The 72089-nt window shown below is 46.8% G+C and overlaps 1 protein-coding gene across 3 annotated transcripts; it reads left to right on the top strand.

Moving 5' to 3' along the window:
- The first annotated feature begins 32721 nt into the window (after window positions 1-32721).
- On the top strand, window positions 32722-61629 carry LOC144132525 (sulfotransferase ssu-1-like). Of its 3 annotated transcripts, none has more exons than XM_077664999.1 (5): window positions 32722-32969; window positions 54733-54917; window positions 55036-55188; window positions 56816-57203; window positions 61317-61629. In XM_077664999.1, exons 2-5 carry the CDS (start codon window positions 54745-54747, stop codon window positions 61545-61547), a joined length of 945 nt encoding a protein of 314 aa, XP_077521125.1. In that variant the 5' UTR covers window positions 32722-32969; window positions 54733-54744; the 3' UTR covers window positions 61548-61629. The 3 variants fall into 3 exon arrangements, with proteins under 3 accessions (XP_077521125.1, XP_077521126.1, XP_077521127.1); XM_077665000.1 differs by lacking the exon at window positions 32722-32969 and adding an exon at window positions 38068-38205; XM_077665001.1 differs by lacking the exon at window positions 32722-32969 and adding an exon at window positions 46410-46428.
- The last annotated feature ends 10460 nt before the right edge of the window (window positions 61630-72089 follow it).

Here is a 72089-nt window from a genome sequence, read left to right as displayed (position 1 = left end):
CTTGTCTTCTGGTCTGCAGTGTGGTTAGCCACTCTCCTAACTATCGCAAGACGCTGTTGGCACTGGCTGTGAGATACGAGGCTTAACTTCTTTTTTCGCCAAAATCCACTCGACATCCCCAAGCTAAACAGTGTCTCCGGGCACGGTGACCTGGCTGGGGACCTGAGCGGAAGGCTAAATAGAACCGGAAATCAGGCTCGACAGCACACATTCCCAGAGAAACTCGGTATATCATGCGGCCAGCTGCTTACTATCCTGAAAATTCCAGCGTTATTTTGCACGATCATCTCCGAGTACAGCAAGAACATGAAGCCCGTCTTGAAACACCTTGTCCTTCCAGTACTCGGACTTGAGTATTTTGCACACGCGCGTGACGTGACACCAAGATGCCTCCAATGCACATATGAAGGGAAGGGATAAAGGGAGGGATAAAGGAGGGAGTGAAAGAAGAAAGGAATAAATAGGTGCCGTAGGGGAGGGCTCCAGAATAATTTCGACCACCTGGGGATCTTTAACGTGCACTGACATCGCACAGCACACGGGCGCCTTAGCGTTTTTCCTCCATAAAAACGCAGCCGCCGCGGTCGGGTTCGAACCCGGGAACTCGACCGCGGCGGCTGCGTTTTTATGGAGGAAAAACGCTAAGCGCCCGTGTGCTGTGCGATGTCAGTGCACGGTAAAGATCCCCAGGTGGTCGAAATTATTCCGGAGCCCTCCACTACGGCACCTATTTGTTCCTTTCTTCTTTCACTCCCTCCTTTATCCCTTCCCTTACGGCGCGGTTCAGGTGTCCAACGATATATGAGACAGATACTGCGCCATTTCCTTTCCCCAAAAACCAATTATTATTATTATTATTATTATTATTATTATTATTATTATTATTATTATTATTATTATTATTATTATTATTATTATTATTATTATTATTATGAAACACTGAAATTTCAAAGGAACCAGTTTTCTTTGGAAGCTGTTCGAGACCACCCTAGAATGGCATGATGAGACGGCGACCAGGTTAACAAACATAACTGAAGGTTTGCTGCGGGAGCAGTCTGGGAAGGCCTGAAAGCTGGTTTGACACGAAATATATTACGTTGGAACTGGCGCTGCTCCTGTCCTTTGTAGGTCTTTTCTTTCCTCGTTGGTGGCGGCGTCTTCATGTTACTTTCCCATACTAGCGAAAATAAGGGTTTTACTTGAGTCTGCACAAGTTCAGCATAGACGTCGTCTACCTCCCACACAAAGAATATAAGAAAAAAGAAGGCTGTCCGATCCAACCACATTGGCATTATATTTACCACTTGATACGTCATTCCATTTTACAGTGGGTTACCGCCTAACTCCCAGCAACCTTAAAATATGGAACTGAAAATTGAAAACCGTTTTTGTTGGAAAGTAAATAACGCAGTATATGTCTCGCATATCGGACGAGACCTGAACCATGCCGCAAGGGAACGAATGAAGGAGGGCCTGAGAGACGAAAGAAAAAAGGGTGCCGTAGTGGAGGTCTCCGGGATAATTTCGACCAGCTGCGAATCTTTAACGTGCACTGACATCACGCAGCAAACGGGCGCCTACGTGTACCCGCCGCGGCGGCTCAGTGGTTAGAGCGCTCGGCTACTGATCCGGAGTTGCCGGGTTCGAACCCAACCGCGGCGGCTGCCTTTTTATGGAGGCAAAACGCTAAGGCGACCGTGCTCTGTGCGATGTCAGTGCACGACAAAAATCCCCATTGGGTCGAAATTAAGTGCACCTCTTTCTTCTTTCACTTCCATCTTTATCCCTTCCTTAATCCCTTCCCTTTATCCCTTCAGGTATCCAACAATATAAGAGACAGATACTGCGTCGTTTCCCCCAAAAATTATTATTATTATTATTATTATTATTATTATTATTATTATTAATATTAATATTAATATTAATATTAATATTATTATTATTATTATTATTATTATTATTATTATTATTATTATTATTATTATTATTATTATTATTATTATTATTATTATTATTATTATTATTATTATTATTATTATTATTATTATTATTATATTTCGCCTCCATCGAAACGCTGCTGGCGCGGTCGGGTTCGAACACGGTAACTCCGGATCAGTAGCCGGAGTTCCCGGCTTCGAACCCGACCGCGGCGACAGCGTCCCTGCTGAAGTGACGACGCTGGTTTGAGCAAGAAATATCTCTGATGCAGACGAAATTCCAACGATTTCATCACCGTTTCATTCACGCTCACATTCACAAAATTTTGAGCAACCATTCGGCATACAGCCTCCTGGGTGGGTCTCTGCATATAGCTTACGTGTTTCAGTTAAATTTGAGGTTAGCTTGCGACATGGGTTCGAACCAAAGCTAAATGCGACTTCTATTGCACGCCGAGACTATTTTTCGTTCAGGCGTGGTTGAGGTGCCCACCGAGATGTGAAGTTAGAGGTCAGATTGCGACAGGGGTTCCGTACGAAGACATATGCTCCTTCAGTTGCATGATTTGAGGCGCGTTTGAGGTGTCCACCGAGATGTCGGTACCTGAGAGCCACTGCGTTCTTTCGTTTCCTAATAATAATAATTGGCTTCTTGGGAAAGGAAATGGCGCAGTATCTGTGTCATATATCGGCGGACACCTGAACCGCGCCGTAAGCGAAGGCTTAAAGGAGGGCGTGAAAGAGAAGAAGAAAGGTGTCGTAGTGGAGGGCTCCGGAATAATTTCGACCACCTGGGGATCTTTAACGTGCACTGATATCGCACAGCACTCGGGCGCCTTAGCGTTTTGCCTCCATCGAAACACGGCCGCTGCGGTCGGGTTTGAGCCCGAGAACTCCGGATCAGTAGCGGAGCGCCTAACCACTGAGCCACCGTGGCGGGTCTCTCTCCTTTCCTCGAAACACAAACTTTCGCATTGCGTCGCGTGAGCAGACTTACGTGCCCTTAGCATTTTTTTGCGACGAATGAATCCCTTTCGCTTAAGTATTGTTGATCCATACAAAGGAACGGAGGCACCTCGGTGCGCCTCTATAGCGTACTCGTGAGGAGCAAGCGTGATAGAAGCACGCTGTGACTTCTTTGAGACGAGAACTGCAATCTACTGAAAGTGTTCTTCATTGCTGTCGCTGTATCGTTTGTCCTTTGGTTAGAAATGCGTGCGTCCAAAGATGCTCAAAGTGGGTAGCAGACATGGCCGGTCAAATATCCACGCATACAACGCCCGTGCCGCCAAATGGTTGTGCGTTCAAGCGCACAGAGACCCGAGCATGTGGCCTAATCATGGCGGGCCTAAGCATGTGTGCTTAGTGCAGTGTAAAATGCATCCTTGACGTGACCAAAATGGTGCCCGTCTTGGGTTGAGCGCCAAACACCTGATACTATTATCGCTCAGGCGTCTCGTCTATCCCACGCCATTGGTCACTACCATTAAGGCATCAAAAAGAGTACGCCAGAATAATGCTGAAAACTTGCTGAAAACTATCAGGTGATCCGCCAATCATTCATTCAAGCCTTTCTATCCAGCGCAGGTGGAGGTGTCGGTTCTGAGACCATCCCTGCTTTAAATCTTTCCTAACCATGCAAGCGAACAAACTTTCTTTTAAAACAGCGGCACTGTATTCAATCTTCAGCCTTATATTGTCAATGTAATATATTACTTGAATTTTCTGAAGTTTGCAGAAAAGTTTTTTCCTTGCTAGCCCAAAAAGTTTTTCTGGTGGTGGTAATAGAAACAAACCAAAATGTCAATGCTTGACCAAGTTCAAACTGCATGCGGTGGTGGTGTGAGCTTCGACGAGGCCTGCTGCATGGCCAGGGAGCATTGGGAACGCCTCTCTCGAATTAATCATACATAGCCCCTCCCCTGTGACGAGACGACCCAGTCACTCCAAAAATCGCATCCTCCATGCTCGCTTCTCCAGTGGCGTACACTGTGCACGTTGTATATTGCAAGCGAGCGATGCTTCCTGAAAATCAGCAAACCGAAATAAAAATAACTATTGGTGGTTTAGCTCTGGTTAACCCTGGTCGAAAGTGAAAAGCTGCATCTCCCTGCCTTTGTGATCGAGCGACTGGAGGTTTCCATAGATAGCCATACTGACACACACACAGTAGTAGGCATTTTTTTAAGCGCTTGAGCTTTTAATCACCGCGTTTCTCGATTTCTTGGGGTCTGCTACCCCCCCCCCCCTTCGGTATGATATTTTCTGAGTCCGAGGAATTCAAGATGGCGGCCCCCTTAGTAAACCAATACACAATTCAATTGGTGATTGATTGATGACGTCATTAGTATGTTGACTTGCTGATATTTGGTGACGTCACATATAGATCGAAAATGCCGGACAACAATAATAATTAACTAATGATGTCATTACGGCTTTTCTTTCCGCCTCCTTCCAATTCTTTGTGGAAAATAAAGCTAGTATGTACGTATGTATTAATTCAAGATCGTGGACTTCACTTTAATCTCATTCATATCAATTCTAGCCAACCAAACAGCTAAAGCTCTTTATCAACGTCTTCCAGACCATGGCGACATTACTTTTCTATTTTTAAGCATCTTCCTTTCTTCCAAATGACATTAAAGGCGCTCACACAAGACAGAAAAAAAATTGAAAATTGGTGTTGGGGGAAAGGAAATAAAAACCGCGGCGGCTGCGTTTTTATGGAGGAAAAACGCTAAGGCGCCCGTGTACTGTGCGATGTCAGTGCACGTTAAAGAACCCCAGGTGGTCGAAATTATTCCGGAGCCCTCCACTACGGCCCCTCCTTCTTCCATTCTTCTTTCACTCCCTCCCTTATCCCTCCCCTTACGGCGCGGTTCAGGTGTCCAACGATATTGAGACAGATACTGTGCCATTTCCTTTCCCCAAAAACCAATTAATATTATTAATATTATTATTATTATTATTATTATTATTATTATTATTATTATTATTATTATTATTATTATTATTATTATTATTAAAGGAAATGGCGCAGTATCTAGCACACATATCGGCGGACACCTCAACCGCGCTGTAAGAGAAGGGATAAAGGAGGGAGTAAAAGAACACAGGAAGAAAGAGGTGCCATTGCGCAGTGCTCCGGGATAAGTTCGATTGCGCGGGATCTTTAACGTACGTGCACTGACATCGCACAGCACACGGGCGCCTTTGCGTTTCCCTTCCATCAAAAAGCGACCGCCGCTGCAGGGTGCTCCGAGTACTCCCGAAAGTAGCCTAGCGCGCTAACCACTGAGCAAGAGCGGCGGGTAATTAAATAAAAACTGCCACCGTCTGGAAGACGTGGATGTAACGAGCGTTAGATGTTTGATTTACTAGGTGAAGAAAGCGAAGATTGCGCCGCTCGTCTCGAGAAACGGAATGTAATACCATTTGAAACGGGGTGGATTGCCGCCATGCTCGGCTACGCGTGCACGCACGGCGCCTAGAGGAACGATCGCCGCTAGCGCCATCTATTATTGAAATTACGATGCACGTCTACAAATTCTCGAGTCGCACCCCGTCAAGATACGTCCCAAACGGAATTTGCTTCGTTTAGGGGGTCAAGGTGGGCCTATAATTCGGCTTGCGGTGCGATATGGTAATGATTGATGGAGTAATTGCATGTATGCAATGCTTACCGATTATGTAATTGTGGTTTTATTTCTATACCACAACCAGTAGGGTTTTATTTGCCTACCAAATTCGGTATACAGCTGTCCCCGGATGGGTGCCCATTGTTGCCGGAGTATATATAGTGGAACGAATGTGTACATCTATAGCGGTCCCGTAACAGGGCAGTTTTTGGCGACAGTGGGGAAACAGATGAGAGGGCACAGCCAATTTTATTGGCCGCCTAATTGGATTCGAGAAACTGAAACTATGCCGCCATTTCGTTCCCTGACGTCACAGTCACATAGTTACACCGCTATCCACCATATTGGACCGCGACGTCATTATTGGCACGCGGCAGGTGGTCGTTTCTACAACGCTAATGTAGATGGCGCTACTAGTCTCAATGCGAGATGCGCTTTTTTCTAGTTGCAGCCGCAGATGGCGCTTTGATGTCAGGGTGCTATGAGACCTCACGAAATATCGAAACGTGATGAGTAGTTGCAGCCACAGATGACGTTGTTATTAAGAATGGTAGCAGACCCCACGAAATCTCTAAACGTGATGAGTAAGAGCTAACGCTCTTAAAATGAGAGTTGATTCTTGGGGAAAGGAAATGGCGCAGTCTCTGCCTCACATATCGGCTGACACATGAACCGCGCCGCAAGGGATACTATAAAGGATGGAGTGAAAAAGAGGTGCCGTAGTGGAGGGCTCCGGAACGATTTCCACCTCCTGGGGATCTTTAACATGCACTGACATCGCGCAGCACACGGGCGCCTTGGCGTTTCGCCTCCATCGAAACGCAGCGCCGCGCTCGGGTTCGAACCCGGAAACTCCGGATCAGTAGTCGAGCGCCCTAACCACTGAGCCACCGCGGCGGGTAACAGAAAATTGTTTTTGTTTCTTTGGGGGGGGGGGAGGAAATGGCGCAATATCTGTCTCGTATATCGTTGGACACCGGAACTGCGCCGTAAAGAATGGAATAAAGGAGGGAGTGAAAGAAGAAAGGAATGAACAGTTGTCGTAGTGGAGGGCTCCGGAATAATTTAGACCACGTGGGGATCTTTAACGTGCACTTGCGTCGCAAAGCACACGGGCGCCTTGGCGTTTCCCTCCATTACAGAAACAGAGGTGAGCTCGACAGTATCAGTAGCCGAGCGCCGTAACCACTGAGCCATCGCGACTAGCGGGTAATTCATCTTTAAATTGGTTTTCGGGGAAAGGAAATGGCGCACGCGCGTATCTGTCTAACATCTCGAGTCAAAATGCTCTAGCTAGGTGTACAAGCTTCTATCAACTCTTTAAAGGGGTCGTGAAGTGTTTTCCGAAAATTTTGGACGACGTGTATATTTGGAATTCTGACCCTTCATTCTATAGCGTACAGTGATTCGTTTCATCGTCCGGGTTGATCGAATAGCGAAATAAAGTTAATTTCGATTTCCCGGCACGCGTCCTCCTCAACTCTACAGGAAACGTCATCATAAGTAGCCAATCCGAGACTTCTTTCGCCGACACAACATGGCGGCTTAGCGAGGCCTGCTGGCCCATAGTTGACCGAGGTCAGAGCACTATATGTACTCAAATGTGGCGTCAAAATGACGTCACGCTGCATCACGCGCAGAAGGTTATTTAAAAATGGCCAATCTTCCCGAGCTGCAGCGTCGCTTGCTGGAACTGGAAAGGAGTCGGCTGTTGGGGTTTGAGCCGTACGGCGACACAGACAGAACCACCCGCTATCGAGTTCATGTAAACGAAAGACCCCACGGAGGACGGAGAAGCGTAACCAAAACCGAAACTGATCCCAGGTCAATGACTGATCTAGGATCACGTGCTGTTCTTTGCCGAGTAAAGTTCCGTATGCAAATAATTGTCACACTTTTTTTCGCTTTCTAACTTTCATACTAATCTATTATTTTGGGGTAAACGAAACTGAAAGATATATCTAAGTTTCTAAGCGTCTTGATGTGACGTAGTTGGGTAGTACTTCTGTCAGCCGCCGGGGCCGCATGGTCGTTTCACGAGCGCAAAAAGGCAACGATTTCCAACGGGCTTTATTAAATGCAGACTCAATATTGCGCTGAAATATTTCGGAATCGGCATGTACAATATTTATTGAATCAATGAAAATTACAACCGGGCGGCTTCATTTTCTTTTCACAACCCCTTTAATCAGAAATGAATAAAAGGCACATAACAGAAAAAATTGCTGGTGGTTTAGCTCTGGTTAACGCCCTGGTCGAAAGCGAAAAGCTGTACTTCCCTGTCTACGTTTGGGGTCCAGCGACTGGCGGTTTCCGACTGGTGGTTTCGGTAGAAAGCCATACAAACACACTCACAGTAGTAGAAATTTTTTTCTTTGTTAAACATCTTGCTTTCTTCGAAACGAAATCAAAGGCACTCACACAAGACTGTATATATTATTAACACCTTCGGTGATATTTACAACTGTATCATTTCTCGTTTTATGCGGATATATGAAACCATTTCCGGCTCCAAACGACATGAAGAACCCTGCAGACCATTTCAGAGAGCGAAATTAATAAAGAAACTGGTTTTACGGGAACGTAAATCGCGCAATGTGATTCAGGCATCATTTCCTTTCCTTAATAATAATAATAATTGGTTTTTTGGGGAAAGGAAATGGCGCAGTATCTGTCTCATATATCTTTGGACACCTGAACCGCGCCGTTAGGGAAGGGATAAAGGAGGGTGTGAAAGAAGAAAGGAAGAACAGGGGCCGTAGTGGAGGGCTCCGGAATAATTTCGACCACCTGGGGATCTTTAACGTGCACTGACATCGCACAGCACACGGGACGGGCGCCTTAGCGTTTTTCCTCCATTAAAACGCAGCCGCCGCGGTCGGGTTCGAACCCGGGAACTCCGGATCAGTAGTCGAGCGCCCTAACCACTGAGCCACCGCAACGGGGCTTTCCTTTCCTTAAAACCATTAAAAGCATTAGCGGAGGGCGATGAAAGTTGGTTTTTTTTCCTTTCCTTAAAACCTACTTTCATCGCCCTCCGCTAATGCAGCGGTTCGGGTGTCCACCGAGATATGTGAGACACGCGTCATTTCCTTTCCTTAAAATAAACTTTATTTCAATTCCCTTCCCTTATGGCGATTTCACTTCCCTTCTCTTATTCGGGTGTTCACAGAGATATGTGAGACAGACAATTTCCTGCCGCTTTCCACGGCACGCGTCGCATCGATCGCACCTAGCGTTCTGCTGGACACATCGCAGTGCACCGGCGCTTTATGAAAATGAATTTTTTTCTGGGGAAATGAAATGGCGCAGTATCTGTTTCACATATCGGCGGATACCTGAACCGCGCCGTAAGGGAAGGGATTAAGGATGGACTAAGATAAGAAAGGGAGAAAGGGGTGCCTTAGTGGAGGGCTTCAAAATAATTTCGACCTCCTGGGTATCTTTAAAGTACACTGACTTCACACAGCACCCCGGCGCCTTTGCGTTGGTTTTTTTTACGGGGGGGGAGGAAATGGCGCAATATCTGTCGCACGTATCGGCGGACACCTGAACCGCTCCGTAAGGGAAGGGATAAAGAAGGGGATGAAAGAAGAAAGGAAGAAAGGTGCCGTAGTGCAGGCTCCGGAATAATTTCGACCACCTGGGGATATTTAACGTTCACTGACATCGCACATCACACGGACGCCTTGAGCGTTTTGCCTCCATAAAAACGCAGCCGCCGCCTTTGCGCTTCCCCGCGATCGAAACGCGGCCGCTGCGGTCGGGCGTTTTATAAATAAATTGGATTTCGGGGAAAGGGAATGGCATAGTATCTCACATATCGACCGACACCTGAACCGCGCCGTAAGGGAAGGGACAAATGAGGGAATGAAAGAAGAAAGAAAAAAAAAGAAAGGGAAAAAAAAGATGCAAAGAAGGGAGGACAAAAACAAAAGAGAGAAAAACGGGAAGAAAGGAAGAAAGAAAGGAAGGAAGGAAAGAAAATAAGAAAGGGAGAAAAATATGGAAATAAGGAAGGAAAGAAAGAAAAAAGGAAGAAAGAAGGAAGAAAGGAAAAAAGTACAAACGAAAGAAAGAAAGTAAGAAAGAAGGAAAGAAAGAAAGACGGAAAGTGAGAAAGAAAGAAAGAGGTGCCGTAGTAGAGGGGCCCAGAATAATTTTGACCACCTGGTGATCATTAACGTGCACTGACATCGCACAACACACGGGCGCCTTAGCGTTTCACCTCCATCGAGACGCGGCCGCCGCGGTCGGGTTCGAACTCTGGGTCCGAGCGCCCTGACCACTGAGCCAACGCGGCGGGAGGAGTTTTATGCATAACCCACTATCATCACTTCCACATGCGATGCCGGCAGGCGCTTTCCCGCTTGACCTAAGTTCAATGGTCAAGGTTAAAGGTCAAATTCGAGATTGTTGGTGTAACAGCCGCTAGTGTCGCTGCTGTAGCTGCTGTCATGTTTCGAACCTGACTACCACCAGTTATGCTCATGGTTTGACCTCTAGCTACACTCAAGTTGAAACTTGCGGCTCCGCTGAGCGCTAGATACTTTCAAGGTCAGGCTTGTGGTCCCGCTGACGCTGGCGTAGTGAAGCTTTTCGCGTCAAAATAGCTGAGCTTTAACTGCTGCTCAACCTGGTTAGAAACGTGTGGTGTAGCAGGCAACTAACTAGACGCGGCTTGGCGTCAGTGACGTTGAGTGGGTTCCGCACACTGGATAGCAGCGTGCCCACCCTGCCACCCTGGCATGTAGCAGGTAATGGTTAATCGCGAGTGTCTGATCACCCGATGAACTCTGCGGCCTATTGCTCCAGTACCGCGTGTCTGCCATATCTTCTAAGTTTAATGCATGCTTCCCGTATCTCTCGCTCACCAGCGCCACGGACCTCAAGGTTCGATTGATGCTGGTGATGTAAACCATTTATTTGTACTATTTACAATAGAGGTATTGCTTGCACAGTGCCTGAAAACCTGAAAACAATCACTAAGAGGGATCCCTAGTCCGGGACCCCTGTGGCTTGCGAGGCGGCCCGGGTTCTTGTCAGTCCAGGACTCGTTTGTCCTGGAGAGTTGAACAGTTGAGCAGGGCAGCCTCCCAGTCCTCTCAGGAGAGTGGGGGGTGGGGTGGGAAAGCAGGATCGGCAGGACATGCCCACACTTTGTGGTACAGGTCCGCAAACACTTCCCCACAATGTGGACACTCGTCCGGAAAGGTCGAATTGAAATGTTTAAGCATTGCGAGGCATGGTACCATGTTGGTGTAGAGGCGTAGAACCCAGCGCTCCTCCGCACTCTTATCGGTCGTGAGAGGTTTGATACAGGAGAGAGATCTGCTGAACAGAGCCAGCCAGATTGAAATCAGGAGCCGGATCAGGCAGCATGAGAGACGATTCCAGGTAGTTAAGCGCGGGGGCAGTAGCGGCCGCTACTATACTCCCCTCTATCTCCGCATATGCTGGGGCTTAGATGATGCGCCGGGTTGGCAAACCCTTGTACTCACATCTGTGTGAAATTTTGATGGCACGATCTGGAATTGGTTCTTGTTCAAAACTGCACCAAGCCTCCCTTGAGTCGCTGATAATGACACGGGACGCTTGATCTGCGGCTGTAAGTGCGATAGCAACTTCCTCCGCGAATTTAATGTTGGGGCACAGAAGTGAGGCCCTAAACTGGGATGCTTTGGCGGACAATGGCCGCCTTATACCAACTCCCGTGCCAGACGCGTCCGTGTAAAATACCCCTTGACGAGCACCATAATGTTCGGAACTTACCTCCATCATGGGCACCCTTTGTCACGTTTTTAAGACCTTTTATAGCCTTTAATGACTCATACCCGCGTCCCTCCGTTAGATTTTAGGTCACGTGACCTTGTCCGTTTGTTACATCCTAGGTCACGCGACCTTGTCACGGGATCACCACCTGCCAACTGGACTGCGAGCAAACCGGCCAATGTGCCGTGCGGTATGATCCGCCGCCAAGCAACAACTGCGCATTCATAGCGTGACGTCACCGCTCACATTCAAATCGGTGCAATGAGTCGCAAAAGGCTTTCGGCAACAAATTATTTAGGTATGGGGTGAACCTGCATGGCGAAGCGCCAGGCTTCGGGCAGGAGAGAGAGACAACTTTTTTTGCCACAGGTGTCGGAAATTAGGACAGGTTGGTCAGGTGTGGACCCGAGGTGGGGGCGACGTCCTGGGCCCACGAAATCTGTGCAAGTTGAGTGACGTTGTCTGGTTGCGTGAGGAGTTGATCCCAGCTTTTCTCAGAGGGAGCTGTCAGGAAGCCCTGTGGGGGTGGGTTATTTTCGCATCTTCGAAGATGTGCGCCTGAGTGGCGGGTTCTCCGTGGTTGCAATTTGGGCATGTGGGGTCATATTCCCCGTTGATGACTAGTGACAGCCTGGAGTTGCTGAGTATTGAATGCGTCTGCAATATTCGAAGCAGGCTCACTTCTGCTCTGTCGAGGTCAGGGTGCGGAGGCGAGAAACGGCATTCCCGTTTCTCGTTTCCCGACATCACCAACTTACATAAAGAGACGGCACGCCATTTCCCGCCTCCGCACCCTGACCTCGACAGAGCACAAGTGAGACTGCTTCGCATATTGCAGACGCATTCAATACTCAGCAACTCAAGGCTGTCACTAGTCACCAACGGGGAATATGACCCCACATGTGAGCTTGACTGAGCCGCAGCATTTTTTTTCGTGAATCCGCATCCTGCGATTTTTTTTCCATGTCTGTAAGTGGCATTGTTGTCCACCTGCAAAAACCTGCTCTCGCACAACATTTTGTGGTTAGCAATGCAAAGCCGCATGCAAATTTTTATTCAACGCAACCATGCCTTCGAGCGAATCGTCCAAGACCGGCGCACCATCGAATTTGAGCAATGGACTGCTGCTGGTTGTGCGTCGACTTGGCTGTGGCGCCTTAGTGCACTGCAGCAAAGAGCGAGTAGTGTGTCATAGTCGAGGGTTAGACGGCATACCGTCTGGTCAGGAATCATGGCTTCATGAGATTCACTGGTCACTGACCAAGGTGAAACAAAAAACGACGTTTTGGGAGTGCTACGGCTGAACAAGGGAGCCGTAGCGCTCCCGAAATGTCATTAGTTGTGTTTGACCTTGGTCAGTGACCAGTGAATCTCATCGAGTAGTGTGTCATCGGACTAGGGCGCGTATAATGAATCACCAAATATTATCTCTCCTAAACCCCAAAACATTCCGGTTAAACTACTTGAATACATGTCATTGAGGGGCACTGTGCAAAGCACTACAGCTCACTTTTTTAATTTGGACACCCCATAATTCAATATGCTACTGAATATAGCGCACAAGGCTATATTTTTCAAGCTCATATTTTTTCTCTGCCGTGGTATACGTTACTTTCACACAGTAGTATTGCCATTAGCTTATTTAAGTTCTTTAGAATAGGACAAGGAGCTGGATGGACTTCAATGAGAAAATGAAACTTAATAAAAATCGAAGTACCGTGTTTTGTACTTTTTCGGTGTATCATATTTTGAGTCGTTTGAATAAAAATTTGGTAAAAGTCATTATATATAAACCATAACGTCTTTCACTCGCATGAAAGAAAACAACATGGTCATGCGTGATAATTTAAATACACTAGGTTTTGCCATCATTTTTTACATTAAGATGGCGACCACGACAAATAACGTTTTCGCAAAAAATCTTATGGAACAGTGTTCACTGCAGTAACGTTACGAGCGATTATTTTTTTTAAGAAATCGGAGATGGTCGAGTGCAATGTTCGTATTATTTGGTGTCTAAAGACTAAGTTCGGTTTTCAGACTGCTTACATCCATAACAGTGTATTAATGAGAGATAACTTTAATTTAGTCTGAAATTGAGACTTAAATTATACTTTGCGCTTATTGCACTGACACAACTCCTGCCGTCTGGTGTTTTCTTCGGTTTAGGCTGCTAACTTCCATAGTTGGCCCTCCCTTAACGGGTCAGTCATTGAAGTGTCCAGCGGAGCCTTTATGTGACCTGGCGGTTCTCGGGAACAACTGTTTCCTAAGTTTCGGAACAAACTTGGTCACTCGAGCAGTTAAATAGGAGTAGTTGAAAGGTTCGGACCAGCTTTTAGGAGCGTTAGCTTCTACTACTTACGTTTGTCAAAAACACGTCTGTCTGCAATGAAGATCGAAATTGACCAAAACAGTATACCACGTTACCACACTCTATCACATTGAAACAGTGGGCGCGTTGCGCCTGACTTTATACATATACTTTCGACCCATTGTACAGTATATATGCCATTATGGTGGCCATCGGAGAGGGACCCCGCGGGGACCACCATTTGCATAAAATTTGAGGAGCAACCGTTTGTCGCAGAATGTTCGAAGTGGTATCAAATGGCTTCGCATGTTCCTGAAGATAAAACTGCTAATTCAGATGAGCCCCGGAATATGTGTGGTATTCGCTACGACGACCTTTCCGAGGTCCCCTTTGCATTCCGAGGACCTTCAGACGGCCATTACTTCCGAACCGTTTGTCGCAGAGGTTTGAACTTGTTGCTGAGTTCCGTCTACTGTACCACGGCACCGTATCCAAAGGTCATGACATCATTTTTCAATGGCTGCCAGGACACTGTGATATTAATGGTAATCACCAGGCCGATGCGGCTGAGCGTTCTGCTCACAATGACGGACTTCCAGTGAAGATCCCAATATCAAAACCTGACGCTGCGTGTGGGCTTCGCCCTTTGGCGCTGGAGCGCACACTTTCAACGTGGAACACGGGAGAGTTTTGCAACCTCCGCCTCAAGACACTAGACCCTGGACTGCGCCTTCGTATTCCAACATAACCTATCACGTCGCGAAGGAACATTGTTATGCCGTTTATGGATCGATGTTGCTTTTACCAACCACTATGCTTTCCGGGTGGCGATGGCTGACAGTCCTGCCTGTGAAAGCTGTGGTTGTGAGGAGACCATCGCTCATCTTCTCTGTAAGCGCCCTGCATTTGCGAGTGCAAGACATACACTGTGTTGCGCCCTGGACCGCCTCGATCCTCGCCGATCAACAGAGCAAAAGATCCTCGGTCCGTGGCCACAGCAGTCGACTGCCCTCAAGGCATACAAGGCACTCTTTTCCTACTTGAGAGCGACTGGATTGAGTGACAAATTGTGCCAGCGTTGTGCGTGTGTGTGTGTGTTATGCCTTTTTCTCTTCCCTCTTCCTCCTTTTAGTCCCCTAATTCCTCTTCCCCAGTGCAGGGTAGCCAACCGGAACCCCTTTCTAGTTAACATCCCTGCCTTTCCCTTCTCTTCTTTATGTATCTATTTCCGGTTGGTGTCAAACGATTTGTCGTGTTCTGATGCACACTTTTATGAAATGTATTAACTGCTGTAACGAATAAATATACCGGTTATAGCGAAGGGGGCTGTAAATCGCCATAGTAGTTCAAAAACTATGAGGTTGTAGCGATCATCATCGCGGAGCGAGCTGGGAACGCTGGGCTCTAGCGACCGCGAGCATCGAACTCTAGAGAGCTCTCGAGGTTGGCAAGCAGCTCGGACGCTTCCTCCTCTGCTGGCATAGGCCTCGCCGTGTCGGTTCCCGTCGTCCAGCGAAACAAATGTGGTCGCGGAGGCGCCACATTTCTGGTGACCACGGACAGCCACCGAGCCTTCGCAAGTGGCATAGGCGCAGCACGTTTCATTTTCTAGCTTCTGTAGGTGGTCTGAAAGTTGACAGATGAATATTAACTTTCGTAAAATTGTTGTCATCACATTCACTAATAGTTCCTCTTCATCAATTTTTATTACTTTTTTCAAAGGGTGTCCGATTACAAGTATCTTGGAATTACTTTTACCTGCAACTTATCATGGTCCAAACGTATTTACTTCATTTGTAACAGAGGCCTAAAAAAATTAGGATATCTTAGATGAACATTAGCTCAGGCTTCGAATGAAACCAGGTTACAACTATATAAGTCCCTAATCCGGCCAATTCTTGACTATGCTTATTTCGTGTTGAATCCTGACAAGGTAACAGAGATTAAGACAACCGAGGCCTTCCAACGGAAGTCAGTTCGCTTCATATTTAGTAAATATTGCCGTGTTTTTCCGCTCTCTTCTGCCCTCAAGTCATTACAAATAACTACCTTCGTCAATCGCCGGCAACTAGAATCGTTAAAATTTCTGCACTGTGTCGTTAACTCGCACTACCGACTCTGAAGCGACAGGCACATCACGAGTGGCATACCATGGTCAACAAGAAGTTATCATAATCTTAATCTTTCACGTACTTTGCTCGCACCAATCTGTTTAAATCCAGTTTTTTCCCTCGCACCGCTGAACACTGGAATACACTGCCCGGTACAGTGCGTTCCCTCCCTATAGACAAATTTATACAGGCCATAACTGATTCGCAATCTTTTTATTTATGGTACCCATGCTCCCAATTTGTATAATATTACCTGTGTATTCAGCTTTGATACTTTAATATTAACTACCACATCTTTAGTTTTGAATGTATAGTCCACTCCTGTGATAGTCTCTGTAGGGGCTACAACATGTAAAAAAAAATAAAAAAATAAATAAATAAAAAGCCAACAACAGGCGCAGGAATATGCGGACTCCCGTATGAAGTCGCATCACTCTACTTTTTGTTGTACTGTTTTTTTGTCATGCTGCTTCTAAATCTTACAGATTCAAATACATGACGATGATGTATTTTTTATGGCGCAAGGGCATCTGTTGCCAAAGAGCGCCTTGGCACAAATTATTTTTCTTCGACTCAAGGTGGGGTCAAAGTCCCATTTCACAAGCCTTTCACCCTAAATAAGCCGAGCACCAGACCAGGGGAAAGGTTTTAGCCACTGTATCACCGATGGGCACCCGGCGGCACTGGCGATCGAGCCTCACACCAACTGCATGCGAGGTGCATGATCAGACCACTAGTCCACCACTGCAGTTAATAAATTCAAATACAGCTTTCCAGTGTCCGATATTCACCTATGGGGCAGAAACGTGGAGGATTGAGGACAACGCAGAAAGGTATTGGAGAATAAAATCACAGGTGTAACCTTAAAAGACAGGAAGAGGGCAGAATGATCAGCGCTTACACGCTAGTTAATGAAAACAATAAAAAATTGGCATGGGCCGGGCATGTAAGGTGAAGGCAAGAAAACCGATGGTCTTTAAGGGTAAATGAGTGGATTTCAAGAGAAGGCAAGTGCAGCTGGCGCAGCAGAAAGTGGGGTAGGTGGATTAAGTCAAGAAGTTAGCTGCTTCCTAGTCAGAACGCTTGGAACAAATATTACGCAGCCGAAAAAACGTACTTATCAAGTATTCGAGAAGCCAAGCGCACCTTTTTCAACTCCGATCTGCCTAAAATGTTGTCAACTAACACCCGTAGGTTCTGGCAACTCATTGACCCCCAGCACACACGCACTATTTCCCTCACCGATGGTTCGGGTGGAACTGTATGCGAAACAGAATGCGCCAACATGTTCAACGCAGCCTTTTATTCCGTGTTTACTAATGAAACAACTCCGACATTTCCTCCAAACGCCCCAGTTATTCAAAATACTGTGCCTTCTCTTACATTTTCTTCAGCAGGAATTTCGTAACGAATTGAAAGCATTAAACTTTCATCCTCTACAGGAACTGACAATATCAACGCTAAAATACTGATTAATACCAAAAATATATGTTCATCTCTGTTGTGCTTGTTATTCGCTCAGTCACTCTTCACAGGTCAACTGCCCATAGACTGGAAAATTGGGAAGGTCGTTCCAGTCTACAAATTAGGTAACAAGAACTCGCGGCTTAATTACCGTCCCATCTCTCTAACTAGTATTCCCTGCAAAATCATGGAACACGTGATCTATACCCATTTAATGGCATTCCTTGATTCGAACAACTTTTTCAACCTGCTCGGCACGGGTTTCGCCGGGGTTATTCCTGCGAGACCTAACTTGCTACGTTCGTTCATGATCTGCATGCTAACCTTGTTTGTAATATACAGACTGACATCGTATTTTTAGATTTTGCGAAAACCTTTGATATAAAGTACCCCATAAACGCCTGCTCATAAAACTTTCCCAATTAAATTTGCACCACCATATTTTGAAGTGGATTGAAGAGTTTTTAACTAATAGTTCGCAGTTTGTCTCCGTTAACAATAAGAACTCTAACTCACTCTTAGAAACGTCGGGCGTTCCACAGGGATCTGTGCTTGGCCCACTACAGTTTCTCATATACATTAATGATCTGCCTTCAAACGTAACATCTAACATACGCATGTTCGCTGACGACTGTGTACTTTATCGTGCTATTCTCACCACCGCTGACCAATCTTCTCTCCAAAATGATCTCAATGCTGTTCAGGAGTGGTGTAATACGTGGCTAATGGAACTTAACCCACGTAAATGTAATCTTTTGTCCATCAGCCACCGCCGTAATCCTCTAAATTTCTTTTACGTAATATGAGAAGTTCCCGTACAACTAGTTCAGTCATAGAAGTACTTAGGAGTAACAATTTCTAGCGATCTTTCTTGGAGCTTGCATGTTACTAACATAATATCGGTCGCAAACAAGACGCTAGGTTAACTCAAGCGCCATCTTCACCATGTTACTCAACATGTAAAGTTATTAGCTTACAAGTCATTCGTCAGGTCCAAACTAGAATTTTCATCGGCCATTTGGAATCCTCATCAAGCTTACCTCATAAGTGCCCTCGAATCTGTTCAAAATCGCGCTGCTCGCTTCATTCATTCATCGTACTCTTAAGACATCAGCGTTTCCTCCTTAAAAATAGCATCCGGATTATCATCATTATCGCTCCGCCGTCGCATTGCCAGCCTGTCTTTATTTCACAAATTCTTCAACAGCCCTATGCACATCGCACCTTATATTCTTCCCCCAGCACGCATATTTCATCGCACCAGCCATCACCTACAAGTTGCCCGTCCACGCTCACGCACCGACACTTTTTCTAATTCCTTCTTTCCTCGTGCAGCCGCAGACTGGAACGGCCTTCCAAACAACGTTGCCATAATCACTTGCCCAAGTCTTTTTGTTGAAAATGTAAAAACTTTCCTGTTATTGTTAATCTGTGGTTTTAATTGTTGTCACCTCTTATGTAACACCCCTCTTTTGGGGCATTTAAGGTAATAAAATGAAGTCAAATTAAAAGGTGGCCGCCGCGGGTGCCTGACTGGGTTAATTGTAGAGTTATGGGAATGGCTTTTGTACTGCCGTAAACGTCATTAGATTGATGATGATGAATCACTTATATAATACTTAAGAATACTTGTTCCAATAAGAGTTTAGGTTCTGGGTGTTTAACGTCCCAAAACGACTCGGGCTGTAAGGGACGCTGTAGTCTAGGGCTCCGGCTATCTCGACCACCTGGGGTTCTTTAATGTGCACTGACATCAAAGAGCACGTGGACCTCTAGAATTTCGCCTCCATTGGAACTGAACCGCCGGAGCTGGGATCGAACCCGCTTCTTTCGGGTCAGCAGCCAAGCGCCATAACCATTTATAGGTCGCAAGATCTTATAATGAAACAATTAACTATTTATTCGGCTCAAAGTGACGCATTTAAAGCAACTTGCAAAATTTTACATGATCATAAGAAAGCTCAAAAGGTGGGACAGCATATGCCCTAGTGCATGTGAAATGGTGAAAAGCAAATTGGGACAACACATGTCCCTATGAACATAAGGCGCGATCATGCGATGACCGGTTTTAAGAAAAACTTCTTTTGTCTGCCTGAATGGAATGGCGAGAAGCACTCGATGCATAACGGCACATTGCAAGCTGCACACAGGAACTTTGTTCGGACTTCGGAGCGCTTTGTGGAGCACCAGCGCCACCTCCTCCTCGTTCCAGATGCTTTTAGGAAGTGGTCCATTCCTTGAAATCTGATCTCCGCTGGGACGTCAGTCATCAAGGCGCCCCGTTAATAATAATAGTAATAATAATAATACTAATAATAATAATAATAATAATAATAATAATTGGTTCTTGGGGAAAGGAAATGGCGCAGTATCTGTCTCATAAATCGTTGGACACCTGAACCGCGCCGTAAGAGAAGGGATAAAGGAGGGAGTGAAAGAAAAAAGGAAGGAAGAGGTGCCGCAGTGGAGGGCTCCGGAATAATTTAGACCGCCTGGGGACCTTTAAAGTGCACTGACATCGCACAGCACACGGGTGTCTTAGCCTTTTGCCTCCATAAAAACGCAGCCGCCGCGGTCGGGTTCGAACCAGGGAACTCCGGATCAGAAGCCGAGCGCCCTAACCACAGTGACTCAAGGGGCCCCTTTTGCGTCCATTTTGGCGCTGAGAGACTCCTCGCGACTTCCTTCCAGCACGAAAGCTTTGCCGCTGTATGAGCTTTCACCAAAAAATTAGGGTGAAATATAGAAAGTCGATGTTTTCTACATCTTCAAGGGCTGAATACTGCACAAAAGCATTAACAATGCCTCTGTGCCACCACTGCAGCTCGCTCTTCGAATAAGACTCCGAACGGTTTCTACTCAGTTCTCAAGGGGCCGGCAAAACTTAACCATCGGCTTCTGTTCCTGGTGGAAAATTGGAACCAAAGGAGGGGCAGTAACCGGCAGCGTGAGAATCTTATCCACAAAATTAACTTACGTCAGTAGGCTGAGAAAGTGACAAAGATTTAAGATAAGTATTCAGAACTGCTACCATAGTAACGAAGTACATATTTGCAAAATAAGTAGCAGCCGCGCATATCGACCATCAGCAAGTTATTACCACTGCAGTAAAGTGGGCTAGATTGCGTTTGGTAGGCAGTGTCCAGTTAGGCGTGAACCATTTACTAACAAAAAACAGGACAATTGTATCCTCGCAGTACTCAGGTACGGTTTCGAGAAACAGATGCAGCTGTAAAGGCTTGAAATTATAATCAGGCCAGTGCTGCGCGCTCTATGCAAAAGGAAAATGATGCAGGTAAGAACGAGCATTTCAGAGCAGAGCGCAGGTAATCGTACAAAAAGTGCTCATAATTTCCTAGCCGCAATGCGGAAGAGAATATTAACTTGAATAGCGGGCATAATACGTAGAAAAAGTAGTGGATGGTTCATTACATCAACAATGTCGGTAAACATAATCATTTCTAATGTCGCGGTGTTATATTTCTTAGTCACATGTCCTAGGAATATAACGTAAACTCATAAATACCAAATATGGCCCGGATAACAGGGGTAACCGGTCATCTCAGCTAGTTTATTTCTTTGAAAATAATATACTGCTTCATATTTTCCTCCTTTATACACGTCATAACTGCTGCTAACCTACCCACGTTTTATTACTAGAAATTTATGTCATGCAGAAGCGATACCTACGTCTTGCACAGAATGATCGCTGTTATGACACAACTGCAGAACTTTCTCACAATGCTGATGTTCTTTTTGTTCACAAACTGCACCGATACCGTTTACTGGTAGACATTAATACGAAATGAGATATTTTATACACACTGTGGATACATGGTCCTGTTTAGAAAAGAACGACCCATACAATGCGACCGGACATGAAGGATCAAGGAAAGTAGTCGATACCCGTTTAAATTCTGGCAACCAACGCCTGTGTTCTTTTCTATATGAACTTTAAATAATTATCCACTAATAATTTTATCAGCTCACTTCTTCAACTATAAAACGGAAAGGCATCCCTGCATAGACAAGTGATCATACTTAGTAAGGTGTGTGTGTTTTGTAACGAAGCTGTTCTGCAATCATTTAGCCTTTTAATCTCTTTATAATTTACTCGCTATCCATTGTTGCTGTCCACCGGCTTTGACGTGGGGCTGCTGACGCGTGAAGCCGCACATTAGGAGCTTTTTTCCATCGCCCTTCATTTATTGCTTACACGATGTAAAAAAAGTATTTGATACCATTAGTGAGTGGAGTCCAGGAGATTGAAACCGTAGCAGAGGGAGGCAAAGAGAAGTTGGGGGGAGTATACTGATCAACATCGTTTGGACAGGGTAACCGCACCTGGGAAAGGATAGGGAAGCCTGGAGATCAATGGGGGAGATGTCTTTATGCAACAGACGTCGCTAAGCTTAATGCTGTTGGTTAAATTCGTCCCATCCCGCTGAGGGGAACGCTTGCCATAACTGTCTTTACCTGGCCACTTAGGTACTGCCGGCCATGACCGGGCCGTACAGCTCTATCGGTGAGGCACCCCGACAGCCCGGAGCGTCTGTGAGCAACTCATTTGCAAGTATAACGAGCCAAGTAGACCACTTTTCCAGTTAATAAATATCCTTTTTTTTTTACCTTTTGCGGACTTTAAAGACATCGGTGTGTGTAAACAACATAATAAAATATAATCAACCTTTTAGTGGCTCCCTGTTTTGCTCTTCTTCTCGACTCACAAGAACCCTCACGCATAGTAACTTTAATCTGCCACCGAATAATAACATCTACAGCGAAAGATTGATGCAGTTTTAGGAGCCAAAGTTTGGAATGCTTTAAACCCAGAAATAAAACAGTCCCATGAAACAAATAAAACATTAAGAACATATGTTATGAGCCTCATTTGACCTCTGTGGTAGTCTTTTCCGGGTTGTATTTCTTGCATTTCTTGTATTTTGGTCTTTCGCCGTTGATTTTGTGCTTTTCATTTTACACAAGTGCTGTGTCATTGCCATTATTTATTTCGTTTCTGAACCCCACACCAGCCTCTGGCTATGGGTTCAGTCAGTGTTTTGATAATTTGTATGGCAAGATTATGAATAAATGAAAATGAATGAAGTGATCCCTTAGCTGCCAATACTGCGTTCGCTGTAGAGCCACGACGCAGCTGCCCTACAGTCGCTCGAGTGCAGTATGCGTCTGGTCTCACCGCTACAGCAGTTCGGATTGCAGTCGCAGTAGAAAAAGAGCAGCGGAAAGACTAGAGGAGGGAATCCACCGCATGCCGTCTGCGGGGTGCTCAGCTTTCATTTCCTCCGATGTAGGCGCTTCGTTTGCCATGCTTCTGAACCAGTTTGAGAACATCGGAACGATGACTATGTGGCTCCCGTCCCCACGTGTGTCCCGTCGGTATGTTCGCGTGGGCCCTTGTGTTTCTTTAGCGCTAGTTACTATGTTGCAGCCAGTGAATTAATCTTTGCCGGTATCTTCAATATTTCTTGTATTGACTGGATTGCGATATCTTCAAATTCTCGCTACTAGCCAATTGTGACTCTTTTTTGGGCATGGCTCTGTGATTAGGTCTTAAAAACGTTGTTTATAGCATTATCCGCAAGAACTCAATTCTAGACATTATTTTTAATGATCAGAAGCTATCACAAAATAGCTACGACTGTCAAATCGTGGAAGGCCAATCGTATCACAAAAGTATTGTGCGGAAGTTTGATGGGATTTTTGACGCAATAGGCTTCATTTCCATGTTTTTACGGATTTTTTCCGCGTTGATGACACTCTTTCTTTACGTAGTACCATTTCGAAGGTTGATTAGCTGCACTACAAATTTTGTAAATTTTTTTAAGAATGCATCCCTGAGTCAGTTTCTCAGAAGTGTACAAAGCGCAACCGAATGCACCCACAGCACCAATGGGACACTTCATCTATTCAGGCGCATCAGAAGACTCCGAAAACGCAGAAACCTGAATCTGAGCAGCTGAAGTTCATCACTATAAGCGCTTAAGTCTGAACTAAAGAGCAAAATGCAATAAGCCGAGAACATTTGAATGGCTCTTGGTCAACCCCCCTGAAAAAAAAAATAAAATTCTGGAAAACAGATCTTCCGGTCGCTCGTGATTCATAATTAATCAACACCGATAATCTTCCACGTGATCAGGAGATTATTTCGGAAGAATTCAAGAGCTGTTTACAGTCTGTGTTTTAGGAAGATGTCTTGAGCCCCGTTTTACAGCCAAAGCTGTATGCTCTCGTTCTTCAAAGTGATGTCGGTATGCAAAACGACCTTGGGTGGCAGCAGAGCGCGAAATAAAAATAATAAAATAGAAAATGAAAACAATAATTACATGAAATAAAATAAAAACCAAACTTTAAAAATAAGAAAAATAAGCATATAAATATTTTAAAAAAACGAAACGAAAAATGAAATCAATAAAAGTTGAACAAACCTAAAAATAAAAACCATGAAATAAAGTAAACAAAAAGCAGCTTTCGCTTTGCATTAAGGTTCGGCCGCATTGCGACGGACCTGGGTCAATTTTTGTCGACATGCGACACTTTGTCAGAGCTTCCTGCCCTTGCTACAAGTGGCGCTGTAGTGTCACGAAGAAGACGAAGCTGGCAGTGGCGCGGGAATGACGCGCTCGCGCTAGGCCAGCAACCATTAAATCATCACTCTGCCATCGGTCATCACGCATCACTGTTGGCTGACCGTCACGTAACAATATACTCCTAACAACTGACACGAATAAAAGTCGAGGCTCTGACGGATTGCGAAGCATGTTTTTAAAGTAGCAGTCTAAATGCAGCGCCCGTTACCTCGCTGTGTTAGTAAATCCATCTACGCGCCGACAGTTCCTCCGGATCGGAAACAGCTAACACATTTCTAATTCGTAACTACAGAATTATACATCACTGCTCTACACTTGCTGTAAACTTCTCGAGTACATCATTCATAACGGTTCATTCAGTAGTTATCTGCGAAAAAAAAACTTTCAGCCACAGCAGCACCGTACTTTTCGAGCAGGGTACTCCACCATGAGGTAATTATCAGAATTATCGCGTGAAATAGCTGCAATAAATAAATAACAGTTGTCTGTTTCCATCTGCATTGACTACTCGAAAGTATTCGCCCCGGTAAGCCACAAAACCGCTCCTAGAACTTGTTGCCGTTTTTCCTGGTAATGAAATAATTGCTTGTATATCCGATTACCTGCACTTAAAGGGCCGACCACTGACCAGAACGTGTCGTGATATTATGGCGGAAATTAGAAGATCTACCCCACGCTGCAACAATTGAGCACTGCAAAGACTTACAATTTTAATTTAGCATTGAAAATCACTTAAGAAAGCCATCTCGCTGTGATCGCCACCATTATCTGTGCACCCAACCACGTGAACATATCTCGGTTAAATATCGCTCGTTTGTTTCAAATGCAGTGTTGTTGTTTTTTTTTTCAGAAGCGTTCGTCATGTTTTATTCTTGCTTACGCTCTCTCCAGTGCTCCAGTCGATGAAAATCAATGCTTCCTTCGCATCGTAACCCATGTGCTTTTAGCTTTTGCCACTAGATGACATCAAAGAAAGTTGTTTTTTTGAAAACTGGTTTTTGAGGAACAAAAATGGAGCAGTACTTTCCTCACATCTCGTGGACATGTCCGAAAAGCGCCGTAAGGGAAGGGGTAAAGGAGAGACTGAAAGAAGAAAGGAAGAAAGAGGTGCCGTAGTGAGGGCTGCAGAATAATTCCGACCAACTGGTGATCTTTAACCCGCACTGACATCGCACACCACACGGGCGCCTTTGCGTTTCGCCTCCATCGAAAGGCGGTCGCCGCGGTCGGGTTCGAACCCGGGAACTCCGGATCAGTAGCTGAGCGCCCTAACCACTTAACCACCGCGGCGGGTAACTTTGGAGTGGCAACCACGGTCGACTAAATCTTTCGTCGACGAGGAATACATCACTTTGCCGTAACAGCTTCGGTTGTAGAAACTAAATGGACGCTACTCCTTACTAAAAATGTCATCTCTGGTGACTGAGATTTATAATATTTTTTTGGTACAGCACTTTTTCCGACATGCAATAGCCATCGCACTCAGTCATGATGGTTTCCAGCATCACTAACTTTAAAATTCTCGGTAAAAATTTTCTGGACCGTTTCCCACAAAACCGTTTCGGAATCCAGCATTTAAGCAACAAGCTTTTCTTTGTGCCGACAAAATCGGACACTTAAAATAAGTGTTCGGTTCCTTTAAGGTTTAAGTCCTGCAGTTTTAGTCGCAAAACGTCTTCCTAATTGCAGGTCGTGTCAGGGGTACGGAAAGGTTCAGTACTAGAGCCACCCTTATTCATCATATGTGCTAACGACGGCCGCCGCGGTGGTTCATTGGTTATGGCACTCGGCTGCTCACCCGTGAGACGCGGGTTCGACCCCGGCTCCGGGAAAATTGGGACCGTAAAAAACGCAGAAAAATTCTCCTCACGACTTTCTAAGCAGCTAAGCAGAGGCGACTGCTGCAAGAAATTAAGCCATGAAATTCTCCCGACTTCCGGTAAAATAGACACTGCCCTGAATAATGGAGCCAACCTGCCCACCCCTGCACACTCCGTAAGTTTCGAGGGGGCGGAGCGATAAACTGCTGGACACAAACGCCTCGCACTCAACGACTCTCTCCAGTCAATTTGCTCGTCTCATGTTTTTCCTGCCGCCGCGTCCCCGTAGTAAAGAAAGGCGTTCTTAAGGAACGGCGCGCAAATGCGGTCGACCACTGAGTTTGAGCTCGACACCTCTTTCGTAGAGCGAGAGGCGGAAACGGCAAATGCGGCTAAGGAGATGGCTGCACAGGAATCGAGAACAAACAACAGCAACAAAAAAGAGAACAAAAAAGAAGCAAAGACAATAAAAGCGCAGGGCAAAAAAATACTCTAACCAAACCACCCTCGGGAAGCATCGAATGCGTGGAGGGGGCAAACCATCTGTAAGCACAGCGTATATGGACGCCGCAAACAAGCGCACGCAGCCAGAGCGCCTACGTTTGTACGCACTTAGCAACAGAGCGCAGTCAGGGTCGGGAAGTGGAGAAGAGGAGAAAGGGGTGGGGGTTAACAGGGGACGGGAGAAAACCAAAGTTAAAGCTAGTTTTGCTGCAAACACCAGGGAGCGAAAGAGGCGGCAAATGAGGCGAAAAAGAAGCTTGAAAAAGTAAAACAAATGACAGAAACACAGTTTGCCCCTTTTCGGGACAGGTACCTGGATCAGATATCCTTTCAAGGGCTGCGCGCTTCGCAGCCTCTGGTGTCTTGCGTCTTTTTCTGGCCGGCTGTCCGACTACTGTTCGACGATCCCTTCGCCATTTCTAACGGCTGTGAGGCTGTAGCTTTTTCTACTTGTTTGGACACGCGCGCGTGCATACGGTGCTCGTTTTGCGTTGCCTTGTGGCGACGCAAGCACTCGCACAGCGATAGAGGTTTGTGCTGTGGACGGTGCGAAACTGAACAACCAGCTAAGCAGTGACACCGCTTTAATAGCCAGGAAGGGGTGGGGAGGGCAGAAGGAGAGTTCCGAAAGAACACAGCCCTAAAAACGTTACCACAGTGAACACTGAAAGGAGGAAATCAAAGAACGGACGACCGGAACAGTAAAAGGAGCAACATTCGTTCGATGATCATCCCCGTTAGGAGACAGGTACGCCTTTCCTATTTCATTTTTGAAGGCGTCTATGATTTTTTCTAATAAGTTGTTTCCAGCTTTTTCGATAATGGAGCAATTTCCGGAGGTCGCGGGCAGCCACAATTTCTCCAGTAAAATCTAAAGTGCCCGGAAGTCACTATCTCTGCGTCAAATAGATGCTCATGTGAGCGCTAATTCACACTGCTGTCGATATGGCCAATGTAGACCATGCCACACACAGCTTAAGCGAATGGAGTAGACTGCGACAGCGCATGGAACCCACTGAGACCTGTGAATCGTGGTACGTGCAATTCCCGCTCTGTTAAGCAGGTTGACAAGAAATGGGAGCCCCAAGTCACAACAACCCTTCCAGTCTTGGCGAAGGAACCCGAGAGAAACTGCCGCCCCGCTTAATGAGCAGCGGCTCAGCAGGGTGTCGCAGGGTAAAACCACTCTGTTCTTTCAAACGGTCGCCGCCATGCAGATGCCTGGAGGTTGTTAGGGGCGGAGAAAATCACGCCCACGCAGGCGCTTTGCTTGATTGTTTTTAGGTGGTGCGAGAAACATTAGACATATTTAGTCATAATTTTAGACACTCTGAGCCTTTACAGGATCACACAGGAGTCGGTCACGATGCAAGCAGTGCAAAGTTCAAAGAACAGCCGAGAAATATAATGCACCTCAATAATTATTTCAGAACGTAAAAGAACAAAAGCAAGCAATTAAATATCTTCTAACGAAGGGTGCTGCGCCTTCTCTTTTCTTTTTCTCTTTTTTCAGAGCAGCACCTGATTCTTGCAAGTCAGCTGATTCTTTAACTGAAATGTCAGGTTCGCTACTGACGATGTCAGAACATGGGGAGGGATCCCAGCCTCGGTGAGTCGCTCAAACTGTTGCCTTAAGCTAAACTCCATGGAGTGGATGCAGAATATGCTTAGGGCATTCAGAAAGCACGTTTTGTCAATGCTTCCTGTCATGAGCTTTGAGTGAGCCGAAAAGTACAAGACGATAAATTTCTTCTGTCTTCATTAATAGCCCCGCAAACATTAGGAAAAAGTAAAACCAGCCTCAGGTAAAGTAATTTGTGCTGTTAGAAAGAATTCACGGATGATGTTGAGGGAGGTGGGAGCGCCACAAAATACCTCCAGAACATAGATAAGGAGGCAATTATTCATCCCCATCCACCCAAGCGCAGCCATACGGTTACAAAGAAAATCTATACATTTTCATAAGACCTTCGTAGTTAAAGAAAAATTCGTCGTCGTCCGGGGTTCAAACCCGGGACCACCGCTTGACGATACGCCGGTCTCCGAAGGTTGACGGGTGTGATGCAAAAGGGCTATGTACTCATCGGCGTACTGAAAAGGCTTCTAACAGCAGGCAGAAGTGTGACAACGTGAGTTGCAGCATCCGCGGCCAGACGCCCGTGCGGGGGCGTCGTAAGCGGGGAGCCGGGTGGGAAGAGACTTTCGTGAACATCTTGTGGCGTAAGGAGGACCTGCGGGGTAGGCCAAACTGACAGGTCGTCCAAGAAAGATGTTTGTACAGTCGCCTTCAGTCTATAGTTCTTCTTTAGTCGTTTTTCTTTAGTCGTCGTCCCGCATGTTCTCAAATATGCTGCACCCCGAACGGGAAATTTAAAGTGACAGGGCAGGCACGAACATTATGACCCACCGTCGCCCTAAACCCTTGCATATTTCTCTCTCTCACCTTCAGAACACATGCCCTTCCTCACCATCGACTTAACAAACTTTCTTGAGCCAATCCTTCATCAACCTGACCTCATCGATAGAAGCCCTCATGAGATGTAGGTGAAGTTGAGGACGCCCTCTTGAGGGTGTCCATGTCTGAGTAAATATCATATTCAAATTCAACTCCTTAACGGAGCAGTGAAAGCTCCTCAAAGAAGCCCCTCCAGCCAATATCATCGACGAAGTCTCCCTCAGGACCGAATCTCCCCTCTGCCTCTCGGACCTGCTAGCGTAGAATTGCAGGGGGCGGCAAATGAATGGGAAATAACCACGGCTTAATCTGATTAACCGCGCCGTCATGGACATCGCTGATGCCATTGGCTGGATCCGTATCCGAGTGTAGTACCCTTCATGATAAAGATGCGCTTAACAACCTGTTTTCATTGTTTTCAGACTGGATTAACACATGGCGGATGACCACTATTTCAGCAAAACTTTTCGCAATGACTTTTACTAATAAGAAATGGCCTCTCGAATTCACATTTATTATTCAGAGGCACAGTCTGATCCATATTAACGAATTCAAAACACCTTGGCGTTTCCTTCTTTAGTCGCCACAATCAAATCAATGTAATCTGCTCTAAAGCGCTGGAGCAACTCGAGTGCTTAAAAGACACTTTAAAGTAAGGTACTAAGCAGTTTTTTTTTTTAACCCGCTAGAGATTTTCGTTGCACCGGAATTCGAACCCCGGTCCTCAAGAACGCGAGGCGGATGATCTACCTCTGCCCTATCGCTGCCTAGTTTATAGATTCCAAGAGAATAAAATTTCAAGAATTTCAAGAGAAGACAAGTATAGCACGGGGCGGAACAAGGTTAGGTGGGCGGATGAGCTAAGGGGTGGTGGTAAAAATTTTATTTCCGTCAAAATTCATTGAAAGGTGCTCTTTCGTAGATGGAGTGGGGTCTCCATTGCGCTTTTCTTCTTTCTTTGCTTCACTGCTGGTCGCGTGATGTGGCCAGGAGCACTTGGCGCTCGGCGACTTCCAAAGCTCGGCTCACGGCCCGGAATTGGGTCCTCGGGTCGGTGCTGAGCACCGCAACCTCCCACTCTTCGCGATTGGAGAGCTGCAGGTCCATCGGCGGTGTGTCCCGTGGACATTCATGCAGTATACGAGCTAAGTCGGCCCTATCTTGACTACACAGCTTACACTGGGGCGCGAATACTCCCGGATACATAATGGAGTTTTTATAAGGGTTGGGGAAAGTGTTTGTCTGGAGTTGTCTCCAGGCCACCTGGTGAGGTTTGGTCAAAGACTTATGGGGGGGGGGGGGGGGGGAATATTTAAGTCTATTATTACGATAGTCCATAGTTATGTCGTGATACGTGACCTTGCGCTCCCTGGCCGCCCTCAGGTTTGGGCAGGTCTGGTTGATGAATCCTCGGGCAAAATCGTGGGCTGCTTCGTTCTTAAGGAAGTTTGCGGGGATAAGGTGCCAGCAGCTGGCACAGGAACGGGGTATATTAGAGAGGTATGGGAGAGGCCTTTGTAATGCAGTGAACGTAGTCGGGCTGATGGTGGTGATAATGGTTAAACGGTTTTAGTCAACATTTTATAAATCACAAATTAGATCTGTTCTTCAGTACACTTCTGCAGAGTGGAGACCTAATTTTAAAAGAAATGTATACAAATTAGAATCCTTTCAAAGGAATGCTGTCATATTTATTCACAGGCGTCAGGACGAAAGTTTTCACGGTCATCTCATGCACGGTCTTCATCACTGGATCCATTTCGTATCAACTCACGTGGGACCTCCTAAGCATCGAGCACAGAGTCGTTCACTGGCCGCCTAATATTCAAGCATCTATCTTACTGATCACTTCTAGTGCCCGAGTTGCCCGGCGGAACAATTGACCATGGTTTATTTTGTTTCATCCTTCAGATTTTCTGCTTTTTTTACCACAGACTGTTAAATTATGCAATAGCTTAGTTGATACTTGGCGTTGATTACGGACTAACCGATTTCAGGAGAACAGCTGAATCACTTCACTTGGTGCTCTTGTATTCAAATACCCCGTAACCCATCCCTGATATGGCTGTAACATAGACAGCGATAGTTGTAAATGAAATGAATAAATAAAATCGCGGCGCTAAACATGAGCGCCCTTTCATGCGAAAATATAGCTGGAGTGTTAACGTAGACACCTTTTGCCTTATACATGGACTCCCTTATCTGTTATCTTGGGATAATTTTGTCGTGTCCAGTGCATACTTTTTGTTTTTTTGCCAAGTGGTGGAATCTTGTGCAATATGTTGTTCTAGGTCTGGCCCATTTTTTCCCTCAATGTCTCATGCATGCATACACTAGCAGTGAGGCAAACGTTTTTCTTATCTCAATTACGTCATGAGACGGCGGTATGTATTAAAAGCGACGAAAGATTTGGTTTGGTTTATGGGGGTTTAACGTCCCAAAGCGACTCAGGGTATGAGGGACGCCGTAGTGGAGGGCTCCGGAAATTTCGACCACCTGGTATTCTTTTACGTGCACTGACATCGCACAGTGCACGGGCCTCTAGAATTTTGCCTCCATCGAAATTCGACCGCCGCGGCCTGGATCGAAACGGCATCTTTCGGGCCGGCAGCCGAGCGCCATAACCACTCAGCCAACGCGGCGGCAAAAGCGACGAAAGAGACGACACATGGGAAATAACCACAATGACCCCTGACCGCGTCCGTGTTCAGAACGGTTAAACCCACTCAACAAACTGAGCAAGTAGTAAAGAAAAGCGGCCGCAGACGACATAGTTCTGCACTTGCGGGCAACTCAGTGCACCCATGGGGTCACGTCTGCGCGGCTTGCCCGAATGAACCACTGCATGCGGACATGCATTCGAATAATATGGCCTTTCCTGTAATTTAAATAGTCTTGACTTTGGCGCCACCATAAATATAGTTCTAAAAAATTATAGTTGTGTTAGTAGTAGAATAGAATAGAGTAGCTAGCAGTGCCGCTGCGGGGTGGCGCTATTACTCAAGGAGTTATACCTGTGACTCTGAAAACATGCACTAGTGATTTGCATGGGGGATGTGAATAACGGTCAGTATATTCCTCCACGACCACTCTGTCATCCACATTCCAAAAATGTTTTTTTCTTTTGCTATTGGCAACAGCGAATGACCCAGCATCATATCTTAATAGAGAGATAATCGTGATTCAAGTTTTATGGCACTGCGTCTACGCGGGCCATCTTGCGCCAAGTCGTTATATGAAAGGTGTACGAGCTATGAGCCATGGCCTGAGGGATCGGGCATGAAGCGGTTAGTTAAACCTCGCGGAACCCTGCTGCGCGGCGCATCTTGGAGGCCATGCATGAGCACGATAACCGTTGCCGCAGAAAAGGACCACATCGGGGCGCTGAACTTTCTTGCTCGCGTAGAGTTATCGTAAGAGCGGGTCGTTTTGAAAGCTCTCGTTGAACAAAATGCCTTCTTTTTTGGCTTCAGTTATTGGTTACTCGAAAACAATTCGGATACTTGCAAACAATTTCGCATAGTTTTAACGATTTGGTACCCGCACTATCTGACGTGTTGTGGGCATCGATTAGGAGAATATTCAAATCGTTTTCGAATATTTGTAGTATTCATAGAGCATTGAACCGAAGAGTGAAATTTAATGGTTTGCAGCTAATAAAATTCTACTGTGTTTGCTGTGTCCCCGAAGAGCTTTAGCAGTCATGACAGAAGCGTTTGTTTTTCTTTTCAGTGTTCCACCCTCTTACTTAGCATCTATTTCCCCTATTGTTCCCGTGTACGAAAAGGCTGGCAGTGCAAACTGTACATAGCTCCAAATGGCGCAATGAAATATTGCAACTGAGTTGAAGTGATAGTTGTGAAGTACAACACCCGATGTTCTGTGCACCATCCGAAACTTCCCGCCGGCTGACTTAGCGCCCTCTATCGATGCGTACTCAAGACGGGTATCAGACATTGAATTCTTCTACCTGGATCTATGCCAGGGGCGGTCTCCCTCCGCGAGACAGCGCTCGCATCGCTCTCTTTCTCTCTTTCCACCGCGTTTGCCGCGTCCTTAATCGCTAAGCAGGGCACCGAGGGAGGGGGAGGGGGGGGGGGGGGGGGGCGCCTTGCAATTTCGCTTCCCGTCTTTCCGGCCGCTGGCGAGGGGCGCGGCAGTGCGCCGGTTCCCCTTCCTCCGGCTCTCAAGAACCGCCGCTGCGACATCCATTCCGCTGCGTACGCCGATCCGCTCTGGGGCATTCTCGCCGGCCAAGCGCTACGCTCCAGCGTCTCTTCGTCTGCTTCTCGCTCAACATTGCAGCCCGTAGCCACAGAGGGCGTCTAGGCTCAGCTGCGAAAAGCGTAAGTCGTCTCCTTTCTTGACTGCTCTGTCGTCTGTTTGGTGCGTGCTTCAGGTCAAAGGCGTTTCTCAACTAGGTATGATCTGCGAGGCGGAAAGGACGGGCTGTTGTTCAAGCAGTCAGCTTCGCTGCCTGTCATATCGCAGTCATTTACCAATGCGTGTGAATAATACCGTATCGGCCAGCGTTGCGTTATTGATGAGGCGCCCACACAAAGTTAAGGAAAAGCAGAAATTTTAAAGAGCATATTTTTGGTTTTTTTTGGCACCGTAGTGTTTCCATATACCTTTCCAAGAGTCGAAGTTTCCACTGCAGCCAAAGATGCCCACGCTAAATTTCGCTTAATATGGGAGACATGCCAGCCGGAGGTCGTGGTTAAATTATTAACGAGGGCGCTAAATAATGTTAAAGGGAGAATGAGCACTGATTCTCGAGCATACGACCCGCGGCGACTTTACGCTCAACGCTGCTAATTTGACACTGATAGATCGAAGCCAGTTGCAAGCAAACGCACGCGCCATTCCTTCAGGGCAAGTTCAAGATGTGTCATCGTGACTCGGCTGTGTTTAAAACTAGCAACATGCTGTACACTGAGTCATATGCAGCTACCGAAGTAAGGACAATCTCAGCCGGATTTAAAGAGCTCCCATTTGCTCCTAGTGTGCGCATTTTTCAGCTCGGTGATAAAGTGCGGCCAGATTTTTGGTATAGCCTTCAACTGAACAACCGCCTCAATTCTCATGTCGACAAAGAGTTAGCGTCGACGATTTTTTGAACGTTTTATGGCAGTTCCATTTTTGTTCTTGTTGGTATAGCCGCAACTGTACTTGGCAGCCTACCCAGAAGATAAAAAGTCAATGTTAACGTTGGTTAGATAATGGTTTTGTAACGTTAACGTGCAACCCTTTTGCCGTTCCTATCTTTTCTAACCTTCGTCCTTCCACTTCTATCTTTCCATGTAGTAATTTGCATGCTTGAATTTGTTGCTGTGAAGTTTCACTCGGAACGGATCCGGGCTTCTCAGTGTTTCAGTGTGAGCACATTCGTATTTCCACGGAACGCGTTTCTTTCCTTTTCCTTCTTGGTGTGGAGCTGACGTAGAAGTATTGCAGCACGCTTGCATGATGCGGCGTTGGTCAAGGATTTTCATTTTCGACGGAGCGGGAAAGTGGCCGGCGAGGAGGAGATAATTCAGCAGCAAGGCGAGAGTTGAGTGCGGATGTATGAAGCAGCGGTCAGTTAATAGCAAATGCACTAGAAGACTGTCTCCAAAACGCACGCAATGTAGCCGCACCAGGATAATTGAGGGTGACTGATCATACAAGCCAGACTCGTGCTTCTCTGCGACTGCTATTTCACCAAATCGCTTGTTTTGCGAAGTGGTCGGACAGCGTAGATGGCTCGGCTGTCAACCCTGAAGGATTTTTGCCGAGCGTACCTGTATAGCATCCTGAACGTGCAGATACCTCAAAAGTGGAACTGAGCACGGGAGCAGTTGACAAAACGATTTCCGGCGCCCTCTACCGACAGAAGAGCATGCAGACACGAAGGTCTGGCGGACGCAGCCCACAGCTTTGAGGCTCACCTTACCACCGGCACGGTCCAATTCGAAAGCGAGCTGCTTCAGTAACCTTCGTATCTCGGCGTCACGCCCTTAACGTCACCTTCTTAAACCACCATAAAAAGCTTGCCAGTTGCGATGCCGACATATACGAGCACATGCTCGTACGTATATCAGCGGCAATTGTGGCATTGCAAAGACGAACACTTTAGACACGATGGACGCAAATTATTAATTCTTGCGGATGCATGGAGGCCTAGTAATACACGCCGAGGACAAAGGTGGAGCATGTTTTCATGCCAAGACGAAGCTCAGAACAGACGGCACGCTGGAGAAGGGAGGCGAGACATACGCATGCCTCGTCTCCGTTCCCCAGTGTGCTGTCTCTTTTGCGCATGATCTTTTTTTTTGGATGAATGGAAGCTAGAACCGCTCCCTTTGAAACGGGGTGGTGGCAGTGGTCACCACGCTCTCCTTTTTTCCTCTATTTTCTTTAAACAATCCGTCAAGCTTAACGATATTATTTATAAATTTTCCACGTTTACTTGAATACAATTTTAATACTGCGATTGTAACGTTGTGTAACAAGGCCCCTCCTTAAATCGAACTCAACCGCCCCACTCCTTGAAGTCTCTCGTAAAGTATGCGACCCCCCCCCCCCCTTTTTTTTCCGGGGCGCAATACATGGTCTTAAGCCCCTCCAGAAAGAACTTTCTGGCTACGTGCCTGCTCTCAGTATTTCATATGTACTTATAACGCCATAAATTAAACCATATATGCTGCATTATCGCAACATCTTTTAGTCCTTTCGCTCTGACAATCGCTTTGTGTTTTTCCATGTATATCTGTGCTTAGATTGCCGATAACCTGATATATTTGTGTTCTACCAGTGTAGGCATTTCGTGCCCTTTTAAGGTAGGCACCTGTTCACTGTAATCCTTGAAATCCATGAGACCTGGCATAATTTCGCTAAACGTGAAGCCTAGAGCGGCCTCTTTCGTCTTCACAAGAATTGAACAGACTGTGTCAATCTTACTATCAGCTAATAATACAATATAGTCTACACTGATTAAAAAGAGGATTCGCTGCTGTATGACCTTTCCGTCTAATATGTAGTATCCATTATCACTTAGAACACTTCCTCATATCATTCTTTTCATATTTTTGATATAAAGCATGAAAAGCAGGGAAGATACCCTGACTTATTCTGTTATGTACCCCGACATTTGCTGTACTTCTTATCGGTTCCCATGAAATTTCCACTTTATAATCTCCGCATTTTTCCTTTAGGAAATCAATTATCTCATGACCGATACCTTCATCTTTGAGTGTCCACGACTGTGGGATACGTTCTAGGAATAGCAGGGGAGATTTTTTGTAGAGTTCGCAGATATAAATAAATTACCGATCAGGAATGCCTCCTTCCGCAAACGAGAGAACAGGAAGTGGACCTGGAAGTGCCCAAATTGCGAGACTAAATATTTAATGCTATATAAAAATCCATACTATATGATCACCCTTGCATTGAGCAGGATCTCGAGGTCGTCAGAAAGGTGCAGTATAGTGACCACGAAATGGTAAGGTCTCGAGTTTGCCTAGATCTGAAGAGAGAACCGAAGAAAGTAGTGAAGCGGAAGCACAATAAAGAGTTAGCGTTAAGAGGAAAATTAGTGGAATTCAGGATTTCACTGGAGAACAGATATTCGGCGTTAACGGAGCCAGACGATCTTAATCTTCAACACAAAGAATGATAATTTCACTGCTGTCGGTAGTAATGCGCTCTAGATTTAGATCGAAGTCTTTAACACAGGAACATGATCTTAATGTTCACACAATGAACCAGAATCTGACAGCTATCATTATGGAGTGCGCAGTAGAAGTAGGCGGTAGGACGTTAAGACAGGATACCGCCAAGCTATCTCAGGAGAAGAAAGATGTGGTTAAGAAACGCCAATGGATGAGGACGTCTAGCCCTAGAGGCAAAACAGAACTAGCAGAGCTATCGAAGTTATTAAATGGCGGAAAATCTTCAAGCGCCGACCAATCGTTAAAAAAGATGACGTTTCCGCCCTGGCTTACGGGGGCCTTGTTCACAATGAAAGAAAGACAGGAGTGAAGGTAAGTTATATAAGTTTCATGGTATGACGCAAGCAGCGGGAGTATATCGGGGGTAGATTGCCTTCGCTGCGATTAAGCGTCTTTGCCGTCGTCTGAATATAAAAAGATTCTAGATAAAGCCTTGTCGTCTTGCTCTTTTCTTTTCCGATTATCTTCGTGCCGTCCCAGTCGAAGTCATGGCCCTCGGAGATAGCATGATCAGCCAGTGCATTTGTTGCCACGCGCTTGTTCTTGACATCATTGTGGTGCTGCTGCAATCTATTCCGAAAATCACCTGTTTCACCGATATAGACATGCTCACAATCAGCGCAGGGAACCCTATACACGATGCCCGAGAACTTCTCCTTCTTTATCTTGTCTTTCACTGTAACCAACGCGTGTCGCAGCTTCTGCGTGGGTACATGTGCGACGTCGGCTTCGTACGACTGGAATATGCGGGATAAACTTTCACTTACTCCGGGGACGTAGGGTATCGGAATCCTTTTCTTTTTCTCTCGCTGGGGTTGATGTGGCGGCGGGGGAGCTAGGCGATTCTCGGATTTTCGTATAAAAGAACTGGGATAGCCCGAAGCCTTCAGGTCGCGGCGAAGGGTGTCCAGATCTGTCTTTTTCTCTTCCAGCGTAGAGCAGAGGTTCTCCGATCGGCAGACAAGCGAGGCAACAACGGACTTCTTGCGACAGGTCGGGTGTACGGAACTGACGTTGAGGTACATGCCAGTGTGCGTGTCCTTCCGGAATACACTGAATGATATTCCAGGGCCGTCGCGTTTCACCAGAACTTCCAAAAAAGGCAGACGGCCATCTCCTTCCTCTTCCGTGGTAAACTGTATGGCCGGTTCCATGCTGTTCAGGTGCAAAAGGAATTTACTCACAGCCGATTTCTTGATTATGCAGAAACAGTTGTCCACATAACGAAGAAAGACTTTCGGGCGCGGCGTGAAGCATGAAAGGGCGCGGGACTCCAGTGATCTCATTGTCAAGTTCGCAGCGGTGACAGAAATTGATGCTCCCATAGCCGTACCATGAACCTGTTTATATATGCTCTCCTGGAACGTGAAATAGGTGTTTGACAAACAGAACTGAAGAAGTCTGCTGAGGTCTGGAACTTCAATGGGTGTTCTTTCCGGTAGTGTTGCATCCGCCTGGAGCGCATCTGTGCAAACCTTCACGGCCAGGTCAGTGGGCACGCTCGTGAACAGTGACTTCACGTCAAATGACACCAAAATTTCGTCGTCCTCTATAACCATGTTGCGAACCTTTTCAATGAAGTCGTGTGAGTTGTGCACGTGCGTTTCGCTTTTACCAACCAAAAGGGAGATAACACGATGCAAATAGTTCGACAGCTTGTGAAGCGGGGAGCGGGTGAAATCGACGATTGGGCGCATTGGGTTGCCTTCTTTGTGGATCTTTGGCAGTTCATACAGAGCGGGAGCGGAACCATTGTGGCAGAGGAGGAAGTAGTAGTGGGACTTGTGTTGTGGCGGGACAAAGGAGAAGACGTCAGCCAAAAGTTTCTGCAAGTCCCTTTGCTCCTTTGAAGTGGGGTCCCGATTTAGTGGTAAGTAGGTTCTCTCATCTTCCAGCATGCTCGTCATCTTGTTCACGCACTCTCGTTTGTCCAAGACGACCGTTGCGTTTCCCTTGTCCGCGGGCAGGATCACGATGTTCTCATTGCCGCGCAATCTTTTTAGTGCCTTTCTTTCTTCGGGCAAAAGAGGATTAAGTCCTTGATGCCGGCTCAGCTTGGACAGCAAACTTAGAAAAATTGTAGAACTCTCCGTGTAAAGTACAAATAGCAGTCCGCAAACACTGTTTTTTTCCAGAAAACCTTCAGTGGCCAATGCCCCCCCCCCCCCCCACCTCACCCTTTCCAGACCTGCGGCAGTGTCACAAAAAACACAGCCTATCCCCCTCCCCCCGTAATGCCTTCCGCGTTTGGTCGAGTTCTTTCATCCTTTCTTTGTGGTGCGTTTGTGCGCACCACAATAGAATGCATGAAAAAAACTAAGTTCTTGGATTTTAATGGCATTAAAGAAGCTTATGTGAAATTACATCGGAATCTTTTCATGTATATTTCTGCGTGGTGGGGTGATCGGCGAGAAAATTCACTTCAAGGGCGATCGTCAATCACATAAGGAAGCCTTCCTTATCATTGCAAAAATGAAAGACATGAATATCTGAGTTCCTTATGACTTCCTGTAATATGGCACATGGGATGCATGAATGACACAGAAGCTCAACGCTCATTTTTGTAGAATCACCAAAACAACAATGATTATTATAGATTAATCGCATATAAGTTTAACTTTAGGTCTATAAATTTGTTTGCTCGGCACCTGGAGATCCCTTCTATGCAGGCTTGTCGTTACAGATTTTGATTTCGATATTATTAACAAGAGAAAACAGATCAGGAAACATTCCTGCAGCTGAGTGTCCCGGGTTATTTAAGGCGGCAAATTTGTTTTAAGAGCACAAAAATTCTTTTAAAGCAAGCCTGTTAGTACGGATATTATGGTTGAGGTATTATTAATTATCAACCAAACACATACAATTCCTCAAGCGGAATATCGCCTCTTCTTTTTTACTGTAAATCTACACGTCCTTCGAAACCAAGCTTGTTGGTAAATATTGTAAATAAGGTATTTTTACATCAAGGAAACATAGCACCTCACGTTTGTGTGGCATAAATCACTTTTACAAACTACTTTTGAGCTTAAGGTAGCAAATATTTTTTAAGACCTCCGAAATCTCACGTAATCAATCTGGTTTGTAAACACTGTGAGTGATGTATTTTTAGTAAATGCAATTAAAGCATGAAAGTTTCTGACCGTGAAACATTTTTAAGCTGAAAACTACCAGGTTTTTAAATTTGTCTGCCGTTAAAAAATACTATTACATACAATGCAAGCCGCTCTCAAGGTCACACGTTTCTACCACATACGCTTGAATAAATGAGAGCTGCGTCGCTTGCGCTGCAGTGACACCGCTATATATATATATATATATATATATATATATATATATATATATATATATATATATATATATATATATATATATATATATATATCGAGAAAGCATTCGACTCATTGGAAACCTCGGCAGTCATTCAGGCATTGCGTAATCAAGGTGCAGAAGAGCCTTAAGAAAAAATACTAGAAGATATGTATAGCAACTGCAGAGCTACCATAGTCCTCCATAAAGACAGCAATAAAATTGCAATCAAGGAGAGCGTCAGGCAAGGAGACACGATCTCGCCAATGCTATTCACCGCCAGTGTACAGGAGGTGTTCAGAGGCCTGAACTAAGAACAGTTGGGAATAAGAGTAAATGGAGAATACCAAAATAATCTGCAATTCGCTGATGATATTATCTTGCTGAGCCACTCAGGCGGTGAACTGCAAATCATGATCAATGACTTAGGCAGAGCACAACGGTGTGTCAATTAATATGCAAAAACCCAAAAATGTTAACCGTCTAGAAAGGGAACAGCAGTCTACAATCGGCAATGAAATGCTGGAAGTGGTAAAGGAACTCGTCTACTTAGGGTGGGTAGTGACAGCTGATCCGGATCATGAGAGGGAAATAACTAGAAGGATAAGAATGCGGTGGAGTGCATATGGCAGGTTAGCTCAGATCATGAGTGGCAGTTTACCAATTTCCCTCAAGAGAAAAGTGTACAACAGCTGTTTCTTACCGGTACTCACCTACGGGGCAGAAACGTGGAGGCTAACGAAAAGAGTTCAGCTTAAGTTAAGGACAACGCAGCCAGCTGTGGAAAGGAAAATCCTAGGTGTAACGTTAAAAGACCGGAAGCGGGCAGAGTGGGTGAGAGGACAAACGCGCGTTAATGATATCCTAATAGAAATTAAGTGGAAGAAATGGGCTTGGGCAGAGCATGTAATGCGAAGGCATGATAACCTTGGTCCTTACGGGTAACGGAGTGGATTCCAAGAGAGGGCATGCGTAGCAGGGGGCGGCTGAAAGTTAGATGAGCGGATGAGATTAAGTTTGCAGGCATAGGTTAGGCGCAGGTGCCGAAGGACGGGGTTAATTGCAGCGACATAGGAGAGGCGTTTGCCCTGCAGTGGGCGTAGTCAGGCTGATGAGAATAATGATGTTTCATACGAGTTCCCTGTTTAAATTTTCGTATGCGCCGCTTATGTCCAGGAAGGAAAAAGACGTATGTTCTCTGCTTTAGCTGTTTCTATGCATTGGGTAAGCACGAACAGGCTATAATCTACGCTCCTGCCCTTCTGGAGTTCCCCGCGTATCTTATTTCACCGTCTGCATCGCCAGCCTGCATATAACAGATGTTATCGTAATCGGTCTGAAGGATTCTACGTTCGTCCTACCTCCTTTCCCTTTATAAATCGCATGCATTCTACTCGGTCGCCAGCACCCCGGAATATGCTCATTTTTTTATGACTGTTCCCCACGCTTCTAACAAGTTTCCCTATTTCTTGGACCAAGTTTATTTCTCAGCTTGTTTTGAGTTTGGCTCATCCCAGCAGTTGTGCATTTAGGAATATTTGCTTCAGCCTTTTTCCAGTTAAGAGTGGGCACTTCTAAGCTCCTTTCTGTTATGCTGGCCTATGTTAATTGCTCCCTTATTTGTGGATATTACTCATCGTCACTCCTAAATCACTCAACTATAATTGATGTATTGTTTTCGAGAGCTTCGTCTCGCTTTTACCATTTTCGTTTAGCATCTTGAATCCGTTCCTGCTTTGTTTGCTACTTTTTACTCAGACATCTTATGTGGTTCCAGAATATCATTGGCCCACTATTAATTGTATCGCGCCCTTGAGTCTTCCAGCTGTCAGTGAACTGCTTTATTTTATGCCCTGGACTGGGATCGTTACTCCCAGTTTCATTTGTTCGTATGATTTCCATTTCTGGTTGATTTCCTTTTGAGGTACCTGCTCCTTCTTTCCCCCTCTGTGTTTTCTTGACTGCACGGGTCGCTGCTCGATTGCCTCCTTAATTTTCCTATTCCACCAGGTTTGCGGCTTCCATTTTCCTTTTGATCGGTTTGCCACTTTTACTTGTTCCGTTTTCGTACTGATAAGTAGTTACAACTAATTATAATCTCGCTTCAGCGAAGGGCGCTTTTCTATTCCTTCCTATACGTATGCTGCAGTTTAGACTATTTGTTCATCGTTTAAATTTGCGTTCTCTTTTTGCGTTTCCTATATTTTTTATATCGTGACTTCCATCTGCTGACTAATAAATTTATGATCACTTCCCAATCTGTACTTTCCCGCTCCGTTTATTTCAATTTTCATGAAATTGATGTAAATTACCCGCGGCCTTAGGAACTAGTCAATGATCGTCTGCCTGTTCCAGAATTTCCACGTGATTTTTCCTTCACAAGTAACTTCGCGATGTACTATAACTACTATAACTACCTTGAGCTGCTCACAGAGTCCTAACATTAACTCCCCATTACGATCTACTTCCTCGATGCGACCATTCATGTCCCCGAATAGAATAATTTCGGCACCACCTCCGAACTGTTTTATATCGGCAGTGAGACTTTTTTTCAAGATCGTTGTCTTCTCGCCTGCATTTGTCCCCTCTCCGTAGATTGGTTACCCCGAGCCATGTCTTTTTACCGGCAATTGTGCCTGATACGCAGACATCTTTTTTGCACGTTTATATTATTTTTTGCCAATTTGTTCCTTGATGTATCAGCGTACCTACACACCTCTCTCCTTCTCTACTGTCATTTTGTTGAACCCTTTGTCGACACAGCCATCGATAAACGGTGGATCTTCTAGGTCTCTGATATGTGTCTCGCACAGAGTATGCGCCTACTTTTCCGTCGTTTAACTACTGTTCTATTTCTAAGCATTTCGCACTCTTTCTACTCCTTGCATGTTTATCTAACAGATCCTGGTGTAAAGTTTCTTTTTATAGTTTCCTTTTTGAACCTCCTACTGGCCATTTCGCTCGGCGCAGCCTCCGCAATTACACTCTTCTTCGCTTCCGCCTACTCCTACGCACGGAATTCCCGTGGGCCCCTAAAATAAAGCTACTGCACGGCCTGCCAGGCGCCAGCCGATCTCCGCTCCCACCCTCCCCCTAAAACGGGGTGCCATCTCGTCCAAACCCTCTAGAAAAGCTTGCTCCACGCACTTCCCCGTTTATTTCTTGCACTTCGAAGCCTCTCTGCTGGCTTAACTTCCTCATCTCCCGATTAAGGGTTCCGGCTCCTGTTAACCTCTCCCGTCTGTCCCAGAATCGCCAGTACTGTGCACATCACGACCAGCACCTGCGGTGCAATTGCTCTTATACCGTCAACTCCCTGGGCTAACCTTTCCACTAACTCTGCTGCGCCACCGTTTAGACCATCATTCAGTCCCGCCGCTACCATTTTCATTCGTGAAACAATAAAAGCGCCCTTGGCCGACACTGACGGAGGCAGCGCAGCCTGGCCCTTGACGGCGATGAGGCGAGGGTTCAAATTGCACGGTGGGCCCTCCAGAGTCTCGCTGTTTGTACGCGCTTCCGCTGCTCGAACGCGCTGGGAAGCAATTCGTCCCCCAGTGACTCTAATTTGTCCAGCGCCGGCGCTCTCCATTTTAATTTTAAGGCACGTACTCTATACTATCACCAACAAATGAAACGCCAACTAGATATTTGTCACGTGAAATGCCAGGCCATAATATATTACTAAAAATAATTGAATCTGCACATTTATCATCACTGCGGTAGCGTAGAGACCACAATACTCAGAAGCGTTAGTAGAACCTGCCTGTATTCTATCTTTACCGGCTAATACATTTGCGTTCTCGGTTTCATGTTTCCGTTCCCTGTCTGCGTTTGATTTGTTACTGATAGTACGCCTCTTGTCTTTGCAATGATGGGACCTCACCTTAGAAAAACATCGTGATCGCAAGTTGCCACGTCTTTACTCTGCCAAAATTATTACGGACCCATTGTTCTGTCGTGTAACGTAGACGAGAGCATCAAATGTAAATTGTGACATTATCGCCTACCGAGAGTGGGAGGAGGCTGTGGCGGGATTGTAACTGCAGAGCGCGCGCCTTCGGCAGTCTACTTATTTGAAGCGCACAACCAGAGTGAGAATAAATTACGTGACGCTAATCATTGTGCGTGCACGAAATGCATTTTACGCGGCTTGGTTTGTGCGACGATGACTGCCTTGGGGTCGCTAAGTAGAGCATGATCCGTCGCTTGTGCTTCCTTCAAGACCCGCTTGCATGTGGTTATGGTCCCGCTCGTTACTTGTTTAAAGGGACACTGAGGAGGATTCCGTTCGATATACTGTACTTAGTAAAGCCTGCTTCTCTGGCTCTTTGCTGGTATGTAGACGTTTGTCAGGCAGTAAAATGCGCATTTAGCGGTGAGAAAATCTCAGTGACCTGAGAGAACCTGCCAAATGCGCTCCACCCCATTCGTAGTCTTCAAGTTGTTTCAATCTGGTGATCCGGATCTGCGGTTACTATCTGCCCTAAGTAGACGTATTTTCTTAACAATTCTGGCGCCTCGCCTACCTTGGCATTGAAGTCGGTCAACAGGACAGTGTACTGCGTTTTCACTTTGCTCACTAATGATTTCACGTCTTCACAGAAGCTTTCGACTATATGGTCATCATGGCGGAATGTAGGTGCGTAGGCTTGTACCACCTTCAGTTTGTACCTCTTAAGCCTAATTACGATGGCTGCTACCCTCTTGTTAGTACTATAGAATTATTCTATGTTGCCATTTATAACCTGTTTCATCAGAAATCCCACACTTAGTTCTCTTCTGTCCGCTAATCGAAGATGACGTAGTATACGTGGCGGCCCTTTAACACTGTGTACGCCTTATCTTCCCTCGTCTAAGCCCTGTGACGTCCCATTTAATACCCGCTAGTTCCTCGAACAGCACTGCTAGACTAGCTTGACTGTATAAGGTTCGATATTTAAACATTGCTAGGTATACAGCCTCCAAAGGCGGCTTCTCCGGAGCCAGATATTCTTAGCAGCTCAGAGATTCTTAGCACCCGAAAGACGAAAAAGGAGGCTTTAATGTTGATTGGCTCGAATTTAGTACCTTGAAAATTCTATAAATAGTAAATGTTATAAACAGTTTATTGTGTGCAATTTCTGTCGTAACAGTATTTTTTGTTTTTACTGCAAATATAAGTGTCCAACATCTCTTCTTGGCGCACTCGGTTTTTGAGCGGGAGGTTATGGTCGCCACAGCCGCACTGTTCTTCCGCCTTAAAATTTTCCCGGATGTGGCTTCAGTACTTGTGCGCAATGACCAATTGATAGCCTAATAATCAGCGCTGTAGCTTTGGGTTATAAAGACGCTACATGCGTGTAACGCCATACTTAAAGCGGGTGGTAGCAACCCACGCATACATATCACCTTTTGTTCCTTTACGCAGATATGTATACACCGAGAGATTGGACTTGAACCTGACCTCCCACCGAAAGGCTCATGTAAATTGAATGCAAGACAGTTCCCCGAAGGACTCTTTAAAAAAAATTAAAAAGCTACCTTGAGAAATGCTCGTCGTATTTGCCGCAGAAGGGAATAAAAGTGCTAGATATTTTATAACGTTGTTTGTGCGTGAAACGTCCAAATTTTCACCATTTCCAAATTCACCATACCTGAAACGTTACCAATAATGTAGGGCGTTTCACGCATCTTGATCCAACGAGTGAACAAAAAGAAAACGGTGCTCCTCAACTGTGTAAAACCAGCGGCATGCTGTTTGCCTTCGTGTGGCGCGACACAGTGTATATTGAATTCTGCCTAATTTTCTAGAAAAGATAACTTTTAATTTTTCCTTCAGGCCCAAGCTCCTTAGTTTCTAGAGGGTGCTACGAAACACTCACTCCAGCTTCCTCCGGCAACGTACAGCCAGCGTGCCACTTATCTGGTATAAATATTGTTGGCTAAATAATTTGTTAGGCGCAATTTAATTAACACTCTCAGTTAAACCAACCGAAGGCAAACAATACGGTGCTACCGTCGCGCATTTGTTGCATAGCACTTACTAAAAATCCACGGCTCAAGTTACCTATATTGCACACCCTGTCTATATCACGCGTTTAACAGCCACAGCCATGAGTTGTTGTTTTTTTCATTCCTCCAAACACGCGCCGCTAGAGTCAGCGGCGGGTGAGGAGGCGCTCAGCCAACTCTACGAGTGAATAGTAGATAGTAGTGATAATAGTAAAACCAGGGGGGGGGGGGGCGGAGTGGACGGAAGTGGAGCATTCTGTACGCTGAAGTGCCGCGTCTAGGCACCGCTGCAAAGAGAATCACTTAAGAAATTAAGGGTGGGGGAATCCGGTCCGCCGCTTCTAAAAGTACTTAACGTCGCGGGGTAAAGTAAACACCCCACGCGCGAACACGGCAGCTATCGCAGAGTTAAGCTCATTATGCAGCGCCGCGCAAATGTAGCCAATGTTTTCCTCGGAAATCGCACACTGCTTCCGAGACAGCTGCTGCTAGCACAGGGAGCCTCATTTGTATGGAGAATTTTTTTTATTATTCCCTAAACGGCGGTATGTTTTCTGCACCAAGCCCCGTTCCAACATGTGTTGAAAGCGTAGCCGTGTCTGCCGCCGAATCGCAGCGGCGCGAGCGCTAACGCAGGAGCTAGCTGACAGCGAAAGCGCACAGTCGTGGATGGATCGCAATGCGGCGTCTCCTCTCGCCTTTAATTCGTTCCGCGACGGCAGATTAAAGCCGAGCAAGTACGCTTGACCAGCGGTCACTGCTGGACCCTGAACGGACCTTCCAGCCAAGTGCTGTGAGCGAACGTGATCATTCCGTTGCTCTTGATGGCGACCGGCCAATGTCTCACTGTCTTGTTCATATCGCTGGGCGCTTATTAACATCACTCTACCTGTTTCGACGTCTTTTGGCGAACGAGTATTCAAAAGTGCCCCTCGTAAGAGTCAGCGCGCTGGGACGTCGTATAGTACAAACGTATAGCTTGCCTCGTTGAGATATACACTGTTTGCCAACAGTAACCGAGCGTCGCCGCGGTGGCTCACTGGTTATAGCTCTGGGCTGCTGAGCCGAAAGAGGCGGGTTCGATCCCGACCAAGGCGGTCGAATTTCAATGCAGGCGAAACTCTAGACCCGCGTACTCAGTGATGTCCGTGCGCGTTAAAGAATGCCAGGAGGCCGAAATTTCCTGTCTTTCACTAAGGCGTTCCTCATAGCCTGAGTCGCTTTGGGGAGTTAAAGCCCCATTAAAAAAAACTAACCGAGCAGCTGCGCAGGCGTCCGGAGAGTGATTGCACCGAGCGATAGATAGGGGTGCAGTCTTCGCTGTCCGCTGCTCCCCGGCTGCGAGTGCAAACTGGTTGACGTAAGCCTGCGCCTTCACTCAGTATGACAGCACTCCCAGGGAGTGATACTGCTCGCCGAAAATACAGCCTGCTTACTTTTCATCGCGGTGCGCTTTATCACTCAAGGAAAGAGGACGAGAGCGCGGTTTTGCCTCACCCCTGCAGTTTACACTTGCAGTCGGGGAGCAGCGCCGCTGCTCGGCTGGGAGCCCGCTGCCGGCGCGGATCTTTCTCCCTCGTGAGAGCGTGGTAAGAGCGCGCTCGTGAAAGCCTCGCCCTCGTAGCTTCCACTGCATAGCCACAAAAGTACGTCGCGTTTAGTTTCACGTAGCAAAATGGGCGTACATTTTTAGGGCGCTAGCACTAGGGCTTCCACACCGCCGAAAAGCTATTGTCCTTTTGTCTGCCTGGACTCTCCGCCACCTAGAAGAGCTGAGTGCTAACCACAAGGGTGGCAGGTGGGCCACCTTGGTCACGTGACGTCATCACAGCCTGCCCAACGTGGCAGTTCCGTTACTGATTAGTCGCGAGCAGTTCCTCGGGAAGACCAACCTGAACCTCACAAGCCCCGCCGATGCCAGCACCTGCCATCGCAGGACACTGGCGCGTCGCTTAACTGCTGCAGCACTGCACAAGGAGCTCTACGTGGACTCCGAGGGATCTATAATTTTGTAGAGTAACCAATTTAATTGAAGGAATATCACGCAAACTTACGTAATCTGATACATTAGCCACGGTAAGCCAGTTCAAATCAAGCAAAATAAGTCTAGATCGTCTAGATAAACCATGCAGAACCAGCGTTAACCGCGCAAGCGCACGATAGTTCGTGATTAGCCCAAAGCTTATCCGCTCGGGATTTTTTTTTGTTCATTACCTCCAATATGAAATGCCCGAAGCGGTTCAATGTACCTGATATGCGCATTGTACCTGGTGCCGAAACTTTAGTAAATAATTTTTTCAATCAAAGCTGAGGTCTGCGGACAGTACTTAGGGTGCGGCCTATATACCGGAAATTACGGTACCCTTATTATACGCGTAGGAGTAGAAATGTTTCATATATAAAAAACAAAACTGGGAGCGCCGCCTAGGAATGCGCCTCCTGAACCCTCCATTTCCGAGCTATCGGGAATACAAATATCTTTGTAATCGGCGTAATCTGTATATAGCCACGTGTTCATGCAGTCCTCTCTGTTATGTTTAAAAAGGGCACTGCTTCGTTTATAGCCGCCTGTTATGTTGCCACACCATTTTGTGGTCTTGCTTTGCCCAAATATAAAAGAAAAAAATAATCGCCTTGAAGCTAATGACGGACAGCGTCAGATGTACTACTCTCACTCCAGCCCCACCCCACTAGGATCACCGGAGGACCGTATCCCAAGCTCACATGAAAGACCGCAAACCAATGTCCTGGGACGACAGATGTCACGCTTTCGTTCGTGATCATCAAGACATAAGACTATCAACCATTTCTTCTGTTCACATAGGATGGCGTAACGCTGTAGTGGCGATGTTTTTCTATTTCCTGTCACGGCCAAGTACGACTGCTACTGGCACTGCAACGCCGCAATTCTTAGAAAAACCTCCCTGACATAGATTACGCAGTAATAAGCGCGAAAAAGTGTCAAAGTTTTAAAACCGAGTACACGTGTGAAAGCATGTGTTTAGCCTGGTTAGCTGACGGTTTTGCTTTACTGGGTCGTAAACCCGTCTGGCGACGATATTATTTCGATAGCAGTATTCGCTGATGAAGACGGCGATGTGCAATGCACAGCGCTGGAGTGTGTTGCGTGTTTAACACGAGGCGTGATCGGCTGCGTCGCTAGCATATAGTGCTCTCGTGCAGTGACCAGCGAAGCTAATCTGTTCTCGCCACAGCGGGTTCTAATCTCGGTCATGACAATGTTTATTTATGATTTGGCCAATGTCAGCCGCAAGGTCAAGCTTCGCACAAACTCGGATAGACGGTTAGACGACGTTAAGTAGCGCATTGGCACTAAAAGAGAACCCACTTGCAGAAGCCTTTCAGCAAGAACAAAAGTTTCTTCTTGGATATCGACCGAAAATGACAAGTCTATCCCGCCGTTGAGAGTAGATGTAAGCTTCAAGTGCTCTCTTGAAAAGCCGTAGCGTATTCTTGGACGGCTCATAGATGGTGGTAGGTGTACTCAAGTTTTGCGGAGAGTCCGTTGTCAGCCAGCCACTTTCGTTTTATTACCTCTTAGAGAGCGAACGCGCTTTTCTTCTCCGCTTTTTCTAGGGTGACCCGCGTGACCACAGCTCGGCGCGTGGCGAAGAGGATGAGGTGGCGCCAGCACATGGCGTCGCCATCTGTTCTAACGAAAAGAATGCGCAATACTCCATTTCAGACATACCAGGCAGCGCTGCCAAAAACTAGTGCATCTGTTCCCGCAGTCTAAGTCCGCGTCCAAAAAGTAGTTCTCCGCACAATCAACGAGAGCAAAAGCATATTTCTTTGCGACAGATCTTAAGTGCCGTGGATGGCAATCTCCTGGACTTCATTTTACTTCCTGCCACATTTTTGTCCTTCCCCTCATCGAGGCTTGGCGAAGTAAGAACGACTTTGGTGCATGCTCTGATACGCGGCTGCTAGGGCGAATCGCCCTTACTCCACCCGCGCCTAAAAAGTAGTTCAGAGTCAGTGCAAATTATAGCCAGAGGGTTCGAGTTCTGCATGAGCGCCTCAAAGCTTCGATCGTAAGTGCTACCATATCGTTTTACACCGCCTTTTGTTTTCGTCCAAACACTCATCGATGCTTCGAGAAGCACGAATTATACCTGGTGCAGTAATACGCTTTCGCGGATGCACTACTTCTGCAGCCTCCGAAGCGTTGCCTGCTGTGTCTGAAAACGAGTATAGAGACATTCCGTACGACTAGACAGCTTTGCAAGGTTTCTAGTGCGGCCGATTCTTAATCTAGATAAATTAAGTGGATTTGATTGGGTCATTATGGTATGAAACCAAGTCATTACGGAGGCATAAGCAGGGACTGTGAAGCCCTTCAGTACTTCCGGATTCCCTTGCACCAGGTCCACAACAGTGGGCCATACTGTGATTCACAATTCTTAACAGTGAAATGGCAAACACGGGCCTCGATGGGTAGGGCACTCTGTGTGTTTGCTCCCGCATAAGAATGCAAGACATCCTTGGTTGAAAAACTTATCCTACGTCTTAAGGGCGCTGCAATACATGAAGAAGATACAGGCTATGCACAACATATTCCCTACTTCCGGGTAGCGGTCGTATTGTGAGCCTGAGCCCATGCGACGTGCCTCTTTTTGGTGAAATATGCCTTGTGCACTTGTTTGTCCACCGAATTCTTGATTCTTGTGTCTTGAATTGGCAAAACACCCGCTTTTGGCAGCCATGCATGAATGGAAGCTGAATGCTCGTTTATATTTTGTATTCGGACCTACCTGCAGGGCGTATGAGAGGCCACTGCAGGGTTTTCTTCAGAAAGTTGCCGACGCTTTCTGTTTCCTCAAAGTGCAGTTTTCTCTATATTTCCTTTTCGACCTCTTTAGGAGAGAAAAACGCAACATTTTTAGACTTTATTCCCTGTAACGTTACATCTGCAGCAGTACCAGGAATTTCTTGACACAAGCGTTAAGGTGATGTGCATTCAGACTGCCGCAATAAACGTTCCTCTTTAATGTGCACATCTCGGCGTTGTTTGTAAAGAGGGGGCTTCACGCTAAGGCAATGTTTGTGACATGGTCAGACAACTGCCGCCTACGTAGTCAGAGAAACTATTCGTCTTTGTTTTTGTTTTGGTCATTCCTGTGATGCTGTGTTCTTTTGAGACTTATTACAGTGAGCTTTCAGCAAAACTGTCGAGGTCACTACTTATCCCATCGGATTATTGACAGTTAAGAAAAACTCTGGAGTTCACTGTGCTGTATATTTATGGACAGTAATACTCAGTCTCAAGAAGAGACGTATTACGGTCTGCTTCCCACAATTTTTTCTGAATACTGGTCGCAGAGTACTAAAGCATTGCCGGGTTGCATTATGCGGCCGGTTATGTGAGGCACGATCCGTTAATTTTTTTTAATACTTTCCCATGCAGTAAAGAAAAAAGTTGCTGTGAGGGCCGAGTGTACTGCGCCAGCGGAATGCGAACGCCGGGGGTTCGAATTCGGCTAGAGGCTATAAGGATGGTCAGGTTTCTCGTGGACCGAAAATTTCGCAGTGTTTTGGATAAATTCGCCTCCATGTTCTTCTCCAGGACCTTGTTCATGTTCTTCCTCTGTTTCGGCTTCATGTTCTCCTTAGGCTTCGAATGAGGTTGGCCCGGTTTTACCCTGGATTCAAACTTAAAGAATTCCTTACCTAAAAGAAAGCTTTTGGAAAAATGGGGACCAGTTTTCGCCTCCCAGAGCACGAGGACAAAATACGAACAGAATCACGCCAAATCGCTCAGCTGCTGAAACTGCTTTGCAGGAAAGAGAGATGTCGCATATGACCTGTAACCAGTAAAAAATATTCCCAAGTACGTGCTTTCTGGAGGCCAGCGCCGTTGCACAAACACCATTACCGGCCACTAATACCAGCGGTACTGATAAGGCCCGCATACAAGGTCATGCTTGTGCGATAACGACGTTTCTTCTGCCTCCCTTTCAAGTCTGGTGCCAAAACTAAGGAGCTCCTGTTCCTACGGAAGAGCTGTTCAAAGAAAACTCTATTTTCTAAATCCGCCATCGGCACTGCGCACCCGCTTGTACCATGTCAGTGCGGGAGATTGCGACAAAATCACCCGTAGCGAGGCGAACAGGAAGAGATATGCTGCATCTATGTCATATACATACGTGCTTTCCGCGCGGGTATCCGACGACGGGAACCAAAAACTTGCAGGTAGCATTTAAAGAAGAGATTTGTCGAGTTCTGGTGAAAGGAATTAGTTCTGGTCTCTTTTGAAATCAAACTTCATTCGTCTCTTTTATCTATCTACTGACAGTGAGCTTATGTACCGACAATTCTGGGCGCGATGAAATCGAAGCTATACTGATGGAAAATAAACTGACTGCTGGTGTACACATCGTGCAAGACTTCCCTCTTCGTTCGAAATTCCGCTTCGCTAAAGCTTTCTCCCTCTTATATTTGAATTCGTCCAAATGCTTGTTTCCCAAATGATAAAGGTAATGTTCATGTTATGCTCATTTTTTGCGAAAAGACAGAATATGCGCAAAAAACAAGGACGTACGATTTAGCGCGGTTAGGCGAAATGCAAAATTAGGTGCGGCAGGAGTTCGATCTTAACTTCGGTTTCGGTTCGAGGCTCGGTTTTAACGGTCAGGCGTGCTTCAAACAAATATCGGCGAAATCGCTGAGTAGGGGCCTTAATGCTGGCGCACTGAAACTGGACAGGACACTTAAGCTCCTCCTTAATTGTATGACGCGATAGCTTTAAAGGGTTAATCCCATATTTGCCGAATCCATCATTCTCTACTTTGAATTCATAGATCGCTGGAAGTCCTCATGCCATCCTGCTGCAGTGGTGCTCCGATTAAGCGATGCGCCACCGCCCTGCGATGGAGCTTGTGAGAGCTTGTGGAGCTTGTGAGACGCAGATTGCTGTTCCCGAGCAAACTCTCACGACCAATCATTGACTGAAATGCCATTTGCAACGGTGGGCACTTTGTTCACAATCCTGTGGGCAGTTTGTGATGGCATCACAAGGTCACATAACCTGCCCACCTAAGTAGCCAGGTTACCCACCGGCCGAACAGACATCGGCGAAATCGATGATTGGCAGTCTTAGTGCTCCTGTAGAGAGAAAAACAAAATTTCTACCCGTCACTTAAGACTGGTTATGTGTGGGAATGCGAAAGGGTGTCGTGCACGCAAGATGTAGACGTTAGGTTCAGTTTTTACGAACTGAGTTTATTTCAGGATTAGTCTATTTTTTTAAAGTAAAATTAAAAACTAAACATAAAATCAAAGCTTACCTTAATCATATCTTTTGGGAACGCCCTCTTGCCCCTCCGGAGGGTCCGAAAATTGTCACTCCAATTTTAGGCTTTACTACTCAGCTCTAGTTTAGAGATCCAACTAGAAGCCGTCTCACTGGCCGAAGCTGCTGCAAGAATCAAGATCTCTTGGCCCTTGTTAAGGCAGGGAGCCTACATACCCAGCAATTAGGACAAAAGCACTTTTGAGCGGGAAACCGTTTATGGACGCAATTTTTTCATATAATGTAAGATTTCACTATCACAATCAATATACCCTCAGATGACCCGGCGACAGACACGTACTTTTTTTTCTATTCACGTTCTTGCTATCATCAAATGCATTCCCCATACGTTTTTATGGCAGTCATAACTGTTAGATGTGATCGATGAAAACACTTTAAAAAAAAGATTTCGATACTTATAAGAATAACGGCCATTACCTTCAATATATCCATAACAGTGTCTTACAATTTTCCAATTTTCAAAATTTTTGCCCGCGAATGCTGGACATGAAAAACCACCTTTCTGTTGGAAAATAAAAGTCTTGCAGTCTAATCGAAGTATGATACCACCCACACACGCACGCGTGTTCGACACCACCCAGAATGAATGCTGTACGACGTACGGTTGCATCACAATTTTGATACGAAATTCTGAGAACCCATATAATTCAAGGCTCATATGCCGTCGATTAGTATCCCTGTCGCAAAAAAGCCTCCTACGTGATTAGCACATGCAAGCTACATGCAACTAGAAATTTTATAAGACCACCCGGAACGCTGCACAGTAAACTCTCCCGTCACAATTTTAGTACGAATCCCGGGAAAACTGGCGTCACATCGAGGCCGGCCATTGGCGAGCTTATATACAAATGTCTGAAGTAGCGCTGCTCGGCATGCTGTGTGTGTTATACGGCACCTTGGTGGCATCACTCTATTTTTCTTGCATTTCTCTTGCACCGCTGGGATTTTCTGTAGCATCTATGAGTACACACACACGCGCCTCCTGCTTTTCTCGTAATAGGACTAGTAAAGGTTTCGCATTAAAAAGTATTGGTATTGGGTATTGGGTTAACTTTTTTTGGTTTTTTATGGTTTTATGGGGGTTTAACGTCCCACAGCGACTCAGGCTATGAGAGACGCCGTAGTGAAGGGCTCCGGAAATTTCGGCCACCTGGGGTTTCTTAACGTGCATTGACATCGCACAGTACACGGGCCTCTAGAATTTCGCCTCCATCGAAATTCGACCGCCACGGCCGGGATCGAACCAGCGTGTTTCGGGTGGGCAGCCGAGCACCATAACCACTTAGCCATCGCGGCGGCTGTTGAGAACTTCTAACGTGTATTCTCATGAGGCATAACAGAAACTGTTACCCCAGCCTGTGGCAGCACCGCCACTGCATCTGCTTACCTCAGAGATAGGTTTTGAGCTGTAGACTAAATTACTTGAAGCAAATAGGCTTGGGCTGAATGTGTCTTCTAGGCATGGCGCAGTGTCCAGCGACCTCCTAATGTGACGGAACGTGTACCAATACAACGGAAACGCAGTGAACGGAGAGATATAGCCGAGAGAGAGGTGGGCAGGCAGCTGGCATGAGGCGACGTCAGGTTCAGGAGAGGAATTTTCGATAGGTGATTAGATATGGCTTTCGTTCTGCTGTGGTCTCAGGCTGATGAAAGCGCTTGTGATAAAATATAGAACAATGAGAGCGTTATATGAACGTCGAATAATACAGCAATAGCAGCAGTGAAGTCGTGATTAGTGCTTTTCGCCCTTGCCACACGCAGGTTCTCGACGTCATGGCCCGTCCGCTGACCCGCGAGATCGCGGGTATGAAGTGGAGCCACTACTTCTCCGAGGCGTCCGTCCGCTCAGCTCTTGCGTACCAGGCCCAGCCGGACGATGTGTTCATCGTCAGCTACCCAAAGTGTGGCACCACCTGGCTCCAGTACCTCGTCTACAACATATACAGGTCAATATGCAGCGATAACGCAGACAACGGTTTTTTGCTGTACTGATCAGCAACCGTGAGAAGCGTTCAAGTTCTCTTTCCCTCTCCCACGTGTGCTGTGTCTTCCCGATCTCTCCAGTGGCGGCGTGCCTCCGCGGGACCGCGAGCAGTTCTGGGACAACACACCGTTCCTGGAGATGCGCGGTGCAGAGCGCTCAATCCAAAGGACCAAGCCTGGCGCCATCAAGACGCACCTGCCGTTCGACAGGCAGCCATACAACCCTCAGGCCAGGTACGCAAATGCCTGGCGCCTGTGCTCGTCTCCATTAGCGACGGCGGAAGTGCCAAAGTACTTGACAGGCCGTAGTCAGTAAACAGCAGGAAAAACTTACCCTAAATAGAGATCTCTGAGGCTGGTTTTATTTGCCTAAGGGCAGCCGGCCTTGTTTATAGCAAGTACAGAGGTGAAAGAATGTTACACATCTGTCATTTGTTCGACACACGCCCGACGTCAAAATGTGGCGCTAAATATATTTGCGATGTATTTTGACGGGGAATACGCAACGAAACGAAAGGCCCGAGAGATCTTGAAATGTGAGGGGAAAAGGAATGCAATTTTCGGAGCATTTCCTAGGCTCTCATACAGGTGGATGTATTGGACAGTGTCCTACATCGTAAATTCCTAATTCATGTGTCCAAACGTTGCCTTAATCAATGCACGACATCAGTCAACGGCTTGCATCATTGCAATATGTTCCTCTCAAGTACCATACAAAATTTATTAAGCACAGGAAGGTCATCGATCACAAAGAACGTTTCCTACCCGCCACAATGGCCCAATATATGCCGTTCGGATGCTTCCAAGGTGGCGGTAGAAAACCTCTTTGTTTCACTGTTTATTGGCGTTCTCAAAAGACAAAAAAAAATGAGAGAAAGAGTCCGGACAAGCAGAGCTTTGACAGGCTAAAAGCCATCTGGAAAATGGAGAGACGAGCCCAGAGTCAAAATCGGTCACGTCGGAGTTCCAAGATACAAAAAGGGAGAAAACAAAAAGCCAGACAGGAATGAGCACACAGAACCGCAGGCAAGGAAGATATGTCAGAAGATATCCGGTAGGTTTGCAGCTGAAGAAATGCGAAAGCGGAAAATAAAACAGACGCAGGAAGGAAAAAAACAGCGGTTATATGACAGAAGAAACATGAGCAGGAAGCAATCCACCGTTACGGAACGTTAGCAGCGAAAAACATTAAGATCCAGAACATACAGGCAGACAACCCGGACACCAGCGGCCGCAGTTCGATGCAGATGAATTCGAAAAACTCCATTTAGCTGTGCGATTTCATTGCACGGTAAAAAGCCCCACATAGCCGTAATTAATCCAAAGTCCTCCACTGTATTATGGCTTCCTTCATATCCCATGTGTAGCTTCCGGACGTTGAACCCCGCATGTGCATACCAAAGACCGTTCGCGTGAGAGCTTGCCGGAACATCGACCCTTGAAGACAGAGTAAACATATACGTGGCTCATTAAGCTATGTTTTCGGGCTCGTTCTTGCTCTCATTATTAATCAGTATGACCCGCAACAAAGACGAGGCAGAGGATTAACAGGACGCCTGCGCTCGGGGTCTCACTGTGTCTTGCTTGTCTTTGTAAGGCCTCATTCTCAACCAGTAAAACATGTATGGCGTAATCGGTATCTTTATTCTTTTATTACCTGCTGCTTGTCGCCTGTGCGCGCCTGTCATCCCTCTCGGCGTACCGAGAGCCGGATGACTGCTTGCCACAGCGTCGCACTACAAGAACTAGTGAGCACTGCGGGTGGCTGTCTTATCTGTCCTGCTGTATGCCAGAGCACTGCAAGCTATCATTGTTTATCAGAGGTCCAAGGCACCCATTTAAAGCTGGATCTCCGTCGCAGGTACCTATACATCACGCGCAACCCGTTCGACTGCTGCGTCTCCTACTACTACCACACCAAGCATCTGCCCGGCTACTGCTTCAGCAAAGGAACCTTCGACGAGTTCTTCGAGCTGTTCGTGACGGGCGACCTCGAGTACGGGGACTACTTCGACCACGTTCTCTCGTGGTATCCGCACCGCGCGGACTCCAACGTGCTGTTCCTCACCTACGAGGAGCTCAAGAAGGACACCGCAGCCGCGGTGACCAAGATCGCCGCCTTCTTGGGCGACGAGTACAAAGACAGGCTGCACCGGGAGCCGGGGCTGGTCAGCCGCATCCTAGAAGCAGCGGCACTGAACAATATGAAGAAGATCTTCAACTCGTGCGACTTCGCCGCAAAAGACGAGGTATTTTGAGCATATCTGTGGGTATCCTAATTAGATAGCGGAACCAATAGAAATAGGAAGGAACAAATACTCAGAGTGGCCCTATGTACCGTCCTTTACCACTTGAGCTGGCAAGGAGAACGACATGAATGGCTCGTTAAGCTAAACGCACGAAAGAAGCTGACAGCCTCGAAATCAAGGCAAGCAGTGGTACTGTACTTTTTTTCTAACGCTAGCCGTTGTAGCTAAGTTCCCTACTCATATGCGTCGAACAGTCGCCGTAACAATCGAGCGACCACGATCACGCGACAAACCAGTGCACATAGAAGACATTCCATGCAAAATTTTCAAATTATATGCATCTTTACTTTCAAGAGCAGCACGGCGGTCTGTGAGGTATTCCGTATTGAAGTGCGGTTTAATTTCGACACCTGGAAGTTATTAAAATGGTTTTAAGTTTCATTACTGGAGTGTTCTTGAGTTTGCCTCCTACGAAGTGCGGCCGCGCGCTTGAGCCACCGGTTTTGGGCACGGTAACCGAACGCCATTGACCACTCGCTCACCGCAGAGAGATAGGAAAAACTGCAGCAGTGCAGCAAGATTGAAAAATATGATTTTTTTTTTCTGCGAATCCACCTTGATAGTGCTAGTGTATTTGAGTCATGCGTAGGTTTTACTTCATATCCACCAAATCCAAAGTAGCCTCATGGTACTTTTTACCTTTTCTCAGCCTGAATACCTGATCCATTGGCGAGAAATTCTTGCCAAATATAAGATCGTTTACTTAGTCACTAGGCGCGGTTTACTGCATTTATTTCATCAAATGGATGTTTCTGGACAATTTCTGTGGCCCTCAACAAAGAGAAAAACGCATTTTTTGTTTTGCAGCGAGAAGTGTCACTTAGATTTTCTTCGGATTATAAATTAATATTGTATTCATCGAATAAGTATGCTTGCTTCGATCCCTTAATGGGGTGGAAACACCAAATTTTTTTGTTGGCGTGTTCTTTGCTTCAAACGTTGCGTATTGCCCCAGGACGCATGATACAGGCTGCGCAATTCATATAATTGCTGTGAATAATTTATTATCGCATTATTTATACTGAGCGATTTCGGTCTCGGTTTCTGGCGCCGGGGTGTGCTGCGACGTCACGATCAGGGAAGTGCAGCAACCCTGGTCACATGGGCCCCAAAAGTTGTGACGCGCATATTGCTGCGTCGTCTGCTCTCGTACACATGCTGTGCACAGCAGCGCCTTTCGAATTCATGTGCCGACAAACTTGGTCGGCACTGCGATGTGCTGAGAAAAGCCAAGCAAGCGAGGAGCGACATCGAGTCTTGATATCAAGCGGCTCGCTTCGGCCGACCTCAATCGCCATACCGCGTATGCCAACGCGATTTCAGCGTTGTATTTCGCTTTGCCACGCCGACACCGATGCTCGGCGGACGTCTGTGTCGGTGGCCCGTTGCTGGCACTGGTCACATTACAGTCACCCGATGCCTCACTTTTCCTACCGACCAATACCCGTCTCTGTCTTCACTTCGCGCCGCCCGCGCAGCCGCACTGCGAGACTGCTCGGCGTCCCGTGGCTGCTGATTACGATATCTGCTGCTAGTTTAGCAAACAGTCCATGTATTTGCTAAATGAATGCTTCCAGACAATTGTACAGGGCTCAGAATTAACCGCACGGGTACGTAACTTCTCCAAGAATGCGCCCACGACGGCGACTGCATCTCGGCGCTTCTTTTGTTTACATATCTGCATCTGTATACACGCACCAATTGCGAGTTAGTTCTCAAGAATTACAACTTGCGTTCCACTTAGATTAAGCAAGCTCATCTCTTTTGCGCCGGTTGCGGGTTTATTTCTTTGCGCAGTGCGATAACTTTGCAAGAATCGCCGAAGAATGCGAGCGCCAGCCTGGGGAATGCTTCATAGCCATGTTGTTGACAACGCGTAGGACCGGCGTTTCTGACTCGTGGTAACTGCTTTTTGCTTTTTTTCGATGTGTCCAGTACTTTAATTTAAATTGGTTTATCTAGAGGTACGTTCGGCACCCATTTGAGATAAACAAAAAGGCTTAATTTGTTGCCCCCAAGTGACACCGACGACTGCTAGCTGCCGCCGCGGGCGCCTGCAGCATTGACCGACAGACAGGGCCACACCGCCTACCAGCGGCGCTTCCCGCTTGATGTATTTGCGTCCGAAGATGTTAACAATCCTCGATTTAAGGTTACTGTTTTCAAAAGTTCGCTTGATGACCATATGTGTCCGCTAAAACTTGTGAACTCTCTCTCCATAATCGCCGACATTGCACATACGAACCCGGCGGACAGGCTAGGCCTATTCGTTTTGCAGGTGAGCCGAAGGGTGAGCATATGAAATGCAGTCACTCATTTCGCTTATTCGTATTGCGGCGGAGGTGCAAACAAGAGAGTTGTCGTCTCATCGACGCGAAGGTTTCGCTCGGCCGCCGATATAAGGGGCTGACGCACCGGCATATATGCCGATCTGCACACCGACAGCTGAGTCGCCGAAGCAGCGCCTCGCCGATGTCGCGCGTCGCCGTTCATAGTAGGTCACGTGACTGTGTTGTGATGTCACTGCAATTCACTGGTATCGTTCCCAGGGCTCTACGTCACCACCTAAAGCGCTAACGATGGGCCTCCATCGTGAGAACGAGCACTTAAGGACTCTTTGGAGCCCAATTAAAATATATTTTAAGCGCTTGTTGCGTCCAATACTTCGTCGTAGGTGACCTTACATAAAGAGGAAGCCCGCAACAAGCTTACTTTAGCCTTAAAATTTGATGTCCCAACCCCTTTAAAGGGTTGCATTGTTAGTGGTGTCCAGGCAAAAACCTTCACGGAACCTGATACAGGCAACCACCACGTGTGTATAAACATACTAGTAGCAATAATCCATTGAGAGTTGTGACATTGCATGATTTACGTAATTTCAACCCCTATTTTAGAAAGAAAAAAAAAGGAGAGCCTAGCTCATGAAGCTCCTTAGTCAAATATATCGCGATTTCTACTTCCAGCTCATGCGCATCATCGACTTGTCTTTCATCCTCCGTGCTCAGTACTTGAGTATCAGTAACAGAGTATTAGCCCAAAGTTCAAAACACTGAGAACAAGCATCACTGCGCAGAAGGTTGTATAACGGAGAAATAAAGAAGCCACGCGTAGGGGTGGAACGCATTGCTGTCAATGTCAGAAATAAAGGGTTTCTTTGTCCCCTGTACTAGCGCGTAACATCGATGGCAAACTGTGCGATGGCAAACTGTGTGTGATGGCAAACGGTGACAGCTGTGGTTACTACGACGCAGCCGTGGCGTTGAAGTTATCGTTAAACGCTGCTTCTTGCACCGGGGTTATTCTCTCGTTCACACATTGCTCTTAACAAAATAGCGCATACCATTTTACAGGTATAGGTGCCCGAGAATCACTGTCTGTTTTAAACTGTACGGCCGTCGTCGCTCTTGCCGGCGTAGTAACCTACGACTCCAACTTTGAACTGCTGCTTAAGGATAATACCACTGATATGGTGCATGCAGACTGGGCATCTGCTCTGGGCAGCACCGAACATAGGAAGCAGGGCTGGCTGGAATGTGCCACCGGTAATCATATCCTATATACTGAACGTTTTCAAGTGACTAGTTCCATAATTTCATACGTTTCCATAAGAAATCTTATGGAGTCAGTATGGAGCATGTGGAATCAGTGCGGACTATATGAAAGCACGCATAGTCTTACGGACTCCATATTACGTCAGGTACAGTGTATGGCAATCTTTTAGAAATTAGGATTACGTATACATTGTGCACATACAAGATACGTATTGCCATATATTTTTCCATACCTTATGGACTCCGTATTCACATAATTCCATACAAGCGGCTCATATGGAACGTTCCAGTGACGACGCCACTCCTGGGCTTGAAAACTGCCACTCTCTTGAGTGGAGGTTGCGCTACGAGAGTCGTTTTTTTTTTTTCCAGCACGGAGGAGAGTGAAAAAACTGTTGTTTTTTTCTCTGAGCATTTTATTTAGCGACGCCAGGCAGGCATCTGTTGGTTACTTGCTAAACAGTGTTTTTGGTTATTCTTTCTTCTTCTCCGTCTTTTGCAGAAGAATGGGTCGACCGGTGAAGAACTCAAGCCAGCAGAGGTGAAAGATCTGAGCCTGGAGGAGCTTATCCGGGCACCGATGACCGGCGAGTTTGTTCGAAAGGGTGCCGTGGGTGACTGGAAGGCACACATGTCCCCCGCACAGGTGCAGAGGGTCCTCGAGCGAATAAAGGTCAAGACAGCCGGCAGCGACGTTATGGACCTGTGGAAGGACACCGACATCCCCCGGTGATCAAGGCAAAGGCTGGTGTAATGATAGAAAAAAAAATTGCCAAATATGAAATAAGACAATAAATAAATTTATATGTATGTTATTCGATGTTCTCGTTCTTGCCTCACTGTTTTTATTAGTGCGCTGGCTCTTATGGTGGGCATTCCGCGCATTTAGTCGTTGTCCGTTTGTCTGAAGCCTGTTTTGTGGCAGGATGCCTGCCCACTGGGTAGTGATCAACCTGCCAATGCATGCGGCTAATGGAATGCAGTAAAATATCCGTACATCGGACAGAAGGTTTTTGGAGGAACTAAGCAAAACCAGGCAGAACGCACGTCGTGCGTTCTGGCGCAATGTGAGAAAGTTGTACGGCTGTGCTCGCCGAAACAACAGTTAATTACATGACCCCGCGATCACTTCAACAGCTCTCACCTGAGGGCAGCGAGGAGCTGGAGGTTGCGCAGGTCACAGCGAAGTTCAGCAGCAGTGGACTTCTAGAAGAGGGGCAGGAACCAGAAAGGGAAATGAGGCCGAACATATGAGACTGGTTGGGAAAACTCGGGGATCAGGACCTGAAGAATGTTATCGGGCGGCTTTCGACCGATACCGGCACAGGCACTGAAAGAGACCCTTGATACCTACATGGAGTCACAGGAAATACCCCTTGGCTGGAAAATTGTAAGAATGCTGTTGTACAAAGGTTCCGGATACTGCTGCAATTATTCGGCTGACAGACCAATCCCGGTGAATCCGGTTCTGTACAGGCTGTTCGCTCAAGCCGTGCGCAGACGGATCCAAGCATGGCGTAGCAGAAAAAAGTGCTGGGCAAGTTGCAGCAGCGTTTTCGCCAGGGACTGCGGTTGGAGGACAACCTGTTCATCTTGACGCAGTGCACAGATCTCGCGACGGGTCAGGGAACAGATTTGTGGGCGGCCTTCCTGGTTCTGGAGAAGGCTTATGACTGTGTAGGTAATGGAATCCTGTGGAATAAGCTGCGCCTCTTTGGACTGCCCGAAGAGGTAGTCGCCGGGATTCGCGCTCTCAACACGGACACTAAATTAGTTGTAGAGCGGCAAGGCCTCAGATTTCGTGCGATCGAGGTGCGGGGGGCCTACTACAAGAATGTCCTCTCTCCCCAGTGCTGTTCATGCTGCTGCTGAGTGAACTGGAGAGTGAACCGGAGTGGTGAGGCGCAGGATTCAGCCTAACATACATGGACGGTGAGCGGATAGTGCGACAGGTCCTCCCAGGCCTGTTGTGCGCTGACGACATTTTGCTTGTGGCGGACTCGGAGCCAGACCTACAGAAACTTAGATGTTTGCACTGCACATATAGAGCAGTTGGGCCTACGATTCAGCGCGCGGAAGAGCGCAGTGTTGTGCTGGCCCCATGTCAAGATGGACGTGGAGCCCAATCTGCTACCACAGGGCCGTGAAATACCGTCGGCTTACGCCTACAGATATCTCGGAATAGAGCTCGCGACACAGCGCGCATACCTGGCAGACAATGAGTGGCCTCCGTGCGAAGGCGTTACGAAACCAGTGTGTCCTGAGAGCCAAGGCGTTATGGTCGTTCGATAGGTAGGAGGTTCTGCACACCATATGTACGGCAGTGATGATGCCGGGACTTAGCTATGCGAACACTGTGCTGTGCGTCTCATCGGAGGCCTGAGAATTTCTGGAGCGACGACAGAGAGCGGTGGGACGGTGTACTCTTGGTGCCCACCGTACGTCCCCGACTGTGGCGGTGTAGTGAGACGTGGGGTGGCCCTCCCTCAATACACGAGAAGGCAGCAGCGAAGCTTAATTTCGAGATGCGCTCGTTGAATCTTGAGGAAGAGCGCTGGATCCATAGGATACAGCGTTGTCTACTAGGTATACTCCAGTACGTGTACGCTTTGGTAAAGAAGGGTACGGGCATTGAGGAGCAAGTACGGTCACGAACACTACAGACACCTGCTAGAGAAAGGGGAAGGTAGGGTAGCGTGTGGTAGCGACGGAGACAAAGCTGCGGAAGACAAACGCGGTGGCCAAGCCAGCTCTCGGACGGTACACGGCGTTCATGAGATAGACTGAGCAGGAGCGTTTCTTCGACAACTCCCTCGGTAGTGCTCTACTCTTCAAGGCTCGAACGGGGGTGCTAGTTTTCTTTATGCGGCAGTATAATTGAAGTATTATTTTCCCATTGTTCAGCACTACAAATTTAAAAAAAATAGAAACGTTCCCCTGTGCACCTTGGTTTTGGTGACGATTGGCTTCCTTCATATCTTTGTCAAAAAACGAGCCTCTTATTTCCCTTCCTTTGTTTGTTAATAGATTAACAAGGGTCTCGGCTCTGGCAGTCTTGATGCCCTAGATAGTAAAAGAGGGTCACCGCACAGCTTCCTCCCTCGCCGCTAAATGACGTTCCACGTCACACTCCCGGTAATGCAGGACCTGCTACGTCCGCTGCTATGGACGAGGGTGGCGTTGGTGAACACTCAAGGTTAGCTTACACGCAATAAAAATAAATTTGTGCAATAGAGTACTTGCTCAGAAACGAACTGAAAGATCCCTGTCAAATAATTACAAACAGCTTGAGCACATTAAAGACACTTAACAACCCAAACAGTGCAAATCCAGTCATTCATGCAATGAAACGGAAGCTACAACACTATTCAACAAAATATCACATTTGCTTACATCAAAGGACATAGCGTAGATGCGGGTAACGACAAAGCAGACGAACTAAAACAGCACGGAACATAGGAGAGAAAGTTCAAACACCCATTACGAAACATTTCATAACGCAATGGCTAAAGAAAAAACATTGAGACTTGGAATTTATATTGGCAACAAGAAGGGAAAAAAATTACACATATCAATGGACTAAAAATGTTAAACACATTCGGGCTCATTTCCCATCAAATCACTACTTATCACAAGCTATTACAGGCCACGGAAGATTCCTTTTACTTGTCAAGGTTTAATATTGCAAACACCTCTAAATGTAAATGCGGACAGGATACAATAGATTGTGACCATTACCTTGAAAGCTGCACCAGCACAAGAGCTCATCGCACAAAACTAGTTAAAAAATTAGGATCTAATTTAGCAATTAGGAAACACGAAATCATTAAAACTTAAGATACAGCAGATATTCTTCAAGATACGATTCAGATCATATTGGAGAATTCATATTGGCGCGTGCTCATGGGAGCGCGCCGACGATGAAGACGAAGTGTGCGTGTGCCGGTAGACAAAGACGAAGTGTGTGTGTGGTTCGGACAGCCATCTTGTGAGTTCCCTGCTGTGCGCTGGACTTCGCTGAGACCGTGATCTGGGCCGGTCCTGTCTTCGTTACATTTTTGGTGGAGGTGCGGGGTACTTTCCAACATCTACGTGCCCCGAAGGCTCTCTATGAACACGGATTTGACTCCGATTTATCGCAGTACGAGCCGCCGAATCCAAGGTCAGTCACCAGAGTACGGTCCGTTATCCCCTAGGACCAGGGCTCCAGCTGTGACGCGCAGGACTGACGCGGCACCTATGGCTAGCAACGGAGACGCGGCAGCTATGGCTGACAACGGGAACTCAGCTGCTCATTTCCTGGTCCTCCAGCCGCGAACGCCGCCGACCTTCCATGGTGAAGTGTTTGAGGACGCGGAGGACTGGCTTGACCAGTTCGAGCGCGTTGCCAGGTACAACGGCTGGGATGCGGAGCGGAAGCTGCACAATGTTTACTTCGCTCTTGACGACTCGGCGCGGATGTGGTACCAGAACCACGAGACAACGTTTCCTTCTTGGGAACGGTTCCGTAGCCAGTTGCTGGCGACCTACGTCAACACCGACCGTCGGGAACGAGCTGAGTCGGCGCTGCAGTCAAGGAACCAGCGACCCAATGAGAGCGTCGCAATGTATTATGAGGACATGACACGACTGTTCAGAAGGGCGGATCCAAACATGGCCGAGGACAAGAAAGTGCGCCACCTGATGCGCGGGATAAAAGAAGAACTGTTTGCTGGGCTTGTGCGAAACCCACCTAACACCACTTCGGAGTTTCTATCGGAGGCCACTACCGTCGAAAAGACCCTGCAACAACGCGCCCGCTATTACAATCGCGCCGTGAACACCGTATCAACTGCCGACTTTGCGCCAGCCTCCAGCGACTCCGCTGACACCCTTCGGGAGCTGGTTCGATCTATCGTCAACGAAGAGCTGCACAAAATGCGCCTCTCTGCCCAGTCGCAGCCGCAGTGCCCATCGTTAGCACAAATTATCCGAGAGGAAGTGCAGCAGGTGGTCCCTGAACCTGTTGCCCCTGCTGCCCTTACACCGACGCCCCCGCGCCAGACGTACGCGTCGGTACTCCGACAGAACTGCGACCTCGCCCCTTGGAGCACAAGCCCATCTGCATCTGCTTTCCAGCCGCGGCCCCCGCCTGTCCCTGTGTTGCCCGAGGCCAGACTGCGGAAGACGGACGTTTGGCGGGCACCTGACCAGCGGCCCCTTTGCTACCACTGCGGTGAGGCTGGCCATATCTTGCGGTGGTGCCCTTATCGTCCAGCTGGAATTCGCGGATTTCATCCGCGAGTCCCCTGTCCGCCCAATGGCAATTTCTCTCGGATCGACGAAGTTTCATCCGAATATAAGACGAAGAACACGGCCCATATAAACTGGGAACGAGAGGAACCCCACAGGGTGCGGTCCTCTCGCCATTACTTTTCAATCTAGCCATGATGAAACTCCCGGCTCAGCTGGCGAAGGTCGAAGGCATCCAACACGCGCTGTATGCCGACGACATAACCATCTGAGCCAAACACGGATCGGTTGGAGACATTGAGGCCAACCTGCAGCAAGCGGCGGAGATCGTGGATGCTTACGCCCGCCGCTGCGGCCTTCAGTGCTCACCGTCCAAATCAGAATTTGTGCACATTCGCCCGTCGCTTCAGTGCGCCACCAAAATGAAACTATCTCTGGCCAGCGGCCCGATACTCGAACACGATGAGACTAGAGTACTTGGTCTCCTTATCCACAAACATCGACGGGCTGATACCACACTAGCAAAACTGCGCAAGGTGGGGGACCATGTGGGCCGGATGGTCCGCCGGGTTTCCAACAAACGCTGGGGGTTACGGTGCAGAGACGCTTTGCGGCTGGCGCATGCATTCGTGACCAGTCGAGTCCTCTACTCGACTCCTTACCTCCACCTGCGCAAGTTTGATGAGAACGCCCTCGAAGTGATTCTCAGAAAGATGTGCAAGCGTGCCCTCGATCTCCCGATCACCACATCCAACCAGCGTCTCATGGGCCTGGGGATGGTTAACACATTCGCGGAGCTCCGGGAGGCTCACTTGACAAATCAATACACAAGGCTTTCAAAAACGCCGTCGAGTCGCCGCCTATTAGCCCGACTACACATCCACCACCCAACACTTACGGAAGAGCGCGTACGCATTCCTGAAATCTGGAGATACGCCCTGCACGTACGCCCTCTTCCGGCCAACATGACACGTGACGACCACAGTGGCAGGCGCCTTGCGCGGGCGGAGGCCCTGGCCCGTCACTATGGGAACAAACATGGCATCTTCTACGTGGACGCCTCAGGCCCTCACCATGGGGGGTGGTACACGGCCGCAGTCGTCCACCAAAAAATCGTGGTGAATGGCCTAACGTTCTGAGCTCAAGACATAACACATGCGGAAGAAGTTGCCATCGCGTTAGCCGCCGCAGACCAGGAGTCGCGAGTGATCGTCACCGACTCGAGAGGGGCCTGCAGAAATATTAAACAGGGGTACATTCCTCTCTTTGCGCATCGCATCCTTCAAAACAGTAACTACCTCGGGGCCCCCGCGTCTCGAACGATTGTATGGGCTCCAGCTCATATGGGCCTCGAAGGCAATGAAACGGCAGACGCCGCCGCCCGCGCGCTCACTCTCCGGGCAACGCCTTCAGATCCTTTGGATACGGATCCCGAACCCAATCCGGCCCTTACTTTTCGAGAAATTACTGAATTATTCCAATTCGGCCATGCAATTTATCACAAGCCTTGTAAGGGCCTCACAAAGGTGGAGGAACGCACACTCCTCCGCCTTTACACCAAAACACTGCTGTGCCCGGCAGTTTTAAAACACTTTGATCCTGCCTGTACAGGAGAATGCCCACACTGTGCGGAGAAGTCTTCGGACATCTTTCACATGGTGTGGGCATGCCAGTCAACCCCGAACCTCGCCCCCAAACCCAACCCCACCCGGGAGGACTGGGAGGCAGCCCTACTCGGTTGCTCGGACCTAGCAAGCCAGAAGGCCCTGGTCCACCGAGCCCGAGTCGCGGCGGTCGCCAATGGGCTCCTGTAATGAGGAGCCCACCTAGAGATTGCGAGAGGTTGCTCCGGCTACCTCAAGCTTCCTGCCTGAAATAAAGTTTTTTCACACACACACACACACCTTTCTTCTTTCACTCCCTCCTTTATCCCTTCCCTTACGGCGCGGTTCAGGGGTCCAACGATATATGAGACAGATACTGCGCTATTTCCTTTCCCCAAAATCCAATTATTATTATTATTATTATTATTATTATTATTATTATTATTATTATTATTATTATTATTATTATTATTATTATTATTATTATTATTATTATTATTAATATTATTATTATTATTAATAATATTATTATTATTATTATTATTATTATTATTATTATTATTATCATTATTATTATTATTGCTCTTTTCAGATGAGGACCAGGCTTCATCTTCCTCGCCAAGGCCTGGGTGTCCTTCAGCTGGTGTGGCCTCCCGGCGGACCTTATGAGCATAGTTCTTCACGAGTAGAGGAGTGCAAGGATAGAAAACGACTGAAAAGAAATACGTGTCGCTGCTTGTGTTGGCCTTTCCATTGGCTGCGAGTACGCTTGATGGTAGATCCTCCTTTCTTTTTTTATTATTATTATTATCTCTCTCTTCTTTCCTACAACGTTTCCTCTATTATACTTTAATTTTGGTACAATTCCGATTTATTTTATTGTACTTTTTCTCATTTCCTTGCTTTCTCTACCCGCGGTACTTAAGTGGAGCAGGGAGCCCTCCTTCTCTTGGGCTCATCTATATTCTGTCCCGTACCAGGGCACGGGCAGGAGCACATTATTTTTCTTTATTTTTATCGTGCCATAATAATGTTGCCCCGTAGCAGGCATGGGCAGGGACACTTTATCTTTTTTTCCTTTTATAGTCCCACAATAATTTTTGTCCCGTAAAAAGACTGTGACATCGTCACGCACATAAAAAGTTTGCAATCGGTCAAAGCCGTCGACTCTCTTTTGTAGCCTGTAACATCTTATTTATTAAACAAATGAATAAAATGCACATATTCCCAATGGATCCCATGGTAAGCTACGCGTACCCAAATTACCACTGCTATTTTTACACCTATATGTTATGACATCGCCAGTGGCAAATAGCAATCGAGAAGAGCAAAAAGAAGTGAACTGGCAAACAAAACGTTCTCAAAATATGGTCCCCGCAGGAATTTAATACCAAGCTGTCAGGTGACGCGTCTCCATCGCTTATTAAGAGCAAGGTTCTTTATCGCGCCCGTTGCTGTGATGCTCTCCGAGTAATAAGAGCCGTCTTCCCGCAATCCCCGGAGCGTTCGCTCGCTTCGTGCGAGCGAAATGCCGGATGGCTCTTTGGAGCCGGCTTTGTGACGCTGCTCCTTTCGGAATATTGCGAACCATTAAATATTAAATGATTCCACGCACACGCATACACTCACGAGGCCCGTAAGATAGGAAAATAAATGTTCGGCGTGTACGTATTCCGTACTCTACAATATACTCCGCGGCACAAAAGTTCGAACAAAATGAATGTCGGCTTAGCATTGCTAAGCGCAAATAATTATGCGAATCCGCAGCTTTTTGCAGGCGGAGGCCACCGCCACTCACCTCGAAGCGCGATTGACGTGTCCACTTACCCATGGAGCCAGTTATGCACGCCTTTAACTTTTTATCTTCAATGCTAATTTACATCCGACCGCGGCGGCTGCGTTTTTATGGAGGAAAAACGCTAAGGCGCCCGTGTGCTGTGCGATGTCAGTGCACGTTAAAGATCCCCAGGTGGTCGAAATTATTCCGGAGCCCTCCACTACGGCACCTCTCTCTTCCTTTCTTCTTTCACTCCCCCTTATCCCTTTCCTTACGGCGCGGTTCAGGTGTCCAACGATATATGAGACAGATACTGCGCCATTTCCTTTCCCCTAAAACCAATTATTATTATTATTATTTACGGCGGCGGCCTCTGCTCGAGTACCACGTTTCTAATAATAATAATTGGTTTTTGGGGGAAAGGAAATGGCGCAGTATCTGTCTCATATATCGTTGGACACCTAAACCGCGCCGTAAGGGAAGTGATAAAGGAGGGAGTGAAATAATAAAGGAAGGAAGAGGTGCCGTAGTGGAGGGCTCGAGAATAATTTCGACCACCTGGGGATCTTTAACGTGCACTGACATCGCACAGCACACGTGCGCCTTAGTGTTTTGCCTCCATAAAAACGCAGCCGCCGCGGTCGGGTTCTAACCCGGAAACTCCGGATCAGTAGCCGAGCGCCCTAACCACTGAGCCACCGCGGCGGGCACCACCTTCCTGCAGCAGTGTTGTCAACGCCAATGCGTCTCTAGTACCATGTTTCTGCCAGAACATTGCCCACGCTAACGCATGCAGGGCACATCTCTCTGTTACTGCGGCCACATAGCTGAAAGCGTGAATATTAGTTTGGTAGCAGTATTCGTTGATCAGGAAGACAATGTACAATGCACACCGCGAGAGTATGTTGCAGTTTAACTCGAGGCGTGTTCGGCTGGGGCGATAGCCTAGCGCGCTCACGCAGTGGCAAGCGAACCTGATTTGTTCGCGCCGCCGCGGGTTCGAATCCCAGTAGCAGATATTTAGATAATTTATTTCCGCGATTCGCTTGTGACATTGCCCTGCTTACTCACTCGGGATATAAACTGCAAAGCATTATGAGTTAGGCACAGCAGAGTGAGGGGTTTAACAAATTAACATACAGGAAAACAAAGTAAGGTTCAATAGCCTCGCAAGGGAACTGCAGCTCATAATTGGTAGCGAGTTGTAAGTGGTAAGGGAATACGTCTACTTAGGGTAGGTTGTGGCCGCTGATCCGAATCATGAGAGGGAAATAACTAAAATAATAAGAATGGGGTGGAGCGCATATGGCAGGTTCTCTCAAATCATGAATGGCAGTTTACCAATATCACTCAAGAGAAAAGTGTAAAACAGCTGTATCTTACCGGTACTCACCTAATGGACAGAAACGTGGAGGCTAACGAAAACGGTTCATCTTATGTTAAGGACAACGCACCAAGCTATGAAGGAAAAATGATAGTTCTAACGTTAAGAGACCGGAAGCGGGCAGAGTGGTAGAGGGAACAAACTTACGTTAATGACATCCTAGTCGAAATAAATAGAAAGAAATGGGCTTGGGCAGGACATGTATTGCGAAGGCAAGGTAACCACCGGTCCTTAAGGGAAACGGAGTGGCTTCCGAGAGAGGGCATACGTAGCAGGGGCCGGCAGAGGGTTTGGTGGGCGGATGCGATAAAGAAGTTTGCAGGCACATGGTGGGAGCAGCTGGCAAAGTAGAAGGTTAATTCGAGAGACATGGGAGAGGCATTTGACCTGCAGTGGACATACCCAGACTGACGATAGTGATTTATTTCACCTGGCACAAACCCATAAACACTCTAAGACCTTGCTCGGGGTTTGCTCACCGAAACAGCGCTTTCGCACTAAAACAAAACAAAGAAGGGGTACACAACAGAGGCGCAACGTCGAGAACTAGCAAATGATAATTCTCAGGAATTATCATTCGCGGAATTCTATTCGCATGTTCGCTCTTTTTCCCTTCCTTAGCGCCTGCGCTCCTTACATTATTTGTGTTAATTTCTACATAGGCTTTTTGTATTAAAGTTAGAAGTTACGCTTGTGGTGTACGTACAGTCATGAACAAAAGTTTGCGTTATGCGCATTGGCGGAAAATAATTTATTGCGGCGTGGTTAGGGTAAGCAGGTCAATTAAATGCGTAGCGGCGCGAGGAGACATGCGAGCTTCATCTGCTATAAGAATGCGATTTTACTGAGTAGCGAGGCAACGCACGAATGCTATTTTTTTTGCGTATCCGATGCCCGGAAACTTTTGTCCATAACTGAACACACATTTTCAAAATTTTAGAGCCGAGTGCTTTCCATCTGAAGCATTACCTGTGCCTCGTTATGAATCGTCAGCATTTCAAATCCATAAGCAAATCTCTGTGGATGTTGAGAAAAATGTTCGCGTTCACACCACCGAAAGTTAGGACATCAAGAAACGTTACAAGAGTGCCACAGTACAAGCTAACCCCACGGTGTTTACTTGTGAATAATGCTGCACCTTGTTTGTTTCTCTTATTCTACTTCGTTTACGCTATTACGTATATGTTATGACAACTAAGCAACTATATAAAGAATGCTTACTGAATTTTGTTACAAAGTAGAAAATGTTAGCAACGACGGATGACACAGACGGTGTAT

This window comes from Amblyomma americanum, chromosome 5, assembly GCF_052857255.1.
Source record: "Amblyomma americanum isolate KBUSLIRL-KWMA chromosome 5, ASM5285725v1, whole genome shotgun sequence".
In the NCBI taxonomy this organism is placed as follows: Eukaryota; Metazoa; Arthropoda; class Arachnida; order Ixodida; family Ixodidae; genus Amblyomma; species Amblyomma americanum.
Note: the sequence above shows the minus strand (reverse complement) of the source record. Positions and strands in the feature narration are given on the sequence as shown.

Excerpts from the sequence above, each read along its gene's own strand:
- LOC144132525 (XM_077664999.1), top strand. The coding sequence starts at position 54,745 with ATGGCCCGTCCGCTGACCCGCGAGATCGCGGGTATGAAGTGGAGCCAC. Across the intron at positions 54,918-55,035 it reads CTCGTCTACAACATATACAG|TGGCGGCGTGCCTCCGCGGG; the intron begins GTCAATATGCAG and ends CGATCTCTCCAG. Across the intron at positions 57,204-61,316 it reads ACTTCGCCGCAAAAGACGAG|AAGAATGGGTCGACCGGTGA; the intron begins GTATTTTGAGCA and ends CGTCTTTTGCAG.